The sequence below is a fragment of the Dromaius novaehollandiae genome, unplaced genomic scaffold (genome assembly GCF_036370855.1).
Source record: "Dromaius novaehollandiae isolate bDroNov1 unplaced genomic scaffold, bDroNov1.hap1 HAP1_SCAFFOLD_31, whole genome shotgun sequence".
Lineage (NCBI taxonomy): Eukaryota > Metazoa > Chordata > Aves > Casuariiformes > Dromaiidae > Dromaius > Dromaius novaehollandiae.
Window position 1 is genome coordinate 1,603,980 of NW_026991289.1, and position 70,590 is coordinate 1,674,569.

A 70,590-nucleotide genomic window follows, 5' to 3' on the forward strand; every position below is an offset into this window, starting at 1 on the left:
TATAATGGGAGCACAGACCAAGATCTCACATGAAGACATCCATGCTGTGCTCACTTGTGCCTGAGCAAGGGGAATCCCACCTCCTGTGTGCTTTTTGTGGAGCTGACAGGAGGGAACTCAATCCCACTCCGTCCCAGGGCCTTCTAGAGCATCCTGAGAAGCCCAAACTGACTCATCTGAATCAACACCTGAATCATGACTAAATGGACTCCCTTCTTGTCCCTACCTAGGTTCCTGCCTAATGAAGGGATAGGAATAGGGCCTTCCAGAATGGGACATTTCCACTTCTTGCAGATAACCATCCACTGATGAAACAAATTGCAATGCTGGAAACAGTCTCTCTCCACTGTTCAGAGAGGGACTATCAGTGATTATTTTAGTCCACTTCAGGGAACATTTCCCAGGAGGAGGGAGCACAGGGGACAGGGAAATTCAGGCCTTCAGCTGGGCCCTGCTCCAGAGCAGGGCCAGGCTCCTGGGATGGAGGGAGCTCATGGCAACCTGGCAGCACTGCCCAGAGACAGCTGTGTGCAGGAGCAGCTCCTCTGCAAAGAGCAGCAGGGCTGTGGGCACTGCCTGCTGCTGCTGACATGAGATGAGAGAAGGCAGAGAGAAGTGCAAGGCCGTGTGGAGTGGGAGGACAGAGGAGAGCTCGTTCTGGGAGAAATCTTCACAGCCCTTGACGCGGTAAACATCTGGCTGCAGGGCAAAGCTACTGAGGTCCCCGGAGGGGTCTTCTGAATGGTGCCCATCCAATGACTGGATTTTTAAGGATCACTCTCCTGGTTTCTCCTTTGTAGAGGAGGTGGAGATGCTTCAGAGCAGGATTCCTGCCACAGCATCACAGGGACAGGGCCTGCTGCTCTCTTTTTCTGGAGATGGCTGCAGGGGTGGGAAGCCAGGGAGTGCTCCAGAGACTGCACACAGCTGTGATTCAGAACAGTGACCCTGCACCCCAGGGTGCTGTGTGCCCAGGGTAGTGACTCTGCTGCCTGCGAGGGTCAGCACTCAGCCTGCCCAGGGAGCTCCCCATGGCACTGTGGGGAGAAGCTCCGGGTGGCAGGGCATGTTCATTCTCCTGCTCAGAGGGTGCTTCGTGGGTCAGGGTCACAGTTGCTCACAGCTCCAGCTCAGCCTCAGCACATTCCTGGGGGGACTTTTCAAGAGGGAGGTCAGGGCAAGGGCTACTTGGAATGGAAGGAGCTTTCCTTTTAGGGTATGTGCTTTCAGTTCCCTAATTTTTGCAGGGAGACGAAAGGAAAGAGTTTTCTTGTTTGACAAAGAACTGGGACTCCTAAACCTTCCCTCTCAGACAGAGATCTGTGAAAAACGTCATCAAGCCCCTGGCCAGTGCCCTGTAGGAGAGGTTTCTGTAAGGTAGGACTGAGCTCTGAAAGGTAGAACTGAGCACACACAGGGTAGGATGGGGTCTTGGGACAGAGAAAGAGCTGCCAGCAGGTACAGCGCCAGGCAGCAGAGATGGACAGGGAAGCCCAGCAGAGCCTCTGTCCTGACCACGATGGGGTTCAGGGCATCAGCCACCTCCTCTGCAGCCAGACCTCTGCCAGAGGAGAGGGGCATCTCTTCTGCCACGAGCCCATTTCATGCCGCCTGACAATGGGCCTGAGAACAACTGTCCTGCAATGTTGCTGTCTTCATGGTGCAATGCCCTGCTGGGGAAGGTGAAGGCTTTCCCAAGCCCCCCTTTCTCTCTCTCTCTCCTTGCCTCCCTTGGCAGCAGGATCGCTGAGTTGCTCCTTGTTTCCTCCCCTCTCCAGGCTGCTCCTGTTCTTGCTCTTGGGCTTTCTGGGGTTGGGGGTTTCAGCTGCAGTTCAGACACTGATAGTGCAAGTTGTGCAGCAGAGGGGTCTGCATGGGAATGAGGTTGCCCCAGACCCCTTCTAACCTGTGGAGCTCCAGGAAATGCAGTCCATGGGGTTGGGAATTGAGCTGACTCTTCCTTAAGGAGAGCCCATCTTTATTCCTAATGGTCCTTTGACCATTTCCCTGTGGTGTCCTGTCAGGCTTTAAGCTGCCCTCCAGAAAGGCACTGCTGTCTCATAGCATATCTGTGATATCTGAGACACCCATGAAGAAGCTGCAGAAATGCTGAGAGTATGAAGGTGATGGTGGGAGGCTGTATATGGGCAGCTGAAAAGAGCCCGGTGTGTCCTTGGTTAGAAGGGGAGTGTGGAGACCTTCCTCAGGTGCCCTGAGAAAGGGAGAGAAGGTTGGAGATCTGCACTTTGAAACTGGACTCCTCTGCTCTCATCAGGGGCTTGTTTGTTTTGAGGGCAACATCATCCGCCAGCTCAAAGAGTTTTGAGCACAGGAGAGCTGGGAATGAGACTAATAGACACACTGGCTGTCCTCCCTCTGCACCAAGTGACAGTGGATGCTTTCCTCTCAGGACTCACAGTAGAAATGCCAAGGATTTCTCCTTTTAAGGGGCACTACCCAGGGGTGACAGGGCATCTCAAAGAAAATAAACAATATTAAGAAAATACCCAAAACTAATTTCTGCAACCCTCATTCCTTAGAAATGGGAGTGAAGGTGCTGAAAAGCCCTTCCAAAAGACGAATGGATTTCATTTTACAGAAATTGTGAATGTCAGAGCTAGTTACGCCCATTCCAATGAACCCTCTTCAGGTACGGCAGGACGGACTCTACCGGAGCGCGTGGGCTAATGTCCCGGCTCCTCATGACACTCTCAGCCAGCACAAACCAGAACTCAAGCAAGGGAAGTGGGCAAAGGGCTTCCCTATAAAGAGAGAAGCAATGTGGGATTTTTAATAAGAAATGGAATGTTTTATTAATTTATTTATTTTCCTTTAAAAGTCTCTCCTAACATGTCCCTCTATTTTTCTCTTTGGACAGTCCCCCATGCCTAGTGGGAGCCAATGTCCAACGACACCTCCTTCAGTGAGTTCCTCCTCCTGGCATTCACCAACACACGGGAGCTGCAGCTCTTGCACTTCTCACTCTTCCTGGGCATCTACCTGGCTGCCTTCCTGGGCAACGGCCTCATCATCACAGCTGTAGCCTGCGACCACCGCCTCCACACCCCCATGTACTTCTTCCTCCTCAACCTCTCCCTCCTTGACCTTGGCTCCATCTCCACCACTGTCCCCAAATCCATGGCCAATTCCCTATGGGACACCAGGGCCATTTCCTACTCGGGATGTGTTGCGCAGATATTTTTGATGGTCTTTTTTGCTTCAGCTGAGTATTGTCTTCTCACTGTTATGGGCTATGACCGCTATGTTGCCATCCGCAAACCCCTGCACTATGGGACCCTCATGGGCACCAGAGCTTGTGTGAAAATGGCAGCAGCTGCCTGGGGCAGTGGTTTTCTCTATGCTGTACTTCACACTGCTAACACATTTTCAGTACCACTCTGCCAAGGCAATGACCTGGACCAGTTCTTCTGTGAAATTCCCCAGATCCTCAAGCTCTCCTGCTCACACTCCTACCTCAGGGAAGTTGGGCTTATTGTGGTTAGTCTTTGTTTAGCCTTTGGGTGTTTTATTTTCATTGTGCTGTCCTATGTGCAGATCTTCACTGCTGTGCTGAGGATCCCCTCTGAGCAGGGCCGGCACAAAGCCTTTTCCATGTGCCTCCCACACCTGGCTGTCATCTCCCTGTTAATAAGCACCTCATTTTTTGCCTACCTGAAGCCCCTCTCTGTCTCGTCCCCAGCTCTGGATCTGGTGGTGGCTGTTCTGTATTCGATGCTGCCTCCAACAGTGAACCCCCTCATCTACAGCCTGAGGAACAAGGACCTCAGGGAAGCAGTGAAGAAATTGGTTCAATTGGTACAAGTTCAGCAGCAATAAACTGCCCATCCCTCTTCAGAAGTGATTCCTAATTTATCTCAGACAACTCCTGTGCTTTGGGCATTCTTGTTAAAGAATAGTGAATTGAAACTGTCTAGAAATGGCTGCTTAGCACAACTTACATAAAACTTGCTTAGCATGAGTGGCTAGATTTGCTGAAGCCTTAGGCCGAGCGTGGGAAAAGTAACGAATCTTTACTTAGTTTAATAAAAAATAGTGCCTCAGAGCTCGTTCAGGCTGGGAAGATAAGGAAGCCATACGCAGTCTGCGCACCTGTGTCACCGACTCCGAGAGGGAAGACGCCAAAACAATGGGGAAAAATAAGACCTTGGGAGACAACTGCCAGACCCAACAAAACCAGAGGTACGACCGTCATCAGAGACTGCAAAAAACAAGAATAAGGAGAAAAACAGCTTGCCTCAGAAAGACGATGAGACCCAATGAGGAGCAGGAGACCCCAGACCAAAAAATTATTATTGGTCTAACTACTACGTGAGGGGTGGGAAATGTAAGTCGAAAAGACTATAATTACCGAGAATTTGTTTATGTTAGGGTCCCTCTTTGGAGGCACCCAGCTCAAGCTGTAATTATGGCACGTGCGTGATTAAAATTATCTGATTTGTTTTGATTTGATTCTGAACTTTTCTACGGGAACCTAGGGTCGAGCCCTGTTATGGTGTCTGACAGGCCTAACTTCCATAACAGTTTGGCACCCCAGATAGGACCCTAGGCGACCACTGTCGGGCCTCTCGTCTCCAAACGATCATCTGGTGCCATCAGGTGAGTTCACCTGGGATCTTTGGCACCGAGAGGCACCGAGAAGGTGAGTCTTAAACTCCCGCCTAAATTCTAAAATCTGGTCTGGTAACAGTGCACTGAAGGGGGGGTACGCGGACTGGCCACCATAAGGCGTACCAGGGGGACGGGCGCGAGTCCCATCCCCAGGGTTAGAGTGGGTCTAAGTCCCAGCTCGGTCCGGCCGGAGGAGGGGTGCGCAGCCTGATCAGCGTAAGGCGCACTGCAAAACTTTGACACCGAAAATTAGAGTCACTGTGACTGGTGTGAGTTTAAACAGTACTGTGTATGTGTGTGTGTGTGAGCGCGTGTAGCCTGGGAACCGATTGGGGCACCTGTTGGCTGAAAAGCCGCCCGCTGCGAAGGGACAGCAGTCCTAGCAGTTAAAGACTCGGGTGGTGTGACTGCAGTTCCCAGGGAGTGAGCGAGCGAGAGACAGAGAGAGAAAGAAAGTGTGAAAGTGTGTGATCACACCAGCTACAGGGACTGGTATTACCGGTAAAGAAGTGCGCTGCCTTCTTTGCTTAAGACGCACTTTCCAGAAACTCAATATGGGAAATAATCTTGACATAGACAAGGGGACGCCCTTAGCCGAAATTTTGGTAAACTGGAGTAAAATCGATGGCACCAAAAATTTAGGGAGGAAAAAGGTTAGTCCAATTATGTCAGGAGGATTGGCCGTTCCTGACTAAGGAAGGTAATCTGGCAGAGCGATGGCCGCCCCAGGGGGCCTTCGGTTACCAGGAGCTAGCTTTCCTGCGTCATCATTTGGAGAACAGGTTCCCCAGTCAAATGGATTACTGGTATGTATGGGACAACTGGGCATTTGCTAGACGAAAAGAGGCGCCTGGGAAAGAGAGAATCTTTCCTCAGAATGCTGCAAGTACCGCAGCTGCTGAAACGCTTGTGGAAACTATTCCACCCTATGCGCCACCCCCTGCTTCAGCTTCCCTATACCCCCCCTTGCCTTCCGCCCCCGTCCTTCAAGCTCCTCTGGAAGTCGTTCCTGTGCCAGGAGTGCCCCCACCCGATCTGGAAGGGGTACCTCGGGTCGCCACTACACGAGTCTACCGACCCTGGAGACCCCAAGATTTAATTATATGGAGTCAACGGCTCCCCAGACTTAGGGATGATCCAGAGAGAGTGTTACAAATCATAAAGGGAATTATGCGGGCGTATGACCCTACCTGGGGAGATGTACAAACACTCCTTGAATCTGTGTTCACTCCAGATGAAAGGTGCTCAATTTTGGATGCAAACCACCGTTGGGCAGCAGAGGGGGGTGTTGGGGCTGCTCGAACAGCCTGGCCAGCTGTGGACCCCGGGTGGAATCATAATGTAGATGCAGATTACAGGCAGTTGCAATTAGCCAGAGAGGGCTTAGAAGAAGCTATACCTTTGGCAGGACAAAAGACTGCAAATTGGTCTAAAGTGAGGGAGTGTCAGCAACAGGCAGAGGAACACCCCTCGGCTTTCTTTGCTAGGCTAATTAAGCAAGTCAGAATGTATGGGGGAGGACTAGACCCAGAAGCTGAGGCTAACAGGCCGTTAATGATTTCTACATTTGTAGACCAAGCAGCCCCGGACATTAAAAAGTATTTTTCCAAACATGTCCCTGACTGGCCAGGAAAGCAAATGGATGAAATATTACGCTTAGCCACATTTGTCTATAATAGTCGAGAGGAGGAGAGGGCAAAAGAAAAGAGACAGCAAAAAAAAGAAGAAGTTAGTGTGTTAGCAGCTGTGTTAAAAGATGGATTTAAAGGACCCAGGGGGAGGGGAGGTGAAAGAGCCAGGAGAGATAGATGGAGTCAAAGTGAACGTGCTGTACAGTCAGGAGTTAATGATGTTTGTTATTATTGCGGGGAACAAGGACACTGGCAGCAGGAGTGCCCAGTGAGGCCCCGTGTAGTTAGGAACAGAGGAACCGGCATGAGACAATCAAACACTAAGGAGGAGACCAGGCGATTCCCACACAATCCACAATGAGAGGAAACAGGAGACTCAGAAAATACTGTGGAAATTGGGGTAAATTTATGGGATGTAGATTTGGATTTTGAGGGTCACATAATGGCAAATATAGAAGGTTTAGAAGTTCCCTTTCTAGTGGATACTGGAGCCACCCTTTCCCTTTTAAATTTTGAGCCTAAAGGATGCAAATCATCAGATAAAATAGTGATGCAAGGTGTAGGGAACGGCGATCGGAAGATCTCGCGATGGCACGGAAAGAGGAAGGAAGAGGAAGGATATGACGTAGAGATAGCAGTATGCTTGTAGGTATATAAGCAAATACATGCGTACAATAAACGCCATTTGCAGCATCCTCATATTGGTGTCAGTGCTCATTGGCCCGGAGGCTGGGGGAGCCTCCGTGCCGTCTCAGGCGAACGGGAGATTGTCGCATCAGAAGGCGACAAGTGGTGACCCCGACGTGATAGCTGAGACGGCGGACCGCAGGCGGTCGAGAGGATCCGGATCATGGACGCGGTACTTAAGGTTGTACGCGTGGGTGCCCGGGAATGGGTGCTCTCTATGAGAGCGAATGCAGTTGCGAACTGCGTCGGGCGGCTCCTGAAAGATGGAGCGATAGTTAGAACAGGGGACATTTTTTCCCCTTCTAACTGGGAGAAGTGCACTCGAGCACTTGCTCAGAGAGCTATGGCCACTAAGAAGGCCGCAGAGCTTAAGACGTGGGGAGACATAACGATCATTTTAGAAAGGACTAGGGAGGAGCTTGAGACCTGGCAGGCTGCTCGCGCGGCGCTGCACATGTCCGCGGAAATGGCAACACAGACAGCAGCGAACGCAGAGGAGCGAACGGAGGCGATAGAGGGAGAGGCGATAGTAGGGGATGAAGTGAAAACGGAGAGTGTGGAAACAGACATAAAGGAGGAGGCGGTTAATCAAGATCCAGAGCGGGGAGAGGGGGAGGCAAAAACTCCAGAGGCTTACCCAATAACGCCCTCTTCTCCGCCTCCGCCGCGGTATCCGTGGAAAGAAATGAGGGCGATGGAAGGGGGAGAACTAGGAGAACCAGGAGACCTTTGTGGAGACCGAGATATGAAAAAGCCAGAGGAGGGTAGAGGAAAAGAAAGCAAGGTGAAAGTGAAGGAGGCAGAAGAAAAGGAAAGACTGCTTATAGTGGATGATCCCCGAGACTGGCTACCGGGGACCATGATTCGGGTGCAGTGGGAGGACGAAAGAAAAGAAGCAGGGGAAAGACCAGAAGCAGGGGAAAAACCGAGGGTGCCGCACCCGGGAAAAGATGGCGCTGGCCGAGAGAGGAGTGGGCGTCGACCAGCATTGCAGGAGGAGGAGACTGAAGACTCAGGTACAGACACTGACTCCTTAGAAGGAATAACAACGAAGATGCAGCAACTAGGGCGGAGTTCCCCGCGCAGTCAGAGGCGGGAGGAAAAAAAAGGGAGGAAAGTTACAAGAGATATGGAGCAGATGTTTATGCTGCTTACAGCTCTGGAACAAGAAATAGCTAAACAAAGAGGGCTATTAGAGGCAACAGCTAAACAAAGAGGGCTATCAGAGGCAGCAGCTAAACAAAGAGGGCCATCAGAGACAGCAGGTTCTGCCCAAGCGGGAGGGGGAAAAGAAATTCCCCTAACAGACTGGAAACTGATAGCGACGGAATGTGCCCTGAGTGGCCTCAAGTTTCGTGCGCCAATAGGGGCCTTCCCAGTACGAGTTGCCCCGGGGGGGGGGGCAGTGGAATGGATGCCCCTCGATCCAAAGACGGTACAACAGCTATTGAAAGCAGTGCAAGAACAGGGCCTGCGACACCCGGTGACACAGACATTGCTGGACGCGGCGCACGCGGGAGGCCTAATACCGTGGGATTGTCGCGCTCTCGCGCGACTGGTTTTATCGCCCACGATGGTCCTTATGTGGAAAGAAGCGTGGACCTCGCGCTTACAGCAGGCGTTGATGGCCGCACAGGCAGACCCGCAGAACCCACTGGGCCAATCCACCCTACCGCGGTTAAGAGGAAATGATGCGGCCATGGCTACACCCCAGCAGCAGGCAGCGGGCCTGACACCTCGGGAGATACTGGTGACAACAGAAGCATCTCGAAAGGCCTTTGATGATATTGGGCCACTGGTGCAGCAGGCAGACCCATGGACGACTGTGAAGCAGAGAGTGGGAGAGCCGTTTGACAAGTTTTGTGACAGGCTACAGGCAGCAGTAGAACTTGCATCTTTACCAGACGCTGCAAAAGGAGCGGTGATGTTGGAATGTATCAAACAACAGGGCAACGAGTTGACAAAAGAAATCCTAAGAACAGCGCCTAAGGGAGCAAGTCTAGGGCAGACGATCAAGTACGTATTAGAACACCGGGACAAGACCACAGCCCTACAGATTGCTGCAGCAGTTATGGCAATGCCGGAGGTTAGAGCTAGAGGAGGGCCAAAGGGAGGCCCATGCTTTGGCTGCGGGCAAATGGGCCATTTGAGAGCACAGTGCACGAATAAGGGAAGTTACGCGCGCCCAACAAGGGGTATGGGGAGCCTTACATGCTGGGCCTGTGGAAAACCAGGACACAGAGCACGAGATTGTCGGCGGTCGGGAAACGAGAAGCGGGGAGGGCAACTAGGGGGCCACCCCTCCCCAGTGAGCCGGCTTCAAGTAGCCCCTGTCAACAACAACACACTGCTGATGGACAGCTCCAGCGACCAAACTCCGAAGGGAAACCCCGCGTGGCCCTGGTCTTAGGGTGTGAGAAGAGACCCCGAGTGAAAGCGCATCTGATAGGCCCACCAGGGGCGGGTCCTCCTAGCATCCCCTTAATAATGATGCTAGATACGGGGGCAGATGTTACATGTGTGCCCTCGTGGTTGTGGCCATCAAGTTGGCCAGCAAAAGTGGCAAGCTCGTTAGATGGAGTGGGAGGCAGGGCGGAGGCTATGATTTCTGAAACCGATATCACAATTGTATTGGAGGACCCGGATAGGCCTGCTCAGATCATCCGTGTGCGGCCGTACATAACTGCCATAGGGGAACCATTGTTAGGGCGAGATGCCTTATTGCAAAGCGGCTTTCACCTGACAAATTTAGGGTAAGGGCCACTGCCTACCTCCTCGGGGCTCATTTCGCTGTCCCGCTGACATGGTGCTCCAATGAGCCTGTGTGGGTAGAGCAGTGGCCATTGACAGCGGACAAATTGGCGGCTGCCCGACAAATAGTAAGTAGAGAATTAGAGCAGGGACACCTGGAGGAAAGCCACAGTCCCTGGAACACTCCTATATTTGTGATACACAAAAAGGATAAGTCTAAATTTCGATTACTGCACGACCTACGAGCGGTAAATCAGCAGATGGAAGCGATGGGTGCCCTCCAGCCAGGGTTGCCACTACCATCAGCAATACCAAAGAATTGGCCAGTGGTGGTGATGGATATCCAAGATTGCTTTTTCTCTATACCATTAGCCCCTCAGGACAAAGCTCGATTTGCCTTCACACTGCCCTCAGAGAATCTGCAGGAGCCAGCAGCGCGATATCAATGGACAGTCCTCCCGCAGGGCATAAAAAATTTCACCTACGATTTGTCAGGCGGCAGTAGCTAAGGTATTGCAGCCGGTAAGAGCGCAGTTCCCGCGCGCGCTTATCATCCATTACATGGACGACCTCCTAATAGCTGCAGAGACCCAGCAAGAAACCGATCAGGCAGAACAGGCAGTAATTAACTGCCTAAATGAAGCGGGATTGTACGTCCAGAAAGCGAAGACACAAAGGGGAGAATCTGTCGACTATCTGGGAACCACCATCCTCCCCAGAGCTGTGGTCCCACAGCCGATAAAGCTCAATAAAGAGATACGAACGTTGCATGATGAACAGCAATTGGTTGGAGCTCTCCAATGGCTGCGAGGGCTGATAGGTATTCCCAAGGAGTGGATGGAGCCACTGTTCGAGTTGCTCAAGGGCCACAAACCCTGGGAACCGAGGCAGATGACACCGAACGCGTTAGAAGCCCTCCGAAAAATAGAAGATCTCATGGCAAAGGGCGGAGTAACGAGATACGACCCGGCCAGACCAATCAATCTGTACGTGGCAGTTACAAGAACAGGAGCCATAGGCGTTCTAGGACAAGGGGCGCCGGAGCGTCCGGAAGTCGTATGGTGGATAGTGTCAAACCAAATAAGTACGGCATACGTCACAATCGTAACAGCGTTGGCACAGATGATACAGAAGGGACGAACCGCCACCGTTTGGCACTTCGCGAAGGAGCCTGAGTCCATTTACCTGCCGGTAAAAAGGAATCAATGGGACAGCGTGGTCCAGAAACAAGATAGTATAGCAATAGCTTTAGAAGGATTCCCAGGAACAATCAGATTATCGCCTGTGCTGGAGATGTATACACATCTCACCGTCCTTCGGCCCCATCTGAAAGCCCGAGTGCTACGGCGACCTGCACCAGGGCGCACAGTGTTCACCGACGCGTCATCGGTGACCAGGGCAGCGGTTGTTGTGTGGCAAGATCAAAAGGCCCAATGGCACCGAGTGAAGATCAGCGAGCCGGACAGTAGCGTACAGCATCTAGAGGCCCGAGCTGTGGCGCAGGCATTACAAATGTGGCCAGAAGAGCATTTGAATGTAGTGACAGACTCCATGTTCGTCTTTAAATTGTTACACAACATGTCGTATCCCGGATGGGCCGGATCGCCCATTGCGCTAATGCTAGAAGAAGCCCTACAACAACGGCGGGCCACTGCCTCCATTATTCATGTTCGGAGTCATGAGGCAATCCAAGGAGTGTACCAAGAAGGCAACAATAAAGCCGATCAAGCGGCCAAAGGTGTGTGGACAGTCGCAGAAGCAAGGCAGGTGCACGACCTTCTCCATGTTGGTGCAAAAGCACTGGCAAAAAGCTGCAACATCCCCCTCACCACGGCTCGTGAAGTGGTTGCGGCTTGCCCGTATTGCCAAAAAACCCCCCTGTGGGGCGCCGGCATCAACCCCAGGGGGCTGAAAGGAAACCAAATATGGCAAACGGACTTCACAATGTGCCAGCGACTTCGACCACGGCCCTGGCTGGCTGTCACAGTGGACACACACAGCGGGATCATCGTGGCGACCCAACATAAACGAGTCACAGCGCGGGCGGCACAGTTGCATTGGCACACGGCAATGGCCTGGCTGGGTGCCCCAGAAACTATTAAAACAGACAACGGCACGTGTTTCACAGCGCAAAGCACGAGAGAATGGGCCGTACGGTGGGGAATTAAGCTAGTGCACGGTATTGCCTATAATAGCACAGGTCAAGCCATTGTCGAGCGAGCAAACCGCACTTTAAAGCAAAGGATCGAGATTCTTGGGGAGGGGGAAGGATATACACAAAGAATCCCCGCGCACAAACAATCAGAAATAATTATGCGCGCCTTATTCGGTCTGAATCAGTTCATCAGGGGGGAGGAGAACAAGACGCCAGCGGAAAAGCATTGGGTGGTCCGAGCGATGCACGAGGGACCAGACGTAAAGGTTCGAATCCCGGAAAAAGGGGAATGGGAAGAGGGGTGGCAGCTGGTAACCCAAGGACGAGGGTATGCAGCGGTCAGGCAGGGAGAAATGGTAAGATGGGCCCCTATGAAGTGGGTACGCCCAGACCTCAGGGCAAGGACAAGACAGGAAGCAGAGAGTCAGGTGAATTAATGAATGTCTGAGTTTTATTGCAGGGGAGGACCACCCTGAAAAGCTGATGATCCCTTCTAGCAGCAAAGACAGCAGACAGGAGAAGAAGAACAGATGAGAAAAGGCGCGTGAAACCACAAGAAGAACGCGTAACCAGAAAACCCGAGAAGATGGCAGGGGGAGCAACCCAAGTAGCTCTCCTTGTAGCGATGATGGGACTGGGACTCCAAGGGGTGAAAGGCGAACCAATGTTAGTGAAATGGGGTAGTAACAATCTATGACTCACCTGGCAAACCGGACAGGAAATAAGCAATTTTGCCTGACGTTGGTGGGTGCGGGGCAGCCCTTTTAAGACATGCTTAATAGGGGTCCCATTGAATTTGACCGTAGACCTACCAAAGCTGAGAAAGCATTGACACGCTGAATGCGTCATTGCCCTGGGACCCGCAAGAGCTTGACCTTCTGGGTTCAGTAGTGGTAATTGGCTTGGGCTAGGACCATGGGCCAGGCAATTACTAATAGAAGAGTTGCACCTGCTACTGATGCTCGTGCTAGGTATATTAGTATGTAGACTAGTGTTTAGATGCTTGGTAAGACAACTGCTAGAAAAGGGGTGGTCCCACCCACACCCACACTATGAACGCTTAACCCGCGACACGGCAATTTAAAGCAAATAGCATAGTCAAAGCATGGGGAGGGGGAGAGATGTAGGGAACGGCGATCGGAAGATCTCGCGATGGCACGGAAAGAGGAAGGAAGAGGAAGGATATGACGTAGAGATAGCAGTATGCTTGTAGGTATATAAGCAAATACATGCGTACAATAAACGCCATTTGCAGCATCCTCATATTGGTGTCAGTGCTCATTGGCCCGGAGGCTGGGGGAGCCTCCGTGCTGTCTCAGGCGAACGGGAGATTGTCGCATCAGAAGGCGACACAAGGAGTGATGGGAAAGGGCAAACGAATGTTATCTAAGCCCTTATTACTCACTATTGGGGGTAAAACAGTGTGGGGACGTTTTATAATTTCCACAGACGCGCCCACATGCCTTTTGGGGAGAGATCTGCAAGCCTTGGATACTCAGATCTGCTTACAGCCGGAAGGGATAAAGCTAATAATTATGGGTTCATGTGTTCTGGCTAAGACACCAGAACCAGAGTCAACTAATCTGCAAATTCCCACAGGTTTAGAATCAGTTTCTAAAAAGTTATGGAGCTCTTCAGGAATGGATGCGGGACTACTAAAATCAGCTAGTCCAGTCTTGATAAAAACAAAGGGGGGATTGCCTCCTGCAGTTAAACAATATCCTATCCCAAAGGAAGCAGAGAAGAGCATCCAAAAACAAACTGATCATTATCTGAAAATGGGTATCCTTAGAGTCTGTGAATCCCCATATAACACCCCAATTCTGCCAGTTAAAAAGAACAGGCAAGATGCTGATGGTGATCCAGAGTATCGCTTTGTACAAGGGCTATAAACCAACATGTAGTTGCTCCACATCCAGTAGTCCCCGACCCATCAACCATTTTACTACAGATACCCCACTGGGCAACTTATTTTACTGTGATTGACCTAACAGCAGCCTTTTTTAGTATACCGATAGCTGAAGATAGCCAAGATCTCTTTGCTTTCACTTGGAAGGGACAACAATTAACTTGGACAAGGTTGCCACAGGGATTTACTGGGTCTCCGACTATTTTTTCGCATATACTTAAAAATGACCTCTCAGATATCGAACTTCCAGGACATTCTGTATTAATACAATATGTAGATGATTTGTTATTAGCAAGTAAAGATTATGAGACACGTTTAAAAGATACTGTTTCTCTATGTAACGCTCTTGCAGAAAAAGGACATCGGGCATCTCTGTCTAAACTCCAGCTGTGCCAAAGAGAGGTAAAATATTTGGGTTTTATCTTGAAAGAAGGACACAGGTTAGTTGATCCAGAACGAGTAAAGACAATTCTTGATATGCCTCGTCCTGTAACAAAAAAACAGCTTAGGGGATTTTTAGGAGCTGTAGGATTCTGCCGACCGTGGATTCCTGGGTTAGCAGAACTTACTAAGCCTCTGGTACAGGCAACAAAAAAGGAGGAGATAGAGCCTTTGGCCTGGGGCCCAGAAAGGGAGACAGCTTTTACATCTGTGAAAAAAGCATTGGTTTCAGCCCCTGCTCTAGGGTTACCAGATTATAGCAAACTATTTGAATTATTTGTCCATGAACGACAGGGAGTAGCAAGTGGGGTACTCACCCAAAAACTAGGCCCTCACCGTAGACCAGTGGCCTATTACTCCACGCAACTAGATGAGGTAGCTAAAGGCACTCCAGGATGCATCAGAGCAATACCAGCTACTGCAGCTCTTCTTGAAAAAACACGACCTGCAGTTTTGGGTCATTCATTAACTGTGTATGTGCCACATGAAGTAGAACTGTTAATGAAGCAATACGCGACTCAAGCGCTATCCCCACAGAGAGCTCACCGCTATGAACTGATAATACTGCATGCAGATAATGTGACTTTAAAAAGATGCAATATTTTGAATCCAGCAACGCTATTGCCTCAAGCAGAGGACGGAGAGCCACATCATTCCTGTGAGCAGGTGGTCGTCAGCTCAAGCAAGCCCCGGGAGGACCTTAAAGATGAACCTTTGGAGAACCTGGACTTAGTTCTGTTTACAGATGGGTCATCCTATTATTTGGACGGAAGGCACCACTCCGGCTATGCTGTCACTAACGTCTTTGAGGTGCTCGAGGCCAATCCTTTGTCTCCGTCTGTAAGTGCTCAAGGAGCAGAATTAATAGCATTGACCCAAGCAGCAAAAATAGGTAAGAGCTTGCGGGTAAATATCTATACCGATTCTAAATATGCATTTGGAGTGTGTCATGCAACAGGGATGTTATGGAAAGAGCGAGGATTCTTTTTGTCATCAGGAAAGAAATTAGCTAATGGAGAAGAAATACATAATTTGCTGGAAGCAGTTCAACTGCCCAAAGTAATTGCGGTATTACACTGCCCAGCCCATACTAAAGACACTACAGAAATTGGCAGAGGAAATGCTTTAGCAGACGCTGCTGTGAGGGCTGCAGCTCGACAACCTCTGAGAGAATGTATGGGGGCAGTTCCAAGGATGGACCAGAGTGAGTGGCCAAACTTAATAGAGCCCAAAACTATGTATGAAAAAGACTGCTCAGTGGAAGAGAAAAAACGATGGGAACAGTAGGAAGCAAAACAAAATGATGATGGAATATGGACAATTGGGGAAAAACCAATTCTACCAAAAAATACTTAATTACTATAGCTAGGTGGTTTCACGATAAAGCTCATGGGGGAGCCGAGGCAATAGCTAAGCAGGTACAGAAAGTATGGGCTGCTCCAGGAATTTATGCAGCTGCTAAAAGAATAACAAATAGCTGCCCGACCTGCCAGAAGTTTTCAAATAACAAGCCAAGCTCAGATTTGGGGGGGCGACCATGGGCTTACTTCCCTTTCCAGAAGCTGCAAATAGATTATGCGCATATGCCATCTGTCGATGGATACAAACACTTGTTAGTGATAGTAGATCAGTTATCAGGCTGGGTAGAAGCTTTCCCAACAAGAAAGGCCGACACAGGGGGAGTGGTAAAAGCCTTACTGAAAGAAATCATACCCAGGTATGGGGTCCCAGAAGCCATTGATTCAGATAGGGCTGCCCATTTTACAGCAAGCATAATCAATCAGTTATACAAATCGTTAGGAATAAAAAGAAACCTAGATAGTCCTTATCACCCACGATCTTCAGGACAAGTAGAAAGAATGAATAGAACATTAAAAGAGAAAATAGCAAGAATATGCACACATGCTAGCCTAAAATGGCCAGAGGCATTAAACTTAGCTCTATGGGATGTTTGAAATTCTCCACAGCAACCCATAGGACTAACACCAGCAGAAATTCTTTTTGGGAGACATTTAGCGATACCAGGGACTTATATCCCTGCTAAGACCAGCCTATTAGACGGAGATGAACAAGTGACACAATATGTACTAGCCTTACAGGAACGGTTTAAGGCCTTGCAAAATCAGGCTCAGTGGTTTCAGCTGGTGCCATCAGACATTCAGGCACATGATATACAGCCTGGAGATAATGTGTTGATAAAGGTATTCTCGCGAAAAACAAAATTAGAACCAAAATGGGAAGGACCCTATATTGTATTGTTAAGTTCTTACTACGCTGTTAAAATTCTAGGAAAAGAGAACTGGATTCACCTCTCTCACATGAAACGAGTGACAGTAAAGAAGCAAACACAGCAGAGGGTGCAGCAGAACAGTGAAAACAACCACGTAAAGCTCAATGGGATACACGACTTCCCCAGGGTAATCTGTCCGGACTCGCCTCACTAACACAAATCTCTTTCCCTTTACTGCACCGTGCAGGATGGCAGGCAGAAGTGCCGTGCTGATGTTGCTGTTTCAAACCCTGGCAATGCTACTTTCCCTAACCTGTGGTCAAAGAACCTTAGAGTGGCCATGGTCCCAGGCCCGTGTTAACTATACCGGAAGCATGGGATTAAATTCTACTAAAAACTTAAACCTCTCAACCCTGGTCATGCATGGAACTGAAGTATACTCAGAAAATGAATGGAGCTGGGATAATACTAATCAACTTCCCCAACTCCTGGGAGAGACAGGAAAGGAAATAAAGATAAGGTGTCAAGTGATCAACGGGTCCACCCATGAGAAGGCGACTCAAATCTCTCTCACTAAAATCAAATCAAATGAAAAAGAAAGGAAAATTTGTGCCACTGAAAACCTGGATTGTTGGTACAATTTTACCTTAGAACAGCCTGTTTTAATAGTTTGTCTGTGGGCTCACCACAATGTGGGACTATCATTTAAATTTAAAATAGGCGTTATTGAGCCCAGTACAGCAATACCTACCCCGACTACAATTATTTCCACCAATAGAAATAACTCTGTTACCATGAAGAATAAGAAAGCCTTATCCCCACGAATTTTTGAAATTGGACCGTATGTCATTAGAAATACAGGCCAACAACGAGTGTTATTTAATCCATCATGGTCTCTCAAACGAGTAGAGCTATTAATGCAAATTAATATCTCTACAATCAAACCGACCTGTTCACCATTCTTAGGTACGTCCTATGTGGGATGGACAGCGTGGTTACATAGGCAAACCCTCACCTCTCCAAAACGAACAAGGAGAGATGTGACCGGTATCATAGGAACAGGATTGGGAGTCCTAAACAGTATAGATGCTGAAGTGCTTGTAAATAAACTGAGCACAACAACAAGTGACTTATACAGATTAAAACATCCATTGAGGTCTTCTTTATTAGCATTAGGAACTAACCAATGGCTTTCATCCGAGATATTACCTCAATGGGAAAAAATGAATGAAAAAGATCACCAATTGATAATAGATGCACTTGGGGAAACTCTGAACTTTTCTGCGGGAACCTAGGGTCGAGCCCTGTTATGGTGGCCAACAGGCCTAACTTCCATAACATCCTGATTAAACTGATCATTTATAAAGGCTTCTTTTCATCAGATGATCTGGACATATGCACTTTCCATAGTTTCCCAATTTTCCTCCTCCCCTTGCTCTTTATCATTCAGATAGCTCTCAACTCTCCAGTTGCTGCTCAGAGCTTCTGGGAGTCTGAAGCTTGCCTCGTCTTTCAGCAGGCTCATTGTCTCTTAAACAAACTCCTTCACTGTGTGTCTATCCAGCCTTTCCTATCTATTTGTCCAGAACATTTCCTTGTAGACTCTAGACATCAGTACAGGCAACGTGGAGTTGACATAAAGTTGAGGACTGTATTTTATTTCTTATGAAACTGGATAATGTTTATTTTCGTTTGATTGCAATTAAGACAAATCCTTCTGTGTCTGCTTGCAGCTAGTTCTCTAAGGAAAGCAGATGGGAACTGGTGCACAGGAGCTGTAGCATTCAGCTACAGCCTTGAGTGGAAAAAGGTTAGATTTTTTAACCGGAGTGATCTAAGTCCCCAGTGGCTGATGAGAGAAATGGCAGGGCTGGGGAGCTGGGAGAGAAGGTTGTCCATACATGTCTCCTATCAAAAATACTGCTTTTCCTACATGTCCAGACTTCATCTGGAGACCCAGTGGGTCAGTGTGAATTGGAGAATGTGGGTATCGCTTATTGTGAAAACTGGAGAATAAAGAAAGCTTCAGAAGCAGACATCTGTCTTTTTCAGGTGTTCATTGAAATCTGCCTAATTTCAATACTCTCCTGAAAGTTTCCCAATTAGCCACACAAGAATTGACAAAATGAGGAAAATTATGGAAAGATGCATGGTTCCTTAGGTGTTTTTGCTTTTTAATGACCCCTTGGCTGTATTTGGTGCTCAGACTGCAAACCGCAGATGCTGAGAGGAGATGGAACAAACCTCCCAAGAAATTAAATACAGAAGAAAATTCCAAGTTTCTTGGAGAGTTAACAGGTCCCACTGAGGGTCATTAACAATAAAGTCTCCCCAGGGGCTGATTAGAGCAGAAAGTTGGAGGCCCTGATTGCAGGTAGGCAAAGGCAATGTGCAGGTGGCTCTGAGGCCAAGTCAACCTGGATGTGTGTTATCAAGCAGAGCAGCCAGGCACTGACAGCCAGCCCCTGGGTAGAGTGATCCTTTCCATCAGGCATTGCTCAGGGCTCTTCCTGGGGGCAGTGTGAGGGTGGGGGTGCGCAATGCTGAGTGCAGGACCATGATACGGCACCTCCTGTGCTTGCAAGGGACAAGGAGGCAGCAAGGCCACAGTGCTTTAAGGCATGACATCTTGTGGGCCTCAGTGGCAGAGGCACCCAGCCATCGCCAAGAGGACAAAGATCTAGTTCTGTTAGAAGCTTTCAACCCTGGCAGTGCCTTTGGCCATCTTCACCTCAGGCTGTCCTATGCTTTCCCATGCCTGTGTCTGTTTCCTTGCAGAATGTAGACACCCAACCTGCTTCCCCACCTTGTTCTCACCCTGGGATCTCCCAACATCTCCTGATGTCTTCCTGTCCTCACTTGCTTTTCCTTAAAACACAAAGCCAGGGGCTGAACTCAGACTCCCTCTGGGTGTCCTGTTGGACCACAGCACTGCCCTACGAGTCACATTTTCTTTTCTTAATGTCACATCTAAACCCTACAAGCTGCTGTTTGTGTCTCTTTCTCCTTCTCATGCTGTTCCCCACTACCAAGAAAAGCTCCATCATCTCTGAAACCACCCTTCAAGCAGTCACAGGCTCCTGCTCTACTGCCCTTTGCCTCCACGTCAGCAGGCTAAAGAAGCCCAGGTCCCTCAACCTCTACTCATGGACGGGGTCATTCCTGCCTAGGCACAGGACTTAACACTTCTCTTGTAAATCTTCACAGGGTATCTGTTGCCCGAATCACCCAAGTTTCTCAAGAATCCTTCTGGACAAAAGCTCCTCTGTGTCAAAACAAAAAAGCACCCCCACACACACACCAAAATAAAAAACAAGAAATCCCCAGCACCAAAGAGTTAAGGGTAATCAGGAGTGGGCTGATTGTAGGGGAAGGGATTAGGATAGTAAAAGAGACACACTTAGAAGGGGGAAAAGAAAAAAAACAGGAAATTAAAAGTGAAGCAAAGCATTGGTCATGGCTGTCTTGGGGATTCCTGCCAAGAAGCCCTGCATCTGAACAATTCTGCCTGGAGGAGCACAAGAAAGCTGGCCTACTTCCACCGTCACAGGGAACCTGCCTCCTTTCCCTGACATCAACAAGAGAAGATCGAGAGTGGGATGAATCACGGACTGCTTCAGGGTGGAAGGGACCTCAGGAGGTCTCTAGCCCAGTCTCCTTGCTCACAGCAGGGTCAGCTCTGGGGTCACACCAGGTTGCTCCGGCCTTCATCCAGTCTGGTCTTGGAAACCTCCAAGGGAGGAGACCGCACCACCTCTCTGGGCAACCATTTCCAATGTTTGACCATCCTTGCAGTGGAAACCTTTTCCTTATGTCCTGCACGAATGTCTCTTCTCTCAACTTATGCCCATTGTCTCTTGTCCTCCCCCCATGCACCCTGGTGAAGAGCCTGGCACCATCTTCTTGACGACTTCCTTGTAGCCATTGGAAGGCTGCCCTGGGATCCCTCCAAAGCCATCTCTTCTGCAAGTAATCAGTAATGAGACCTGCGGAGAAAGCAAGAAGAGATCCCATGGATCCCCAGAAATTGCCCCTTGGCTGGAAGGGCTGTCTCAAATCCTGATGCCCTGCACACCTTGAGGGGCATCAGGAAAAGACCTGCCATCCCCCAGGTGCTGCTGGTTGTGGAAGAACGCCCTTGCCAGAGTGGGGGCAAAATCCACCTGTATTTGGAGATGTTTACTGGTGGGCCTCCTTGCCTGTATTCCCCCTCCTTTGATTCATTTCTACTTTCTTCCTCCCATTCTCCCACAGAAATTTATTTGACTCTGGGCTGTGTGTCATGAGCCCATGTCATGAATAATCCAAGGAGGTCGTATCCAGCCCCATGGCTCAGGGACTGGGATTCTTGGCACCTCAGGAGGGACACTGCCACTTGTGTTAAAGAAGAGCAAACTGAAACTGTCTAGAGGTAGCCGCTTAGCACAACTTCTCTAAAACTTGCTTAGCATGAGGAGCTAAATTTGCTGAAGCCTTAGGCCGCACTTAGAGAAAATAATGAACTTTTACTTAGTCCAGTAAGAAAAGGGCCTCAGAGCTGGTTCCAGCTGGGAAGATAAGGGAGTTACAAGCAGTCTGCATTCCTGCGTCTCACACTCTGAAAGGGAGGGTGTCAAGGCTTTGAAATAAGACCAGTGCAGGGCATTAGGACCTTGAGGGGCAAAGCCTTAGCTCACTGCTGGGGCAGTGTTCATTGTTATGATTTAGAATCACCTCCTCCTCCTCCTCTGGACCTTGAGAGACAACAGTAAGACCCAGCAAGAAACGAAGGTACAACCGTCGGCAGAAACCACAACAGTAAAGATAAGGAAGAAAAAGAGCCTGCCTAGGAACAACGATGAGATCCAATGAGGAGCAGGAGACCCCAGACCTAAAAATTACTATTGGTCTAACTACTGCGTGAAGGGTGGGAAACTTAAGTTGAAAAAACTATAATTGCCCAGGGTTTTTTTTTGTTGGGGTCCCTCTTTGGAGGCACCCAGCTCGAGCTGTAATTACTGCACACGTGTAACTAAAATTTAATTATTTAATTTGCTTTGATTTGGCTCTGAATTTTACTTGCGGGAACCTAGGGTCGGGCCCTGTTATGGGGGCCGACAAGCCTAATTTCCATAACAGTACAGTCAGAAAACAGCACTGTTGTCGTAACAGACACACCTAAAAACAACGTTCCTGTGCTACGAGACGCACCAAAAAAACAGCGTTCTTGTTCAGAGGCCCACCACAGAAACAGCATTCTTGTTCGAAGAGAGCCACCAGGACAAGTGCTGAAAAAATCCAGCAAATTCTCTATTTCCCAGGCAACTGGCAGATGGAAACCCTGCCTCGCACACTGATAAAACTGGTTTTACCCCAGCTCAGAGCTGGGACCACGGCAGGAGCAGGCTCCGAGCGCTCCTCTTCTCTGGGGGCTTCCTGCCACCTTCACAGCTTTTTGCAGCACGTCGGAGCCAGGGAGCAGATCCAAGGCACAGTGAGACAAAAGCCTGAGCCCCCCGACCTGCCCCCGGGTGCCCACCTGCACCCTGCAGCGCCCGAGCACCCAAACGGGGCGGGTTTAGCCTCGAGCGGGGCGTCGGGTGCTGCTGCTCCCGGGCTGTGGGAGCCGAGGGGACTTGGCGGCGTCCCGGAAGCTGCAGCGAGGAGACGGCAGGCGCTCGGGGGGGCTGGGTCCCCGCTGCCCACGCTGCCGGGTCCAGCCGCGGCTCCTCGCTTACCAGGACGGAGCGCTTAAATGGCGGCATTGCTTCCTGCAAAGACAAGAGAGGAAAAAATCAATAAAGGCAGAGGTGTGGGGGACGGGGGGTGCCCCCGCACCCCCGTGCGCGCCCTGTCCTGCAGGTCCCAGCCCCACATCGCCGTCCCCCATGGGAGCTGCGCTGCAGGGCTAAATCCCCCCTCCCAGAGCCAGGGGAGCAGGCAGAAGCCCCCAGGAACCCAGCCGCAGCGCCCGGCCAGCCGGCAGCCCCGCAGCGGGTGCCAGACTGGTATCTTGCCGGGCTGGGGCCCCCCGCCCCGCTCCCAGCACCAGCTCTGACCCATTCTGGAGCTGCTGGATGCCCCGTCGTGGCCTGTGAGAGAGGAGCGGCAGTGAGTCCTGGCCCCGTGCCAGTGGCACTGCAGGTCCCGCACCAGCTGCGGGCAAAGCCGGGCCAGGGCAGAGCCCGCTGGGCCAGGACCCGGCCCTGGAGCCGCCTCACAGGCGCCAGGAGCAGAGGGCAGCGCCCGGGCGCCTCAGCCTCCAGCGGTGGGATGCCAACCCTTTCCCTACCCTGCAGCCGGGGAAAAGCTGTGGGGCACGGAAGAGGGGAGATGGGGGCAGGCGGGGGACGGGACGCGCCAGCCCCGCGGCCGCCAGAAACCAGACAGCAAATGCTGCCCCGCTGCCAGGCGCAGCCTGGGACGGAGCGGCCCCGGCACTCACCTTTGGCGATCACGTACCCCTTCTCCTTCCTCCCTGCGGGAAGAAAGAGGCATCAGGCCACGTGGCCCCTCGCAGCCCGGCTCTGCTCTGGTCCCGGGGCGCCAGCTCGGGCCCCTTCTCCTCCCGGCCTCCCTCCCCCCGCCTCCCCAGCCCTGGCGCTTTACCCCATCTGCTCTTCTAGACCACAAAGCTGGTGATCACCGCGATGACGACAACCACAGTGATGACCGCCCCAAGGACAACGGGCAGCAGGGAGCTCGGTGGCTCTGGAAGAGAGTGGGGCCGGGAGCAGGGGCCAGGAGCTGCCCCCAGCGGGCGCTCCGCGAGCTCCGGCCGCCCGCGCTCACCCCAGGAGAAGAGGCCGGGCTCCGGCAGGCTGGCGTGCTCCACACGGCACTGGTACTCGTGCTTCTCTGTGGGGAGGGCCTCAGTGCTGGCCCAAGCGGGGAGGTGCCATCATTGTTGGGCGTGACGCTGTCCCGCTTGGTCTCCTGGGCTTGGATGCGGCCCTTTTTCAGCCAGCTGATGCTGATGGGCCACGGGTAGAAGCCGTGAGCCCGGCACGACAGGGTCACGAAGCCGTGGCTCTCCTTGGCCGACACTCTCACCGCGGGGCGCTCTGGGGAGACGGCGCGAGGGAGGGAGGTCAGGCAGCTCGCGCCCAGGCCCGGATGCACACGCCGCACCGTGCCGCCAGCAGCGCCCTCGGGCGCCTGGGCCCAGCACCGAGCCCGAGGCCCGTCCCCGTGTCCGGGGGGTCCTGCCTCGCCCTGTCCAGCGCGGCCCTCCCGTGCTCCACGTATCTCCGCAGCGCCTCGATGCAGCTGTTCTCCAGGTAGTGCTTCCAGTGCTCAGGCTCATTCTCAGCCTCCCACTTCCTCTTCGTGATTAGCACAGCAGCATCCGCCGTGACGAATGTCAGCGTGTCCTTGTCAAAGGCGATGAAGTCCTTCCCATCGTAGCCAAGCTGCATAAACCCCCGGGTCCCGCCATCCTCCAGGAGGTCACAGCCGTACGTGCGCTGCACTGTGTGATACCCTGAGACACAAGCAGGGAGACGGGGGCTCAGGGGCAGCAGAGGGGCTCGGACCCGGCACCCAGCGCAGGGCCGGGGGCACCCCAGCCCCGCAGCCCCCAGCGCTGATGGCGAGCGGCTGCTGCCGGGAGCCCCAGCCCGGCCCCTGGAGCCCCGGCCCGTGCTCACCCCTGCTCTGGTTGTAGCGCTTCTGCAGCATGTCCAGGTACACACGGAAAGTCTCCTGACAGTCCTGATTGATCCGGGTCTCCTCGTCCCAGTGGTCCTGACCCTCCTGCTCCATCCAGGCCGCGTCCGGCACCGCCCTCTGCAGATCTCGCTGTTGTAGCAATCGATGAGCTCTCCATCCACGTAGCCCACGGAGACGAAGGCGGGCAGCCCCGGGCTGGGCTCCGTCACGGCGGTGTTGAAGTAGCGCAGGGAGTGGGGGCCTGCAGGGACATGGGGTGTGGTGAGGGGCTGGGGGGGGCACATTGGGGGGCATCTGGGGGATCAAGATGTCCCGGGGGGACAAGACGGGCGGGTCGGGGGGGCAGCATGTCCCAGGGTTCAGGTCGGGGGGGGCAGCACGTCCTGGGGGGGGCAGGTTGGGGGGCTCCGGGGGGGCAGCACAGTCCGAGGGGGTCCAGGGGGGTAGCACGTCCCGGGGGGCAGGTCGGGGGGGGGTAGCACCTCCCGGGGACGGTTGCAGGCCGGTCCGTGGGGCCGCTGACAGGGATCCCGGCAGCGGGGGAGGGCAGAGGGGGGCTGGGGTCCCCGCCCGCACTCACCACTCGCCGCCGCCCCACCGCCCCCAAGCAGCAGCAGCAGCAGCAGCCCTGGCCCCATCGCCCGCCCCGCTACCGCCTCCTCGCTGCCATCGCCGTCGCCCTCACGCAGCGCCAAAGCTCACGGGGGCCACGCCCCTGCGCCGCCATTGGCTCTGCTGCGGCACACCGCCATTGGCTGCGCTCTGTCCCACCCGCCAATAGCGGCTCGAGTCGACCCAGGCGTCACCAGGCGCTGGGCAGATCCCGGTGCGGCAGGTTGGGAGAAGTGAAAGCGAGGGCGCGCGCGGAGGGCGCTGCACAGGGCCGAGCCGCGACTCCCGCCCCGCCTTGTCACGCAGCCATTGGCCCCGCCGGCAGCCGCCCGCCAATGGCGCGGCGTGGCAGTGGTGACGCCACTGGGCGCCGGGCAGATCTCCGTGGAGCGCATGGTGGGCGGGAGCGCGGAGGCGATGTGGGAGGACGAGGACGATGTGGGGATGGAGATGATGTGGGGACGGGGACCCTGGGGGGACGGGGATGATGTGGGGATGGGGATGATGTGGGGATGGGACACTGGGGGGATGGGGATGATGTGGGGATGGGGATAATGTGGAAGTGGGGATGATGTGGGGATGGGGATTCCATGGGGATGGAGACGATGTGGGGATGGGATGCCGTGGGGATGGGGACGATGTGGGGATGGAGATGGAGTTGGCTCTGTCACAGGGGCAGGGGGACGTGGTGGGGACAGGGACACCGTGGGGACGGGGACGCTGTGGGGCTGGAGATGGAGTTGGCTCTGTCGCAGGGGCAGGGGGACGGGGACACCACGGGGATGGGGACGTGGTGAGGACGAGGACGGCAGGCGAATGGGGATGCTGTGGGGATGGGGACACTGTGGGGACGTGGATGCTGTGGGGATGCTGATGGAGTTGGCTCTGTCACAGGGACAGGGGGACACGGTGGGGACGGGGGTCAGCTCCGGGGATGGAGTTTGGCTCGGCCAAGGGACGGGGACCCAGCGGTGGAGATGGGGACCCGAGGATGCAGGGACGGGGGCAGGGACAGGGACAGGAGACCACGGGGACATGGCGATGGGGACACGGGGCCAGCAGCGGGAGCTCAGGGAGTGGCGCCCATCGAAGGCCGAGTGCTGGTAGGTGGCCCCCGGCCCACTCCCTGCACCCGTAGATCTACTGGAAGATGTGGAAACCTGCCCAAGGTGGCACCCATGGGTGAGGAGCTGCCCGGGGACCCAGGCGTCCAGCCCCGTTGCACCCCTGGAGCCAGGCATCCAGTCCCATCAGCACCCACACCCATCCATGGAGCCAGGTGTCCAACCCCATCAGCACCGTCCGCCACCCATGGACCCAGGTGTCCAGCCCCATTGCACCCGTGTTGTCACCCATGGGCCCAGGTGGCCACCCCATCAGCACCCACCACCACCCATGGACCCAGGTGTCCAGCCCCATTGCACCTGTGTTGTCACCCATGGGCCCAGGTGGCCACCCCATCAGCACCCACCACCACCCATGGACCCAGGTGTCCACCCCCATTGCACCCCTGGACTCAGGCGTGAGGTCACATCAACACCCACCACCACCCATGGACCCAGGCCCCCCACCCCATTGCACCCATGGTCCCAGCCCCCTGCCCCATTGCACCCACGTCCCCAGGCACCTGCCCCATTGCACCCATATCCCCAGCCCCCTGCCCTATTGCACCCATGTCCCCAGCCCCCCTGCCCCATTGCACCCATATCCCCAGGCACCTGCCCCATTGCACCCACGTCCCCAGGCACCTGCCCCCTTGCACCCATATCCCCAGCCCTCTGCCCCATTGCACCCACATCCCCAGGCCCCCGCCCTATTGCACCCATATCCCAGGGCCCCTCCCCATTGCACCATATCCCCAGCCCCCTGCCCCACGCAGATGGGGCCACACTGCAGCAAGCCCAGCGCAGGCCCCCAAGCTGCCTGGCAGCTGCAGCACAGCACACAGGAGCAGAGGCCAAGGGTGCTGGCTTTGTGCAGCCGGCAGAAGAGAAGACGTAGGGGGATCTCACTGCTGCCTGCAAGTGCCTAACGGGAGCGTGCAGAGAGCATGGAGCCAGAGACGTCCTGAGGGGCCTGGGGACAGGACGAGGGGCAACGGCACAGCTTGCGGCAGGGAAAAGTCCCCTCAGAGACTGCAAATGGCCTTGGAAGCTGAATGGTGGTGCAACACTGGAGCAGGGTGCCAGGGCCGTGCGGGAATCCATTGCCAGAGACGGTCAGAGCTTGACCCTGACAGGCCCTGCGAAACCTCCTCTGCTTGCCTCCACTTGCAGCAGGAGGTTGCAGCAGACACCTCCGGAAGACCCTTCCCACCCCAGCTGCTCTCTCACTCTGCGACTGCTTGTAGGGCTTTCTCTGCAGCCCTGACTGCCTTCCTTGGCAGCGCCTGCACTAGTCTTTCTCCTGACAGTTCCCTGACACCAAGTAACACGGCGGGAACAGCTGCCGAGGGTTTATTTGGAGCAGAACATGGGCTCTGGGACACGATGCGGCAGCATTGCTGTAGCAGCCAGGAGAGAGCCTCCGTCGCTCTGCCTCTTTGCCATGCCCCATCTCGGGCGACCTGTCTGGCAGCTGCATCCTCGCGCTGTTCCTCTCACTGCCCTGAGACACAGCGGCAGCTAAAAGCTCTGCGCAGAGCCCGAAGCACTGCCCTGAGCCGCGACGGCCATCGCCTGGAAGCCGCAGCATGCGGGAGGGCGGTGATGCCTGTGGAGGAAGGAGAGCCGTGGGCGAGGGGCTGGGCAGGCGCAGGGCAAGCACCCGCCTGTCCCTGGCACCAAGGGCTTTCCCGAGGGCTCACGGCCTCGGCATGGCCAGCCCCTGGGTGCTTCCTGCTGCCAGCCTCAGTGCCGCTCGCTGTGCCGTCCCCAGAGCGGCTCTCGACTTGGGTACCTACCTGAGTCCACCTCTGGCGTGGGCCTGAGGGAAGACGACGACTTGTGCTCCTCTTTGGGCTCCCAGGCAACCTGCATGGGGAGAGCAGCAACACACCCCTGTGTGGTATCAGCTGGCCATGCTCAGCATCCTGGTGCCCTGGGATATGTGAGGGGGGAAAGGGTCTGGGGTGGGGGGATGCTGTGAGTGGCCACGAGCCCCAAGGGGAGGCACATGCAGCTGGCTGGGCAGTGGCACAAGGCTTGTCTTGGGGCCGTAGCAGCAGGGCTGGGCCGGGGGCCACGGCGGGCAGCGGGGGATGGAGGTGGCCGGGTGCGGGGCACAAGGGGGCTGGCTCGCTGGCTGTGGGAGGCGGCTGCTGCTGGGGCTGCCCCTGCCCTCCTCGCTCAGCACCCATGCCCCAGGGCTGGGTGCTGTGCAGGCCGGGGAGGGCACGTCAGCCCTGGGCCTCTGGCACTTGGAAACGCAGAGCACCAGGCATCTTCCCCAGGGCAGAGAGTGCAGAGGGCAAAGGGCTGGGGGGACAGCTTCTCCCACGGCCGCAGGGGGACCCATGCGATGGGGCAGCTCTTCTCACCCACCCTGCACACCCCAGACACTGCTCACACCGCACCTCCCTTGGGTGGTGGGTGCCGACGCCATGCTCCTTGCTCACCTGGTGAGGAAGGCCTGCGGCCAGGGCAGAGCCTTCTGCTGCGCTTTCTTCGGGGAACGGTGGTTGGAGAGGCAGGCTGTTGCTCTCCCCACAAGGGCCTCCGCACAAGTGGGAGGCCTCTGGCGCAGCCTCTGCGGGAAGCGATGGAGGCAGAGGAGCATTTTCCCCTGCAACCTCAGGGCCTCTGGCTGTGGGGGAGGCCTCCACCTTTGTCCCTGTGCTGGCCGATGGGGACAGAGGCACACTGTCCCCCGCATCCTGGGAGCCTCCTGCCAAAGGAGATGCTGCTGCCTCGGCTCCTCGGGGCACTGCTGGGGCCAGAGGCGTGCTCTGCAGGTCACCAGCTGCCTCCCTGGCAGCATCTCTGCCCTTCACAACGGGGGAGCAGGGCACCTCCTCAGGGCACGGCTCTGTGTCTGCCAAGAGGCTCCTGAGGCTCGGTCTGACCCAGCTCATGACCAAGGCCGTGTTTTTCTCCAGCTCCTCCCATTGCAAAGGCTCTTCATCAACGTCCTCTTCCTCATCGCTCCACTCCACGCCAGCATCCTCCGGTGCTCCCCGGACTCTCTTCCCAGCTCCCAGCTCCCTCCTGGGCGCATGGGCGTACAGCCGCTCCTGCACCTCCCACTTGGACCTCGCGTCCTTGAGGAGCTCCACTCGCGTCACCTCCGGTTGCCACAGGTTATAGAAGGAGTTTCTGGCACAGAGCTGAAGCCAGAGAGGGAGATTTGTGAAGGCAGCTGCTTTTCCCACCAGCAATGCCCCCCGTGGCCCTGCCAGCACTGCCACCATCACGCTGTTGCAGCAGGGCGCAGCGGCTGGCCCCAGCACACGGAGGGTCACCATCTGCCCCGGCCCACCCTTTGCACTCACCTCCTTGGGGCGAACATTGAGGCATCCCGATGCTGTCAGGGAGAAACGTTTCCCCTTGCCCTCCTCTTTCTCGACCTCCCTCTCCTTTGGCCTCGACTCCTTCCTCTCCAGAAAGGCTTCTCGCAGCTGGGCCAAGCTCTGCCTGGTGCGCGCCACGCAGCTCCTGTCGAGCTCCTCCAGCGTCTCTGTTTTGATTGAGAGCACGGCGAGATACTGCGCGGGGTTGTCGGGGTGTATGCTCAGCGGCGTGCCTCGAAGGCGACAGATGATGCCCAGAGGCTGCTGTTTGGGCCTCTGCACTGCAAGCTGCCATCCTAGTGTGACCAGTCCATGGCCCCTGCCCGGGGAAGCTGGTGCACCGGCCCCCGTGACCTTCCTTTTGCCATCACGAGTGTGGGCATCAGGCCCTTGCAGAGCTGTGGCAGCTGTGCTTTTGCCATGCTCGCTGCTCTCCTCTTGGGCTCTCTTTGCCACTGCTGCTGGACCAAGGGCGTGTGCCGATATCTTCTGCGGCACGGCTGCACTGAGCTCCTTTGTGCCTTTGTCCACATCAGGCTGCACCAGCTGCCAGTCACGTCCAAGATTCATGTCATCAGCACAGCTCCAGGCTGCAGACACGAGCTCAAGGCCTGTGGATTCCAGAGCTGCGGCAGGTGCTACAGGGCTGTGTGCAGCAAGTCTCTGGCTCTCAGCCCTCAATTCCATGCACGCATCTGCAAGGATGCTCTGAATAAGGCCAGCAGGCTCAGGCCAGGAAGGCCAGGAGGACTCTGCTGTGACCATTTCACTGGGGCAGCTGCCAGCAACGGCTTTGGCAGAGCTGGGTGGCACCTCTGCGAAGCGGGGGCTGCTGAGCCCAACCTGCTGTGAAACACCTTTGGCCATTGTCTCCCACTGCGGGACCTCCCCCACGCCAGAAGAGGCTGATTCTCCTTGGGGATTCTCAGCGGGGGAAACTTGCCCTTCTGCAGGCTGCAGCTCAACACCTTGGGACGCTGAGGCCTTGCTCCGCACCTCAGGCAAGCAGCGGACAGGAGCTTGAAGTGCCCGGGGCAGAGCCCCAGCCTCCCGCTTGCCTTGTTGAAGGGCAGGCAAAGGAAGATGCACTGCCTGTAGACCTTCCTCTGCCAGGCTCTTCCTGCACTCCAGACACATCACAGCAGCACTAAGAGGCGGCAGCTGCTCCCTGGCTTTGGCCCTGCCTCTTGCAGAAGATCTGCAGGATGTCTCCAGAGCAGGCAGCTTGGTTCCACGGGCAGATCCTGCCGTTTTAGCTGCAGAGGCCTCCAGGCCTCCAAGGAGCTGCCTAGCTGCCTTGGGTGCACGAGGTACTAAGCTGGGCAGATGGAGTGTTTCCGTTTCTCTCTTGAACGCTGCGATGAGAACATCTCTGGCAGTGTCCTTCACCGTCTGCAATCCAAGCCCAGAAGATAGGAAAGTGATTGCAGCCCTTTCCTCCCCCCCAGCCCCCGCCCCCGCTCTCCATCCTTCCCACAATTTCCAGCACCTCTGATGCCCTCAACAGCGGCAGCGCTCTGCCACGCAGGCAGCTCCCACCCTGCTCCCAAAGGCTGCATGGGGACAGGGCTCATCAGCACTGCGCAGGACAGGGGCAAAGGCAGTTCCCCTGAGGAGCCTGAGACCTCCTGGTCTCTCCCACCGCTTCCCGCCTGCTTCTCCGCAGCTGCAGCCAGGCAGGCAGAGGCTTTGCCACCATCGCTGCTCAGCTCGGTACCTCTGCAATGAGGTGTTCGAGGCCTTGCAAGCTCTGTGGGCCGGGCAGCAACGGCCGCCTGTCCCTTCGGTGCGACAAAGTCAGGGTCGGGATGCGTTGCAGCGCTGCGCGCAGCTCCCGCTGGCCCTCCTGCAGGGAGAAAAAAGCCCATGATGGAGGTGGTTGCATTCGTACAAGCTGCCCCTCAGGCACAGGAAAGCCCAGCCCCATGTCGAAGGGAAGCTCAAGGCCGAGCACGGCCCAGCTGCGCTAAGCCCAGAGGTGCTCTCTGACCCTCAGCACAGCTCACAGGCTCCATTTGGGCCTTGGAGCATCCCGGTCGGTGTGCTTTGTGCACCAGAAAATCCCCAGCACCAGCAAGAAATACCCCCGGCCAGAGAAGATCAGGCCTGGCTCGCTTGCCCCACCTCCTCTTCCCCACCGTCCTCACGCTTTCCGTGCGGCTCCCGGCCCTGCTGCCTGCCTCTCCCTCCAGCCCCACCGTTCACCTTGCTTCTGCGCTTCGGCCTCACAGAAAGCCCATCCACGGGCTGGGAGCCGGCATTCGCCTGCCGCCCCTTGTCCATCTGCAGGAGCTTCTCCTGCGCACCTGCCACTCTGGCCCTCAAGAGAGCTGCTCCCTCCTCAGCGAGCTGCTCTCCTCAGAGGGCACACCCAGGGGCTCTGCTCCCAGCACGGACTCGGTCACCACGGGCACCGCCCCATCACAACGGCCTTGGGGGCACGATGCCACCCCATCACAAAGCCCTGCACGTTGCCATGGGGACCCCCGTGACCACATCCTGCTGTGACCAGGGGCACCCGCATCACAAGGCCTCGCTGGTGACCGTGCTAGGACCAACATCACAAGGCCTTGCTGCTCACCGGGGGCACCTCCAGCACCACGGCTTTGCCTCCAAGCCTCTGGTGCCAGCTTCTGAGCCCAGCTCCGAGCTGCCATCTGTGCCGCAGCAGGGATTTTCCTCTCCCCACCTCTCTGCCTCCCAGACCGTGCAGATGGTGCCCTTCTTCAGGCCCTCTAGAGCACACAGCCAGCCACTGCAAGACCACTCCTCTTGCTCGGGCCACGAAGCCTCACCCATATGCCTCACCGTCCAGCCCTAGGCAGAGCTTCCTGCATTCCCGCTGCTTTCTTACAGAAAGGCCAACTGCCCCTCCGCCCCTTCCCAGACGGGCCTTCCCAAAGAGGCTGCAGCCATCCACCGCAGCGCTCCAGGCATGCCACGCTGCAGGCCCGCAGCTGCACACAGACTGCAAAGTGCTCCTGTCTGGTCCCCAGGCTGCAGGCATTAGCGGACGGACCCCCGAGACAGGTGCCCGGCTCTGCAGATTTCCCACAAAAGGTGCCAGAGATTGATTTCTCCAGACTGCTGCTCTCTAAGCACTTCCCTGTTGGCGTGCACGCACCGCGCTGGGCCCCTCCAGGCTTTCTTTGCTCCACATCACCCTGCACCTTTGCCTTGCCCTCCCACACCATCGCTTCCTCACTCTTCCATGCATCCTCCTCTCCCCTCAGGGGCGTCGACTTTTGGGCTCTCCCCACCAGCTTGGCCACCGGCTTGAGCCTCACCGCAGCACACGGGCACACTCTGCTTCCTGATGAAGCGTGACACCCCCCAGCCTTGGTGCCTCGCTGCTGGCTCGCCTTCGGGACGTCCAGCTGCTGGACCGCCAGGCCACCGGGGCAAGCAGGCCCTGCCCTCACCTGTGCACCTCTTCCTACTCATGGGGCTTGGGCTTTTCTTGCTTTTGCCCCCGGGGGCACGTGGGGACCATCTCTCCACGCCAGCCTTCATGCACAAAGAGGGGCCCACGCTCAGGAAACCAAAGCCCTGCTGCCAGCACCAGCTGCACACCCAGGGGCTGACCTGCTGGATCCAAGCACTGCTGCTCAAGCCCATTCCCCTCACTGGCAGCATGCAGGAAAAACCCCACCTGCCCTGCCAGGCCTAGAGCCATGTCATCACACTTGGTACTTTCCAGGCAGGATCCTTGTGTTAAGGAATAGCAAACTGTTAAAGAATATTGAGCTGAAACTGTCTAGAGGTAGCTGCTTAGCACAACTTGTATAAAACTTGCTTAGCATGAGGAGCTAAATTTGTTGAAGCCTTAGGCTGCACTTAGATAAAATAATGAACTTTTATCTAGTTCAGTAAGAAAAAGGCCTGAGAGCTGGTTCAAACTGGAATGAGAAGGGAGTTGCAAGCAGTCTGCATTCCTGTGCTTCACACTCCGAAAGGGAGGATGTCAAGGCTCTGAAATAAGGCCTCGTTGGGCGCCAGGACCCTGGGAAACAGAGCCTCCTCTCACTGCTGAAACAGTGTTAATTTGGGGGGTCTGGACTATCTTGGGGTCTGGATTATATCCCCTTCGTCAGGACCTTGGGAGATAACACCTACTGTCACTGCTGGGGCAGTGCTAATTGCTGGAACAGCACCTCTCTGTCAGGGCCTTGAGAGACAAGGGCGGGACCCGAAGAATTAAGACACATCTGTCAGCAGAAACCTCAACAGTAAAGATAAACAGCCTACCTAGAGACAGGGATGAGACCCAATAAGGAGCAGGAGACCCCAGACCTAAATATTACTATTGGTCCAAACTACCGCGTGAGGGTGGAGAGCTCAGATTGGAAAGTATAATTGCCCAGGGATTTCTTTGTTTGGGGTCCCTCGTCGGAGGCACCCAGCTCGAGCTGTAATTCGAACGGAGTCAGCAGAACATCATCGGACTCGGAGTGGTGGTAGCTAGCTTCTTCTCTTCTTTTCCAACTATCTCTGTCTTCTCCCCTTACCCTCTTTCCCCTCCCCCCTTCACCTCCCCTTTCCCTTTCCCCACCTTTTCTCCCCACTTTGTGGAAAATAAAGTTAAAAGGTTGTATGATATTTGACCGGTTTTAGCGTCTTAATCTCATCCTTGGGATCGTAACGAAACCCTCCCGGTATTGGATCGGGACATGACCCCGATCCATTCTTTGGTTTCATTCATTCAAACAGCAGAGATAATATCATGCCTCGGAGGAGAACGTATGCTAAAGCCCTGCTCAGAACTAGGTCTTCCAAGAAGCCGCAGCTGCTGCTTCCTCCCTAGGCAGAGGGCAAGAGTCAGTTCAAATACCAGATCAGCTCATACAAAGAGGGTTTTGCCTTGCAAACTCTTCTACTTGGGAGAAGTAGAACGGAGAGTGAAAGCACCTTCTCAGCTTCTTCTAGTTGCTTTCAAAAAAAGACTAGGAAGCACCGTCACGGCTCTTAAGGCTTTCTTCAACAAAAGCAGGTCTTCTCAACTCTTGGGCTCCCAATCCCAGTTGCTACTATCACCACTGCACTATCTCCCTTTCGTGTCAGGGCCACAAAAAGTCCCTACAACCTCATGGAGAGCCTTAACTTCACCTTCCAGAGACCACAGGCAAGACTTGCTGTTCAGATACTACTAAAGTCAAGCAGAAGGTATTGGGTGGGGGTAGGAGATGGTAAACGCAAATATATTCCTATCAAAATAGATGCTCATTCAGCAGAGTCGGCTAGTTCAGAAGGTAAAACTCAAGGAGGCAAAACATTGCTGTGTCCTCCAGTTCAGCTTTCAGCAAGACATAAGCTTCAGTCGAGATGACTTCACTCACACCTTGCCACCATCAGCCTGCCAGCAGAGACAAAGCACAATGCAACCTTCCCCACGGCACGTTCAGAGAGAACTACAGCTTCAGTCCCAGGCGATGGTAACAACACCTGCTCTAAAACACAAGCACATCTTGCCACAGCTCCAGAGAAGGCTGGGCCCATTCGTGCCCATCCTTTCCCTTCCCTCCTCAGCAACGCCAGGAGAAGAGGAAGCTCTCAAAAAAGCGCTACAACTCTACCTGGACTCCCACACCTTCAGGCCCTCTTCTTTTCAAAGCCCTTTTCCTCCACGGCAGCGGAGATGGCAGCTGTGCAGGGCTCATCATTTTACGCTGCCAAGTCGAGACCGAGTCCCGTTCTCATCGCTTAAGCGAAACCTTTGAGAACGTCCCTTCCGCGCTGCACTACAACAGCAGCTAATGCCCATCGAATTCCCCGGCAGCTCCACCACCCTCACCCAGAAGCAGACTAAAGTATAGTGTCCTTTTCCTACGAGAGGAGGAAACACAGCCCGGTGTGGCATCAGCTGGGGGGGGTTCCCTGGCCGCAGGAAACGCACCAGCTGCCCACGCCTGGGAGAAGGAAACTTCTCCTTGGGCACGGAGTGGAGTGCAGCCTGCAGAGCTGCTCAGCTGAGCCCAGGAGACATGTGTGATCCGCAGAGCTGTGTCTCTGCCTGGACTCCATCCACTGTATTTACGAGAACTCCCTTCCTTCTGTGGCTTAGACACATGTCCGCGCCTGCGCTGTGGGCCCGTAAGGTGATTCGGGGCAGATACTCGATGTCGTGGCCTAAGCCTGCTGCTCTGGGGCCCCGTGAGATGCTGGGGTGTCCAGCAGAAGCACCTACGGCTGGCAGGGACAGCAGGGGAGCTGCGAGTGGATGCTGCACAGACAGCGCGGGGCATCTGCAATGGATTTGGGGCCTGGTGCCACCAGCTGAGTCCCACCACAGCACTGAGCACAGACCGTGCTGGCTACACGCAGGGCTGCTGCAGGAGCATCATAGGGGACATCCCGTGTGATGTCCTCTCCCGCGCGGCCCCGGCCCCTGCCCACGCGTCCCGGTGAGGCCGTGCCAGCCCAGGTGCCGGGGCTGCTCTTGGCCAACTCTGCTGCCAGGAGGCACGGAGCCCCGAGCATGAGCTGCCAGGGGAGGCCAGGGCAGCACTGGGGACAGGGATGGAGCTCCGGGACGCTGGCCCACCCAGAGCAGGACGTTTCTTTGCCTTGCTTTGCAGTGGCCGTGCCCATCTGGGCTGGCGTGTGCGACCACATTAGAGAGAAGCTGGTGCTGAACAAGGTGGGTGGGCCATCCTCTTCCTCCCCTCCAGCCCCAACGGTTTCAGCAGCCCTGACCCCTCTGTGCCATTGGGTGCAATGGTCCTGCCCCTCCTCTGACAGCAAAGGAAGCCCCCCTGGAGAAGCATGCTGCAAAGGACAGCTGTGCCCCGGACCAAGTTCTCCCTAAAGGGAGATGGCAAATGTCCAGTGCAGGGGCAGTTGCAGGAGGGTGGGAGGCTTTCTGGGCCTTCTCTGGTGCCCCTGGCAGCGTGCAAGGCCAAAGCGAGAGCCTGGCACGTTTCTCCAAGGTGATGGGCCTTCTTAGAAACCCTTTGATGGATCTGCTGGAGGTGAGGCAGGCTTGCCTTGTAAGGTTGAGAGGGTGAGGAGGAGGGGGAGGGAACGATCTGCAATGTTCTTCTCAAGGACTTCTCCAACGCTTCTCCCAAGCTCTCCAGACGGCTCCATCTTGCCCCTTTGTACACCGGGTGTGGGCAGGGCACGTAGCACCATGGCCGTGCTCGGAGAAGTCTTGGCTCTGTTCGTCCATCTGCCATGCTCCTAATGCTTCTCTCCTCTTCTCCTCTGGCTGCAGGACGTGAGAATTCTTCCCCTGGGCACCTTCAGTGTTGTTGCAGAACAAGTCGATGCTGGCAAGAAGGGTCTTCTGACTGTTCGTAGACCCACGTTTCGCCTCTGCAGCGACCTTGTGGATCTGCACGGCCTCACCCATGATAAGGCTGCTGTTGGGGGTAAGAAGGGAGAGTGAAACTTCTGCTTGCCCTGGGGACATGGGTGGGGTGTGTCATGGGCCATGTCCTTCCAACTGCTGCTCCCTGTTTATGCCACAGCAGCCCTTGGAAGGGGAAAGAGCAGCGTTGCTGCTGGCTCTTGCAAGCTGCCTGTGCTTCGAAGTGGCTCCAAGCCATCTGCAGCTGTAGTGTGCGGCTGGGGATGGCTGTGGGGCAGCAGGAGCTCGAAGCGGTGTCTGGAGTGGGTCTTTCCTCTCCTATGACTCCGTCTTCTCTGTGCTGGGAACATCAGCCTGGGAAGGAAGCACTACTGTAGCCTTGGGCCAGGAGGTGGCAAAGTGCTTTGAATTTCTGCCGGGGAGGGAGGACATGAGCCTCCTTGATGGGCTTTGGCAGGGGGTTGAAGAAGACAGCTCTGTAGGCCTGTGCTGCTGGAAGGCCTTCGAGCTCCCAGCACTGGGTTGGAGGCTGCTGCAGTGCTCTGTCTGTGACGGTGCTGCTCTTTTGTTGCTGCCTAGGGCACAAGCAAGCTGCGACCCTGAAATATCCTCACGTAGCCGTGGCCATCTCCGTTCCTTGGAAAACAGTGGCAGCTTGCGTAGAGGAGACCATGTACCTTCTTTCCTGCTGCCTTGCGAATGGGCAGAACGTGGCCCTTGTTTTGGAGGGCATTGGCATGCTTGTCATCAAAGGCAAAGAGGTGAAGATGCGATTTCACAAAGGCCTTCTGCACAGGCTGAATGGCTCTCCACAGCTGCTAGAAGCTCTTCTTGCCGTAAGTCTCCCATTTTGGCAGCGCTCCTTCTCGCTCCTTGAAACCCTAGCCAAGTGGCAACGAAGAGCTCTCTCTTGGCCTGCCACAAGCCGTCTGGGTACGTGGACAGTGCTAGCCTCGAGTAATGCCAGCTCCCTGCCCAGTTCTTCTTCTGTGTTTTTCCCTGCTAGGCTTCCTCCAGAAGTATTGCCCCGCAGCTGCTCTTCTGCAGAATTGAGGAGCTGCTGTGAGGAAGAGCGAGGCTTGTTTCCAAGTTTTGGAGAGGCAGCTTCTTCTCCGTGTTTTCCCCTGTGTCTCTGCCCTTTGCAGATGCCAGAGATGAGGGATTCGGTCCTCTCGGGCACCGAGACAGCTTCTTCCCAGATCCGTTCTGGCTCTGTCATTGTCTTTCCAATGTGAGTACTTTGGCTGGCTTCTTTGCGTCTTAGCCCCTGGCTCACCAAGGCAGCAGCTGCTCACCACAGGTTTGGTAAGGGCTGCCTTGCCAGGGCGTGTGCAGGCTGCTCAGGAAGTGCTTTGGGAGCAAGTCTTCCCAAGGGCTGGTTCCCAGTGCCCTGCGGGCATGCTCTTCCCTCCTATAGCCCTGGGTGTGTGTGGGGGGGGGTTCTGCCAAGCTCTGTGCTGGCTCCCACCTTGCTGAGGGCTTTGTTGCATTAAGGGCCTGGGGATGGAGGCTGTTCTTTGCACATGCACCGCCCTGAGCGTGGGAGGGACTGCAAGGGCTGTGGAGGAATTTCCCCTGGTGGTGGAAAGCTGGAGGGAAGGAGCCTCCTCTGTTGTGCCTGGACATGAGCATGCACAGGGCTGGCAGACAGGCTCCAGTGGTGACCTGGAGGGTTTGTCTTGGAAAGCTGCGAAGGAGCTTTCTGACGAGAGGGAGGGGAAGCCCTGGAGCAGTGTGAGGAGGAAGCTTGTGGCCCTGCAGGCAGGCCTGTTGGGTCCCTGGGCTTCCTAAGAGAGTCCTGCAGGAGCTGGCCTATTCCGCACATTCCCCTTTGGGAAAGGGTCAGCTTCCGAGCAGCTCTGACATGTGTCTGTGTGCCCAGAATTGGCTTCAGTGGCAAAGGGCATGTGGAGCCCTTGCTTGCGAGTGGTGTCTTTCGTTGCTTCCAGGTACGTGCTGGAGACGGCCCCTGGGAAACCAGCTGTGCGAGCTGTGAAGCCCACCCGTGAGGAGGAGAAGGGGCAAGATGTGGGCAGCAGCAAGAAAGGTAATGGAGTGGCTGGCTGCTGGCAGGGCTTTGTGCCTTCTCCTTTGGTCCTCCTTGGCAGGGCATCGGAGCCCAGGCTGCAGCACCATGGCTCGGCTAGCGTGAGGCAACGGACTGCGGAGGCAACAAGAGCTCAGGGCAGCTCGAGATTCCCAACAGCCCTTGGTCCTGCCAAGTTCCCCTTGGCCACAGGACTCCGTGCCCTAGTGTACACTGCAAAGTACTCCTCCATTTGAGGAGTTGGAGAAGAAGGGAGTGCAACTGGAGGACAGTCCTTGTGACTCATCACGTCTGCCCAGAGCAGAATGCAAAAGGAAGGAGGGCCCTCTCTCCTGGAATCCAGGGACTTTCCTCTCATGGGAAAAGTCCCCTAGAGTAAAGGGTCCAAAGTCTGCTCACACGTGCAGAGACTTCCTTGGGTTTTCAAAGCAGGCAGTTCTAGCCTTTTCTTGTGAGTTTCTCAGACACATTCCCAAAAGCGCTGCCCTTGGGTTGACTCTGTCACCAGAGGTAACGTAGGCCTGTCACATGTGTCAAAGGATCTGCACGCCACTCTGGTTCCAAGGGTCACCGTGATGCTGCTCTGAAGTGTGTTCTTGTCTCCTGCTTGCAGAGAAAGTGTCTGGCCAGCGGCTGCTGCTGCGAGAGAGGCAGCCGGCACCCAGGGTAGCGTTTGTGCCTGTGGAGGAAGATGAGGGGGTGAAGGACAAGGGGAAAGAGCCTCCTGGCAGGTAAGAGCCTTGGAGCAAGGGAGGAGGGTGACCCTGTAGCCCTGCGTGTCTTGGAGGGAGAGGTTTCCCTTGGACAGAATGTCCCTCACAGCTCTGGATGCCTTTGAAGCTGTGCTGTGCTGCAAGGACTAGGCATCCCTCGCTGGAATTCTGGGACCTGGGAGCCCTTTCCTTCCCAGGAAATCTCGTCTGGTGGCTGGCACAAGCAGGGTGTGGTTACACCCTGCTAGCAGGAGCCTTTCTGCGTCCCCAAAGGAGTGCCAAAAACTTGTGCAAAGTTGGTGGAAGAGGTGGAAGAGAGGGCTGCAAGTCAAGGAATGGTGTTGGAGGGGAGGAGCGCCTTGGGTGATTATCTGCCCAAAGGAGTGATGTTTCCCCTTGGGCAATGCCCTTCCTTCACCTTCCATCAGTAATGTGCAAGGAGGGTCTTCTCCAGGCAGCGTCCAGTGGTGTTGAGCAGCAGGTTTGAGAGGTGTGTCCTTGCCGCAGGCAGTCCTTAGAGGCCAGGGCTGGTTGTTTTGTCACTTGGAAGAGGATGTAACTGTGGGACATAAGAGCCTGAAGACTGAAGGAGTGCAAGGGACCGAGCAGGTACTCCCGTTTCAGTTTCCGAAGCTTCCAGGAAACCTGGCCATGGAGGAATGGCTAACAGAGTTGGCAGGATAGCAAGTAATGGTGTTTTTTGGAGCTGCTCCTTATAGATGGCCCTGCAGCTCTTCTTGTAGCATGGACAGACAGTCTGTCTGTGGGCACCCAGAGCTCTCATTCACGCATGTCGTGCAGCACTGCGTGTTTTGGTGGGGGGTGATCTCCGCGTCCATTGATGTGACCCCAGTCAGTGGAACCCACATGCTTCTGCTGCAGAAGCAGGTGCCCAGCCTGTGAGCACAGCTTGGAGACCCTCCTCCCCCTGTGCTCATCCCACCTCCCCATGATGTGTGTATTTGCAGCATGCTCCCAGCAATCCAAGCGTGCTCTGCCAAGGATGAAGCACCCAGCAGGAGGAAGCAATCTCTAGACCCTAGAGCACGAGCTGCATGGGCTGTGAATGAAGGCCATGAGGAGGCAGGAGAGGTAGGTGCTGCAGACAGAGGTGCTTCTTGTGCCAGCCTGCATTCTGCAAAAGCATTGTGCTATGGGCGCTGGCTGTACAAGAGCTCTTCCAAAGACCACGGTCAGAGGAGAGGGTGAGCAATAAGCTTCCTAGGAAAAGAGACCTGCCTCAGCCCCCACTGCCCCCTCCCACACTCCCAGGCAGGATTGCACTGCAGATTGCCCTAGATTGTAGTGAGCTGCCTTCCCCTGTGCTTGCCTCCCTTGCCTTCTCCATTAGGCAAGAACTGGTGTGCTGGCTGAGCCTCTTGGCCTTTGCCCTTGCCAAAAACCCGCGAGGGCTTTTAGCCATCCTCCTGTATTGCCCTGCAGCTGCTGCTCTGTAGAATTGAGGAGCTGCTGTGAGAAACAGCGAGGGTTGTTTCCGAGTCTCTGAGAAGCAGCTGCTTTTCTGAACAGTGGAAATGTTGGGTGCCCTTGTGAGCAGCGAGACCTTTTTCTTGATAGCATCTCACCTGTGCTTCTCACCTTTGCAGATGCTACCAGACTGGAATTCTACCTTCACAGCCAGCAAAAAACCTAGAACTGAGGCCCCTGCTCCTCCTGCTCATCCCGATATGTTTCTACCGTGAGTGTATTTGTTTGCTTCTTCGCCCCTGGCTGACGAAGGGAGCATCTTCTCAGCACAGGTCTGATAGGGCTGCCTTGCCAGGGCTTGCGCAGGCTGCTCAGGAAGTGCTTTGGGAGCAAGTCTTCCCAGTGGCTGCTTCCCAGGCACCTGCAGGCACACTCTGCCTTCATAAGGGCTCTGTGGGGGGGAGGTTCTGCTGAGCTCTGTGCTGGCTCCCACCTTGCAAGTGGTTTGTGCTTTACTGCCTTGATCGTTTCCTCCTCCTTCGACACGGGGTGCCCAGCAACAGTCCCTTGTCTTTGGGGCCACCAAGCAGTGGCTAATGGACTTCGCAGGGCAGTGGGTAATGGTGTGTCTTGCGGGTCCTTGTAGATGACCCTGCTGCTCTCCTTGCAGCATGGATAGAAAGTCTGGCTGTGGGCAAGCCCGGAGCTCCCTTCAGACATGTTGTGCAGCCCTGGGTGTTTCACTGGGGGGTGATCTCCATGTACAGTGATGTGACTCAACTCAGTGGAACGCATGTGCTTCTGCTGCAGTCCTGCCTTCTGCTGCAGAAGCAGGTGCCCACCTTGTGAGGATGAGCGGAAGACCCAACTCCCCCTGTGCTCATCCCACCTCCCCACGACGTGCGATTGCAGCCCATTGCCAGTCATCCCGGAGTGCTCTGCCCCGAAGGCAGCACCAGCTGGAAGGAAGCAGCCTCCAGAAGCCCGAGCACGTGCTGCACGCCCTGCCAACGCCGGCCATCAGAGGACAGGCCTGGTAAGTGCTCCGGATCGACGTCCTTCTTGAGCCAGCCTGCGTTCTGCAAAAGCATCATGCTATGGGCGGTGGCTGTTGAGCTGTGTGATTATTTAGCTGCTTGGTCCAAACAAGTAAGGGCTGTTCAGCCTTGCTGGGCTTCCCTTTCCGGCAAAAGGGTGCTGCCAGGAAGGCTCAGGGCAAGGGGCAGAGGAGACGGTGAGAAGTAACCTTCCCTTGCGGGAAAGCAGACCAGCTGTCTCCCCCAGATTTCAAGCTCTGCAAGTAGCAATTCCCTCCACTTTTTTTCTGACAGCAAGAGAAATCAGAGACTGAGCCCATGGGAAAGAGAGGGAAGCCTGCGCAGGCTGAGAGCTAGCCTGGGGCGTGTTGCAGTCCCCTTGCTGTTCTGCAGCTGGGGCTGCAGCATGGCTGCCTGGGGCAGCAGTTGTCATGCGGGGTGCCTGAGGGCAGGCCAGAGTCAGGGGGCTGGTGACTGCTCAGGTCCTGCAGGCACTGGGTGCTGGAGAGGTGCATGTTGCGAGCAGCTGAGTGGACTTGGAAGTGGTGCACAAAGGGGTGTGGAATTGTCTGGCAGGTGCAGCGGGCTGGTGAGAAGCTGCCTGAAGAAAAGCTAACTATTCAGAATGTCATGAAGTACCAGCTGGAAGAAGATAAGGAGGTGATCCTGAACATTTACTTCTCGTGCCTGGAGGAAGAGGCCAAAAGGCTGGCAGCTGAAGCGGGGCCTCCCCCGCAGAGCAGGTATGTGGCAGCTCCAGGAGAAACCTGGCAGAGTTGAGGGGCAGTGAGGCAGCGAGGGGTGCCCCTCCCAGTGCCAGAGCCCCTGGGTTGCCTAGAGCATGCTGTGACCTTTCCTGAGAGGGGCTTGAGGTGGCTGGAAGCCTGACACTAAGCAGCGCTCTGCAGCCCCAAGCAAATGGCTCGCACTGCTGTGGAGCTGAAGGGCTGTGGCTGCAACTGGGAGCAGGGTGGAGGGGCTGTGGGAGGAGAGGAGCAGGAGGAGTCCGAGGCAGAGTGAGAGAGAGGAGGTGTCAGTGCTGCTGCAGCCCCATTGCCCCAGGAGCAAGCCACAGGGCTGGCCTTGGCTCAGCCTTGCCTTCCATCCAAGGGGTAGCTGTTGGGTGCTCAGAACCAGCTTCAGTGGTGGCACCTAGCAGTTCTGAGCAGCTGAGCGCAGAGGGATCCTTGCAATGCTTGTGTGCCCCTTTGCAAAGCTCTCACTGACTGCTGAAGCCAAGACACACGTTCCCCACCTCCACCAGTCTTGGTGCCAGCAGACTCAGCCACAGGCTGCTGAGCTGCACGCAGGACCTTGTTTGGACCCAGGGGCCTGTGTCCCATGCCGGTGAGCATGGCACCACCAGCAGAAGCCCCTGCAAACATCGCTGGCCTCAACTAGTCAGCAGTATTTCTCGGCCTTTCTGCCCAGGCAGAACACAGCCTCTTCCTTTCTCCCTCCTTCTGCAGGCAGAAGAGGAGCCGTCGGCGGAGGCCGAAGAAGCAGCAGCAGTGACTGCGAGGCATGCGGGCACACAGGAAGCTTTTTTCGGTTGAATTAAACCACCTGCCCCAAGTGGTGTGGCTCTTTGCTGGGTGTGCTGTGACCTCTGTTGCTTGCAGCATGGGAGCATTGGGGAGGCCTGAAGAGGGCAGCTGCGGAGTCAGGGCTTGGATGTCGGTGGCTGCTTCCAGGGCAGCTCTCTGCCAAGGTGCTGCTGTAGCTCTTTGGCTGCAGCTGTGGTTGTGGCGTAGGGGTGTGCTGCATGTTGTTGGTGCCTGCGAGATGCGTGGAGAGGGCTGTGCCCTGGGCAGCCCATGCCCTGGGGCCAAGGGGCATGTGGGGAGAGAGCTGGTTTAGGCCTCTGAGGCAGAGAAGGGCTTGAGCCTCCCTTCCTGGTGCCCAGTGCTGGCTGCATGGTGGGAGGGAGCTTTCACCTCGTGTCTGTGTGTGTGTGTGTGTGTGTGTGTGTGTGTGTGTGTGTACACACGTGTTGGGTGCCCTTGAGTGGGGGCTTTTACGGGTGTGAAGGGCCTAAGGACAGTGCCAAGGGCCGGAAGGGGAAGCTGCCACCCAGGAGGTTTGGTGCCAGCAGAGTCCATGGCCACCTTGGCGGTAGCATCCATGAACTACGGGAGTTGCAGAGCCTGAGGGGAGCGAGGAAGGAGAGCAGCAGAGCACAGAGCCTGGCCTTGAGGCGAGCAGACTTCCCCTTCTGCAGGGACCTGCTAGGACAAAGGAGCTTGGGAGATCTGGCAGGTCTTTAAGGTCTTTAGGGACAGCCTCCTCCAAGTGCTGCAGTGCTCCACCTTGCTACTGGACCAAGGAAGCAGCCAAGTCTGTTCTGCCCGTTCTGTGCACCTCCAGGTCTGCATGTCTTTCAGTGAGCAGTGGCGAGGTGTTTCTCGCTGTGGTGTCTCCAGGACCAAGCCTGCACCCCATCTCTTCCTCTCCCAGGCCACAACTTCTGTGTTGTGGACTCCAAGCCAAGAACTACCTGCTACTGCGAGCAAGATCAAACTAGCGTCATAGCACTCAAAGAGAAACAAAACCCATGAGCCATATGAATGTGGTGCAAGAGAGAAATTGCTCTCACAGCTAAACCAAGTGAAAGCAAGCTGCAGGCAGGTCTCCCAGAGGTCAGTGACAGCAAGCCTGACAAGCCTCAGGCCTGAGGCCTTGCCAAGTCAGTGCAAAGCTTACAGCCCATCACTAGGAATGGCAGATTCCATAGGACAGGGCTTCATCGTTACATCTGGTAAGTGCACATCTGCAAATGCAGGAGCTTTGCTTGCGAGCCCGCTCATGAAAACATTCATAAGCATTTCACGAGGATCAAGTGCCCTTCTCCCTGCAAAGTGACAAGCTTAGGGGAAGAACGTGCACCTCAGACAAGTTTCCAGCCTCTTCATCCTCTACAGCTTTTCACTAACCCCCCCAGCAGGCGCTGCGAGAGGAAGCCCACACCAATTCTTGCAACTGCCTTGGCAAAGCCAGAGGAGGGCCTGCAGAAGTCCAGGACATCTGCTGTGGCAGATGTCCTACACGGACACCGAGGTTCTGCTTGCACACTGCAGCTCCCGAAATGCTTGATGCCAGGGTTGTGAGAGCTGCAGGCTGCTGTGGCAGGAGAGGCCTTGGCTGTGCTTGGGTTCATTCCTCAGCTGCTTGCTGGGCTGTGCTAGGCCTCGGTTTTCTGGCAGATTCCTCTCTTGCCCCTGTCACCACTGATGGGAAAACACGTGGAAACAACCCTGCCCTTCCAAGGTAGCACTCTGAAAGACAAAACCAGGCTGCTGTTGCAAACTTTGCAGCAACCAGAGGCAGCCAGGGCTCCTGTGCTCGGAAACACCAGGCATAAGAGAAATCTCAACCTAAGCAGGCATCCTTCAGTGCACAGCAGATGCCTAAGAAGGAGCATCAGTACAGCAAAGAATTTACTGATTTTCTTCCTCAGAGTATTCTGCCAGCAGGCTCTGGCCTGGCAGCTTCCTCACACAGAGGAAGGCCGAGCTGCTAACTGCCACCTTTGCCTCAGTCTTTACTGCTAAGATTGGCCCTCAGGAATCCCCGGCCCTGCCCTCAGGTTGCTGCCGTCATGCCGGGACTGCCTGAGTCCTGCCGTGGCCCCCGGCATCGCTGCGGCCTCTGCTCGCATGCTGATGTGCTGTCTGGGATGGAGAGTGGAGGGAGCCTTCGCCCGGTCTATGTGCAGGCGTCTGGGCTGGGCGAAGGCCTGGCCAGGTCCTTATGTCCAGCGGTGGCCGAGGTTGAGGTCAGGCCTCGGCCCAGGAGTGGGTGAGCAGGGCTGCAGCCCGGCCTCGCCAAGGCCGCTGTCACAGCGCTGTCACAGGCTGCTCAGGGGCTGGCCCTGGCGCCGGGCCAGGTGGGGTGTAAGGAACCCTTACGGACATGGCAGTTGTTAATGTCTCAAACGCTGTCGCAAGACAAGTGTTTGTAAGCAAGTTCTGCGTGGCAGTGGCAGGCCATGAAGGAGGTGTGCGAAAGACCATGGCACAGGGCGTCCCCTGCACGGGAGAAGCTTCCGGAATCTGGCAGCGCGGCACCATTGGACAGTACAGGACGGGGGCGGGGGGGGCAGAGGGCACACAGTCCGCTCTCTGATTGGCCCTGACGTCACATCAGCAGGGGCGGAGACCACCAGAGACCCCGGGAAGCCCCTAGACCGTTTCTGGAAGGTTCCGGGAGGGTGGGCTGCGCAAGGCAGCTAATTTGCGTGAGAAGCGAGGAGCCCCCTCCCGGGGCAGTGGAGAGCCTGTAAAAAACTGCAGACGCTGTGACGCATGCGTGGGCTCAGCTCTGGAGGATTACTGTGGCTGTCGTGGACACTGTGGGATCCAAGGGGGTGACTGTCTCTTTCACTCCTTTTCTCTCTTTGTTTCTTCTTATAAATATTTCAGTAGAATCCCTTGCTGACCACTAACACTTTCCAGGTTCAGGTTGCCTCCAAGTTAGTGTTGTTTCCAAGTTGATGTTAATGAATAAAGCAGGTAACCGATCGTTTGGTGTATTTTCACCTTAATTTAGCCCAAGGGAATCACGAAACCTGGATTTCTATGGCCCTGGGTCGTAACGCAGATGTTGTCTGAAAAGTGGATTCGTTGCCCAGTGTGCAATAAGCCGATAATTTCACACTCAGGAGAGACATTGGCTTATTTCTTTCAGAGTTGCGCAAGCCTGGGTGCTCGGTGCTTTCCCACAAATCAAGCACACCCCCCACCTTTTCAAGTAGCATTTATACAAACAAATTGCCAGGTTTGCAGTTTTCCCTTTTACACTGATTGGTTAGTGATTTCTTCATTCCCCGGGTCCCACCCCTGTCTCTCAAGGTCCTGACGAGGGGAGATCAATTAACACTGCCCCAGCAGGGACAGTAGGTGTTATCTCCCAAAGTCCTGACAAGGGGGAGATAGTCCAGACCCCTTAATTAACTTTGTTTCAGCAGTGAGAGGAGGTTTTGCTTCCCGAGGTCCTGGCGCCCCAGCAGGCCCTATTTCAAAGCCTTCACATCCTCCCTTTCGGAGTGTGGGGCACAGGAATGCAGACTGCTTGTAACTCCCTTATCTTTCCAGCCTGCACCAGCTCTGGGGCCCTTTCTTACTGAACTAGGAGTGCGGCCTAAGACTTCAGCAAATTTAGCTACTCCTGCTAAGCAAGTGTGCGGATTTATTTCAGCTACTCATGCTAAGCAAGTTTTATACTTAATGTTAGAAGTTATCCTAATCTACCTAGTTCAAACATTCTTTCTGAGCTTCCCAGGGTTGTCTTGTAACAAATAGACACAGAAGAATTTTTCTTAATTGCAAGCAAAAGAGAGAGAGAAAAAAGGAGAAAGCGTGATACAGTTTCCTAAAAATAATTACACTCCTCAACTGCATGCTAAGTCCAAGCTGCCTCCAATGAGGTCCACATTCCACTAGGGATAGTGTGGCTAGAAATCTTTTGGATAGATAGGAAAGGGTAGATAGAAACAGAATTTAGAGGACTTGCCCAGAGGAACAAACTACTGAAAGACGGAGCAAGCTTTCCACTCCTCAAAGTGCAAATCAGCAGTGCGGTGTGGGAATGAACAAAGAGTAATGGAAGGAGTTGCAATGTTACAACGTCCAATAGTCTTCTGTAAAGGGGGATGTTAGAAATTGGTAATTTAATCAGGGCATGAGGAAACAAAAGAGAGAGCCACACGGTTCCTGGGGGTCCCAGGCTGTTCTGGGGGCTATGCTGCTGTCGGGGATCCCAGACCAGGCTGTGTTTCTGTACAAAAGTCTGGAAAACACTCTTTGCAAGTCCCTAGAGAAGAGGGATTTTCCTGGGCACTCAGAGCAACCCAGGCAGGACTCAGGCATGTCAAGGGAAACCCAGCTCACCCACACCAAACCCACTGCTTTCAATCCTGGGACCTTCCTGGAGCCTCGGGCCAGGAGCAGGAGGAGGTGTGGGGGCATGGCCACGTCCCAGACTAGCTTCCATCAGGCCTTCAGCTCCACAACATGTCACAGCTTCAAGTGAGCTCTCTGAAGCAACACTTCCCATGTCCCTGGTGCACAGAGAAGACTTTGGGCAGAATCATGGGAGACAGGGCAGAGAAAGGACAGAGACCTCAGGGTGCACAGCTGGGCTCACAGCATCACAGAGGGGGTGCCACAGGCTGGAGAAGCAACCCAAAGAAGTAAACGAGTCCTTCCTTTTGCAGTGACTTGGAAAGCCACATCTCTGACAGTATTCAAGAAGAATGGAGCCTCCCATCTGCAAGAGTCACCCCAGGACTGTGCAGAGACGAGGAAGAGCAGGAAGGTTGGTTGTAGGGATGTTCTCAAACTCCAGCAGCTGCAGAGGTGGGAGCTGGTCACCTCACAAACTTCTGAAAGAGCCAAAATGCAGGTCCTGAGGCACTGCACTGCCTTACAGGCTCTGCACCGGAGCCTGGACAGCAGCACTGTGGTGTGTGGGCATGTCCTGAGATGCCCAGAGTCAAAACTGTGGGAGATCCAGGGTGTCAGGGCTGTAAAGCCCCTCAGGAGAGCTTGGGTGGCAGCTGGGTATGTCCAGGGTGCCAGAGGCTTTGGTGACCCCCAGGCAAGAAGCACTGCTTGGAGGGGATACTGAAAAGCCCACGGTCCAGCTGAGGCCGAGGGAGGAGAAATGGCTTTCCCTAGGCTCAGGGAAGGCTCAGCCAGAAGGAAAGCTGGGCAAAATGCATGGGAAATGGGAAAACTTCCGTAGACTTGCTCCCTGGCCTGGCCCCCAGATGATGGGTGTTAAGGGCACATTGGCTCTTCTCTGGCATATCATCTTCACCTTAAGCACCACAGATGGAGAAACCTTGTCTAGGACTTTTGGAAACAAAGAGCCTGCTTTGGTGCCTCAAGGAGGAAGGCTCTGTCCTGTCCCATGTGGTCCTACACCCTACTTCGACAAAAAGAGTGACCCACAGCAGAAACCAGTTTTGAAGCTCACCAAAGCATCTCAGCCTGTGGCCATGCTTTGTGCTGTTTGATCTCACGTGACTTTGATCCTGGCTTTGAAAAATGCCAAACCTTAAGTCAGCCCCGAAGCTCCAGTTTCCCGCACAGGTCTGCCCAGGGCAGAGACATGTCAGTGCAGGGGTGCAGAAGTGACCTCTCCAGTGCCCCCTCTTAGATATTTCACAGCCTTTGCCACCATCTGGAGACATTCCTGAAGGATTTATCAGCACGTTCTGGAAAATAACTGGGGTGAAGGGAGATGACTGCTTCCCAGGATGTGAGGGGGAAATCTCTCTGCTCTCTCCCTGGCTGTGCCATCTCCATGGCAGTGACCTCCTGAGCCCCCTGATGACATGAACTGAGGTCACACTGGGATGTGCCAACTCACACAGAGGTCTCCCTGGTGCCACAGGGGTACCCTCACTTCCCTCCAAGGCCTGGCCACTGCTGGGCACCGCTCACGTGCTGCCTGCCACGGCCCTTTGGAGCCACTCCGTGGCAAGGAGAGGGGATGGGAGCCACACTGGGACCCCTCACCAAGAGGCAGAGGAGCAGGGGCACATCAGAGAGTGTTGTATAATGAGACAGCAAAAGCATCCTTCCTCCTCATCTGGAGAGGCGAGCCAAGGGCAAGGGGACAAGGAAGATGGAGGACTGATGGATCACCACCATCAGCCCAGACCACAGTTCCTTGTTCCCAGCGCTCCTGCAGCTCTCCACCAAGGGTAAGGGCTTTGGGAGCTCCTTCCTGAGGGGTCGCAGAGAGACTAACTGTAAAATGGGCTGTGGATCCCGGGCTGTAGGAATGGCTGCACACGGCTGCGGGTTGCCACGAGAGCCTTTTTGTAGAGTCCTGACTGGCTGGGGGGACACTGTGGCAGCCAGGACTCCTGGGTCCTGGGGCTCGGCCCTAAGCCCCAAGGATCCTGTGAGGGCTGGGGACAATCCATGGCCAGGTTTCTCTGGGAGTGGGTCCCCCTTTGGGATCTGGCTCTGAGAGGAAAGGGGTGCTGCATCCCAGAGGCTGGGGTATCCTGCAGTTCCATGGGGCTCTCAAGAGCCTTCTGAAAATGCCCTTGCTGGAAATGGATCCTTCACCTTGTAACAAATCCTAGTAGTCTACTTGTTTGGGAGAACCTCTGTTCTTTCCCATGGATCATCTTCTGCCTTCGTTTTGGCAGAGCATGTTTTGGGCAAGGAGATGCCATCTTCAGATGGTCACAGCCCCTGTCCTCCTGAAAATAGGGGTCAAACCTCTGCACCCAGAAGACAGCATGCTTGGGAAAGCAGCTCGGGAACAGGTGGGGGTGCCAGTGCCACTCCATAAGTCCTGGCTGATCCCAAGCATTCTTCTTTAAGCCACAGTGGGCAGTGCTGGGGTGAGTCCATCAGGGCCATCTACCCCAGCCCTCCTCCAGGCCCTACACCACCAGCAGGCCCAGAGCTGCTCTCTCCATCACTGCCCCCCATCACTGCCCTGTACCCCCATGGGCTCCTCACGCTCTGGAGCGACTGCTGGAGCCCAGCCCGGCCCTGCAGAGAGCAGCCCCTGCCTGGCCACGGCCCAGCACTGCTGGGCACAGTGCGAGGGCTGCTGAGCCGCGGGGCTGTGGCAGGCAGGCAGCCAGGGTCCCAGGAGACAGAGGGTCCCGCCCTGCCCTGCCTGGGGGCAGCAGGACGCTGCCTGTGGGCTCTGCCGCCCCAGCCATGCCCAGGGCCCCCGCACCGGTGCCACAGCCGGCACCAGCACTGGCCCCAGGGCTGCTCCCCCGCACCCGGCATGGCCGCCAGGTGCAGGGCAGCCAGGAGCCCCGAGGGGGCCCCTGCGGCAGAGCCCAGACCCTGTGGGGCAGTGGCCAGGCCCCGGGGCCCCGCACTGCCCAGGCACACGGTGCCGGGCTGCCCCCAGGCCCCGCCGCGCCCCCCCACACCCCGTGCTGCCGCCCACAACATGGCGCCCCACCACAGCGCGGGGGGCGGGGGGAGGCAGAGCTGGCCAGCAGGGCAGGAGGCTGAAACGTTTCCCCGGCAACGCCTCAGTGCTGCCTCCTATTGGCTGGTGGGAGAAGGAGGGTGGGCTGGACTTGACTGATGGCTCAGTCAGCCAATCGGTGTGCAGCATGTGGAAAAACCCGGATCTGGAAGTAGGGCGGGATCAAAGCAGGAGCGAGGGGACGGGTGAGAGTGGGTGTGAGCGGGACTGGCAGGGCTGTGGGCGGGTCCCGATGGTGGCGGGTGCCCTCCCACTGGGGCGGGGGCAGCGGTGCTGCCCTGGGGCTGCTTTCCTCCCGGAGCTGCAGCAGGGGCTGGTGGGGCCGGGAGCACGGGACAAAGCGCCCTGGCCCCGGGGGAGCTGCCCTGCGAGCCAGACGTGCCGGCTGCCCCTGAGCAGCTGGGCCAGGGGGCTGGGGGGGGTTGGGGGCAGGAAGCTTTGCCCCTGCCCTGGGTCACAGACCCCTTGTCAAGGGTTTCCCTGAACTGCTGCTGCCACCGCAGCCCCCAGGTGCTGCTCAGAGCTGCGTTTGGGAGCTGCTGGGCAAAGGCTGAGCAGGCTGCTGGTGTCCTTGCGAGGGGCCCTTCCCAGGGGTCTGTTCTGTTCTGAAAACGGCATTTCCGAGTGGCTCTGAGAGGCTTTCAGAGAAGTTGAGGCACAAGAGAGAGGCAAGAGCTGCCTGATCAGCCCCTGTGAGAGCCCTTCTCCTCTGCTTCCTGGAGGTGGGAAGTGAGCAGGCCCCGGGCTGTGAGTGGCTGTTCAGAGGCAGTGCCTGTTGCAAGGCCTTGGAGGACTAGAAGGGAATTGAGGGGATGGAGAGTTGGTCTTTCTGTGTTTTGGGGTGCTTGGGGGTGCCCTGTCTGCTGCCATGTGTGGTGCTGTGCCCTGTGTGTTGCTGATGCAGAGGCACGTGTTGGCTGCCAGCCCTCTGTGAGGTGCGGGGGTAGTAGTGTGTCACACTGTGGGGTGCCCTGTGGTGGAGCTGGGTGTTGGCCCCATTGTTTTGCTGCTCAGCATGGGAGGAGGTGGCTGCAGAGAGCAGTGCTCTGCTCCCAGAGCCCAGCCTGCCATCATGGAGTCCTTCTGGGAGACCTGGGTGAGGACTGTTAGTGACCGTGTTCCCTCCTTGGAGCATCCTGGTGCGAGCCAGGGATGCTCACAGTTTGGTGGTTTCTGTCAGCTGAGATTCAGGCTTGCAGTTTCTGACAGTCTTGATGCTTCCCTGAGTCTTTGGGATTTCACTGACCGCTGGAGAAAGTTTTCTTCTCACTCCTTAAAGGCTTTCTGTTGAAGCTGGACCCTCACAGCATCTTCCCATCTCAGACCCTAACCCATTCTGACCCATCCAAGAGATGGGTGGTTAATCAAAGCAGTCAGAGGCATTTCTCCCCTTTGTGCCTCCCCAGACCCTTGCAGACAGGGCAGATGCCACCTCACCAGAAGTCAGGTCTCTGAAGATGCTGGGTGGCTCTGAGACACCTGTCCTTGGTCAGTGGTGGAGGTGGCATCTCCAAAGCCTCTGGACCCTTTGGCAAGAGTCTCAGACTAGCAGATTCCTTGAGCCTGCAATGGGGGAGACACCTGGAGGTAGGGATCCAGCACCCTGCTCAGGGAGGTATCTTGTGGCCTTTTCCAGTGAAGTTTTGATTATCTCTGAGGCTGGAGATGTGAGAAGCTCTCTGGATCCCTGTGTCACAGTTTGGCCACCTTCATGGAGAAAAAGGCATGTTCTTAACATCTAAGAAGAATTTCCCATTGTCCAATTTGTCCCTGTTGCCTCCCCTGCTATTAGTGTGCACCTCCAAGAAAATCCGGCTCCATCTTCTCTGTGCCCTCCGTAAGGTAGCTGTGCACAGCATGAAGATGCCTCTTGGCCTTCTCTTGTCCAGGCTGAACAAACCCAGCTCTCCCAGCCTCTCCTTATATGCGCCATGCTCCAGGCTGGACCATCTTGGTGTCCCTGTGCTGGATTCCCTCCTGTGTGTTCCTGCCTTTCCAGAACTGGAGAGCCCAAATGGGAGCCGGTATACAGACGTGGTCTCCCCTGTGCTAGAAAGAGGGGTAGAATGTCTCAGTGGCCCTGCTGGCTGTGCTCTCACAAATACAGCCCAGCAGAGAGGGGAGACAGTTGCCTCTGACTGTTGCGACTCTGCAAGGCCAGCAGAACTGACAGTAACAGTCCAATTCTTTCTTTCTTTCTAGGTTGCTTCACTCATGTAGGTTCCCAGTGCAGTGCCAGAGCCCCTGAGGATGGAGGCAGGATGCCAGCGTGTGTCCCTGTACCTGTCAGCATCTTGGCCAATATGGTGAGCCCTCTGTGAAAGCAGCTGCAAGTGAATGAGATGAGGCTGCGTATGGATGCGAAAGCTTCCAGAAATGCGCCTGGCTTCCATGGGTGCCTTGGGGTGGGGGTTCACCTCCTGGTACCTCTGCTGTGCTGCTAATTCTGTGTCCCACAAATGCTGTTACTGCCGGCCTGCTCAGCAACTGCTGTTGTGCCCCCTCCTTTTCCTAGAAGGTTGTGGTGCCATACAGGACGAGTCCAAGACCCTTATAATTAAATGCCAGCATCTCTTGAGTGCTTTTGTCTGAGGCCTCAAAGCCTCCATAGCTAGAAAAGAGGAAGTCTCACAGCTCTTGAGCTCCTGGCTCTGCGAAGGGTGAAGCTGTGCCCAGGGCCAGGCTACCCATGGCACCCAGCCCTCAGTGCTCTGTGAAGCCAGCTGTGGAGCCCGGACTTCTGCTGCAGAGCCTGTGCAGCCAGGACAGCTGGCATTTCAGCAGACCTCCAGTGTGGGGCTGTCTCCTTGCTTGGGCCTCATGTCAAAGCCTCTGCACCCTTTTTCCCTTCACAGGGGCTCCATGTCCGAGGAACCGAAGGAAAAGAACCAAAGTTACTTTGGGCAGGACTCTCCAATGTTTCTACAGTGTATCTGTAACTTTTGTATTACTAAACAAAATCCCCATCCCTAGCTGGAGGTTCGGGAGGGGATGGGGGTGGAAAGCAGCAGCCTGCTTTGCCCAAAGCAAGCAGGCTCCTTCCCTCTGAAAAGAGCAGCATTGCCCAAGGAGCCAGCTCTATTGCTGTTCTTGTGCTCGTCATTTTGCACCTGCCTTGTGAGCCTGGAGTGCCTTGGCCACCTCCTGGTGTTACCACAAGAGCTTCCCTGTGTGCGTGGGTTGAGGAGCCAAGGGAAGGCAGTGAGCAGAGCAGTGCCTGGGGAGTGTGCAAGTGGCGAGGGTCCTGCCTCCATCTCTGCTTGCTGGCACTTGGTTGTATCTAGCAGAAGGGCCAGCTCTGTGGGGCAGAGACAGTGTGTTTGCAGACTAGCTGGCACAGCCGAGGTCTGGCATCAGGGTGATGGCTGGTGCAGTGCTGAGTTGATGTGACAGTGTCAGGGACCCTTTCCAGTGCAGCTGCTCCCTCAGCTGCTCTCTTCACCTAGGCACTGGAAATGGCAGTGGCCTCCTGCTGTCATTGTGTAGGTGCTCCAGTGCAAAGGGTCACAGCTCGGACTTGATGGTCATAAAGGAAAAGCAAGACCAATGGTTGCCTTTTGTGATTTGTGCCCAGGGTGACAGAGTGGAGCTGTGCCATGACCTGGAGAGAATCCTGCCAGGAGATGACAGCCGTTTGCAGAAGACTGTTATGTGTGGAGTGATAACAGCGTACTCGAGGGCCATGCGAGTGGCCCAGGTGAGCTTCTCCTCTGTGAAGGTTTGCCCTTTTCCGGTCACTTTTGACTCACTGCCAGCTAGGCCAGCAGCAGGCACGTCGATGCCATTTGTGCTTGTGAGGTCAGTTGTGCCTGGTGAGGTCCCTCGTGTCTCAATGCCTCACAAACGGGGAGCAGGCCCATTGCTGCTGTTTGCGCTTTTGTGGTCAGCTGTGCATCAGTATGTGATTGGTGATGAGCAGGCACATTGCTGCTGTCTGTGCTTGTTTAGGTCAATTGTGCCTCAGTCACTAACAGGCCAGGAGCAGATCGATGGCTTCCTGTGAGGTCACTTCAGCCTCAGTACCTGAGAGTCCAGCTCGATGCATATTGCTGATGTTTGTGTTGGTGAAGTCATTCGGTCTCAGGATCTGCCAGGCCACCAGCCGCCACATTGCTCATTTTTGTACTTGTGAGGTGGCTTTTGTTTCAGTAGCTCATTGGAGAGCATCAAGCACGTTGGTGCTTTTGTGCTTGTGACGTCACTTCTGCCTCTGTGCTTGATAGGCCACCAGCAAGCACATGGCTTCAGTGCGGATTCTGAGGTCATTGTTGCTGAAGAATCTGATAGGCCAGCAGCAGAGCCATTGCTGCTGTTTCTGGTTCTGAGCTCCCATCTGCATGAGGGCCTGGTAGAGCAGCGGTATGGAGATGAGTGCTGTTTGTGCTTCTGAGGTTCGTGTGCCTCAGTCCATGATAGGTCAGCAGCAGGCACATGGCTTCAGTGCAGACTGAGGTCACTTTTGTTTTGCTATTGGAGAGGGCACCTGGCTGCGGTTTTTGCTTGTGAGGTCACTATTGCCTTACTATCTGATAGGCCAGCAGATGGCACATGGCTTTGATGAAGACTGTGAAGTCACTACTTCCTCAGAACGGGATAGCCAGGCACCAAGCAAATTCCTGTGATACCCATTGTGAGGCCACTGTGCATCTGTAAATGACAGGCAACAAGGAGACATGTTATTGCTCTTTGTGCTTGTGAGCTCACTTCTGCCTCAGTTCCTGATAGGCCAGTGGTAGGCCCATGGCTGGTGTTTGTGGTGGTGAGGTCACTTCTGCCTGAGGCCCTGATAGGCCCGTGCTGGTCACATGGCTGCTGTTTGCTGTTGTGAGATCACTTGAGCCTCAGTGCCTGAGGCCCTGATAGGCCAGTACTGGTCACGGGGCTGCTGTTTTGCTTATGAGGTCACTTGTGCCCCAGTGCCTGCTCAGCAGTACTGCTGCTGTGCCTGCTGTTTCCTGGTGTCAGGTCACTTGTGCCTCAGTGCCTGATAGGCCAGTGCTGGTCATGTGGCTGCTGTTTGTGGTTGTGAGGTCACTTGTGCCTCAGGCCCTGACAGGCCAGTGCTAGGCACATTGCTGCTGTTTGTATGTGCGAGGTCACTTCTGCCTCAGCACTAGATAGTCCAATGGTAGGCAAATTGCTTCTGTTTGTGGTTGTGAGGTCATTGTGCCTCTGTACCTGACAGGCCAGCAGCAAGACAAACAAAGCCTCCTCTCACTGCTGGGGCAGTGTTAGTTGTTGTGGTCTGGAATTATCTCCTCTGGACCTAGAGAGACAACGATAGGACCCAATAGGGAATGGGAAGACCCCAGACCTGAATATTACTGTTGGTCCAAACTACTGTGTGAGGAGTGGAGAACTTAGATTGAAAGGTTATAATTGCCCAGGGGTTTCTTTGTTCGGGTCCCTCTCCGGAGGCATCCAGCTTGAGCTGTCATTTGCTGCTGTACCATATATAGTAAATGAGTTTGTGATATTCCGCGTCTGAGACTCTGCTTTGGGAAACCTAGGGTCAGAGGCCGTCTTTAACACTGCCCCTCACCTGCCGGCAGTGCAGCCCGTGGGAAAGGCAGAGCCTGTCTCTGTGCCCGGGGTCTTTCCATTCATGGAGTTGCAGAGGACTTTTGGTGGGATCAGACCCCTGGAGACCTCCAGTCCAACCTCCCACGCAGAGCAGGGCTGCTTAGAACCCTACAGTCTTGTCTGTGATCTCTGAACTGCACCTGACCCCAGTTACCATCCCCAAACCTGCTCTGCTCCTCTTGTCCAGTCACAGTGGGACGGCACCTCTCGTTGGTGGGTCACCGCCCTGCTGCCTTGCCAGCACCCTCGGCTCCCAGCTCCCCTTCCCACATGCAGCAGCCCAGCTCTGGCTGATCCCAGCACTCCAGTGCAGGAACCCATTCACAGGTGGTGCTTAAACACTCAAGCTGTGATACAGAAATACCTGCTTTCATAACTACACATTAAAAAGCACACCCCAAGTGGCTGCTCTCACTTTTTCATCTAGCGAAGATTCCGTGTGCAGCTTCACCCGGGTAGGGGGTCCAAATCCAAAGCTCTCCTTACTCCTTTAAATGGGCTGTCAGGCAAGAGTTGCTGCTGTGCCTGCACGGCCAACGTTTTTACTTACAACCTTCTCTGGGATCTGCTCGGGTCCCAGCTTCCCTTGCCAAGGCTTTCCTGACCGTAGTCAGACACAGGTCCGAGGCAGAGATGGGGAGTCAGGTCAGCAGGATGGGGACAGGGTCTGGTCAGGACCTGAGAGGTGCAGGGCCAGCCACAGCCATGTCCACAGCGTAGCTCAGGCACGGCCCAAGGACAAGGGCAGCAGATCCCTGGCAAGGGGGAGGGGGCCTTGCAATGAGGCTGACCACTCTCTGTCTCCCCTGCTCTTGTGCCCAGCAGATCCCCCTCCCTGTCTGCCTGCAGCCCCTCCATGCCCACCCCGCTGCCCAGCACAGCACCAGAGCCCTGGCCCTGCAGCCCCTCCAGCAGCTCCTGCTGCCCCGGGGACAGAGCTGCCTGCTCCGAGCTGGTGCCCAGAGGAACCTGCTTCTCCTTCTCATTTCCTGTCTCTGAATGCTGCCCGGCTTTTCTGCTGGGACATCCCTGCTCCCCAGAGAGCCTTTCCTCAGGTCAGTGTGTCTGTGCTGGCCTGGCCGTTCCTGCACCCCTGCCCCATGCTCCCCACAGGGCCTCAGGCTGGTGGTGCTGCTCTGCAGGGCAAGCGGGCTGTGAGGCTACGGCGTTGTTCCACACTGGCCGTGCTGGCTGGGGCAGGAAGCAGACCCAGCTGGACAGGGACCACTGATACTGCTGGCACCTCTCTGTGCTCATGGATGGTGCTCAGAGTGACCCCAGGGTGTTGGCAATGGCAGGAGATGTGTTTGGGTGGGCACTAGTTCCAGCCTGTGGTGTTTCACTGAGGGTGCAGGAATCACTCTCCAGTGCCCCTTCCCTGGGCCTCCACTCCCCCTCCAGGGACTGCAGAGCCCTCGTTTCCCCATGCATACCTGGATTTAGTGCTTTACCTTCTGGTTACTCCACCATGGACCATCCCTCATTTTGTGAGGCTCCACTCACTGCCCACCCCAGGCACATGCTGTCTCTGGAGATCCCCTGAGCTCTCTTGGGGATCTCCTGGAGATTCCCTTCCAGAAGGTTGGGTATCTGTCATCAGCACTGTCACCTGTGGGACAGCCAAGCACAGGTGATTCAGAGATCATTCACCATCTCCACTGGTCACTGACAGATGAGCCTTGAATCCAGCCCTCAGTCCCTAACAGATCACCTGGGGACTCTGAGCTCCTCCCCTGCAGCCCATGGAGTTCACAAGCAGAAGAGTAGGCCCTTTTGTGGTGGAATCCTTTAGGCGTAATTTTGATTCCATCTTCTGAAGAAAGGCCAGACTTCAGGCACGTCACAGGAAGAACCCCTTTTCTTATAGAAATGTTATCCCAGAGGCCAGGTCTGGCAAAAGAGTGCCAAATGCCTGGTCCTGCTTTTGCTCACAGGAGCATGCCACTGCCATGTTACAAGAGCACTTAGGCCCTATAAACACATTTTAGCACAGCAGAAGAGTGTGGAAGTGAGGAGAGCAGCCCTGAAATGAGAAAGTCCTGCTGCTGTTGGTGGACAAGTCTCCAGGAAAGCTGCAGCCCCCCAGTGAAGGCTGCAGTGAGGAAATGCCTGCTGTGGTGGTGAGGAGATGGTGCTGAGGAGCAGAAGATCTTTCCCCACAGGCCGTGTCCAGACTCTCTTCCCCTCCATTTCCGCTCCACTGTGTGCATCGGAGCTCTGTAGAGGGAACGGGACCAGCCACAGTGACACCTGGCTGCTACCTCCCCAAAGAGGGGTAGGACATCACATCCTGACTGTGGCCAGGGGCGCTGAGGTCTCCTAAAGGCAATTGGAACCCATGGTCTCACCCCGTCTGTACTCATCTGAGCCTGACTCTGTGCCCCTGAGCTCCCTTGCTGTCAGTGCCAAAGGAGACACTGCAAAGGGAAACGCTCCTCGTTGCACTGGAGGCATCCAAGGCATCTCAGACTAGCACGCTCTGAGGTTCCCCCATGTCTGCTGATGAAGGGGGAAGCCTGGCTCCCTGCTTCGACATGGTCTCTGGGTCAGATTCAAATGAGAGATTCCTGAGGAGATGTAACATGAACCCAAATTTTTTTTAAAGAAAAAAGAGAAAAATAAGAAAGAAAGAAATGCAGAACACACAGCCTTGATGCCAGATACCCTGAGGAGTGGATGCACAATGGATATTTATTGGTGCTGACATTGTACCCTTTGAATCAGCTTCTTCAGTGCATCCTTGAGCTCCTTGTTCCTCATGCTGTAGATGAGGGGGTTCACTGCTGGAGGCACCACTGAGTACAGAACGGACATCACCAGATCCAGAGCTGGGGAGGAGAGGGAGGGGGCTTCAGGTAGGCAAACATGACAGTGCTGACAAACAGGGAGACGACAGCCAGGTGCGGGAGGCACATGGAAAAGGCTTTGTGCCGGCCCTGCTCAGAGGGGATCCTCAGCACAGCAGTGAAGATCTGCACGTAGGACACCACAATGAAAATGAAACACCCAAAGAATAAACAAAGACTAACCACAAGAAGCCCAACTTCCCTGAGGTAGGAGTCTGAGCAGGAGAGCTTGAGGATCTGGGGAACTTCACAGAAGAACTGGTCCACCACATTGCCTTGGCAGAGTGGTATTGCAAATGTGTTAGCAGTGTGCAGTACAGCATAGAGAAAACCACTGGCCCAGGCAGCTGCTGCCATTTTGACACAAGCTCTGCTGCCCATGATGGTTCCGTAGTGCAGGGGTCTGCAGATGGCAATGTGGCAGTCGTAGGCCATGACTGTGAGGAGAGAATACTCAGTCGACATGAGAAAGATAAAATGGAAGACCTGGGCAGCACATCCTGAGTAGGAAATGGCCCTGGTGTCCCACAGGGAATTGGCCATGGACTGGGGGACAGTGGTGGAGATGGAGCCAAGGTCCAGGAGGGAGAGAATGAGTAGGAAGAAGTACATGGGGGTGTGGAGGCGGTGGTCGCAGGCTACAGCTGTGATGATGAGGCTGTTTCCAAGGAGGGCAGCCAGGTAGATGCCCAGGAAGAGCGAGAAGTGCAAGAGCTGCAGCTCCCGTGTGTCCGCAAACCCCAGGAGGAGGAACTCGTTGAGGGAGCTGCTGTTGGACATTTTGCTATCTCCGGGCATGGGGGACTGTCCAAAGAAAAGATATTGAGAAATTAGGAGAGACTTTTCAAGCAAAAAAAAAAAAAAAAAAAAAAATTGTTGCAGTTCTCGTACAACCCCCCACGTTGCCTCTCTCTTTACTGAGAGGATCTTTGTGCAGCTCCCTTGCTTGGGCTCCACTTTGCACTGCCTGAGTGTGCTGCTGCGAGGAGCAGGGACATCTGCCCGTGGGCTCCAGAGGAGTTAGTCCTGCTGTGCAGCAGTGGGAACGGGGGAATGGGGGTGACTAGCTCTGACATTCACCATTTCTGGCAAATGAAATACACTTCTCATATAGAAGGGCTTTTCAGCACCTTCACTCCCTATTCTAAAGAATGAAGTTTGAGGAGCAGAGTTTCAGGGATTTTTTATTTTCTTTGAGATGTCCTCATCAGCCCTGGGGAGTGTTCCTCAAAGCCAGAAATCCTTGGCATTTCTACTGCGAGTCCTGAGAAAAACAGGTTCACTGTCCCTTGTTGCAGTGTGAGGACAGCTAGTCTGTTTATTAGTCTTGTTCCCAGCTTTCCTGTGCTCCTACTTCGCTCAGCTGGTGGACGATAGCACTCATATATTGCCCTGAAAGGAAACCAGCCACTGCTGAGAGCAGAGCAGTCCAGTTTCAAAGTGCAGGTCTCCAAATTTCTCACCCTTTCTCCAGGCACCAGAGGGAGGTCTCCACACTCCCCTTCTAGCCAAGGACACACAGGGCTCTTTTCAGATGCCCATATGCAGCCTCCCACCATCATCTCCATACTCTCAGCATCTCTGTACCTTCTTCATGGCCTCTAAGATAGGCTACGAGACAGCTGTGCCATTCTAGGGGGCAGCTCAAAGCCTGACAGGACACCACAGAGAAATGGTCAAAGGACCATTAGGAATAAAGATGGGCTCTCCTTAAGGAAGAGTCAGCTCAATTCCCAACCCCACACTCTGCATTTCCTGGAGCTCCACAGGTTAGAAGGGGGCTGGGGAAAGCTCATTTCCATGCAGACTCCTCTGTTGCCTAACTCTCAGTGTCAGTGTCCGAACTGCAGCTGAAACCCCTCCCCTACCTCAGGGAGCTCGACAGAAGAACAGGAGCAGCATGGACAGGAGGGGAAAAAAGGAGCAACATTGTGATCCTGGTGCCGAAGGAGGCAAGGAGAGAGAAAGACAGAGGGGCACTTGGGAAAGCCTTCACCGTACCCAGCTGGGCATACCATCTCGCAAATGATGACATCGCAGGGGAGTCACTCTCAGCCGCTTTGTGGGACAGCAGTAAACAGGCCCATGGCAGGAGAGATGCCCCTCTGCCCTGCTGGAGGTCTGGCTGAAGAGGAGGTGGTTCATGCCCTGGACTCCATGGCTCGCAAGGCAGAGGGTCTGCTGGGTGGGAGGGGAGACAGGGGCAGCTTGCTCAGAGGAAGGTGTCTGCATCAGAGGGACTGAACATGACTTGCCCAAATCCATCCTGCCATGACGATTCTGTTAGCAGTTCTTGCTCCTTCCTGCCCATCTCTGCTGCCTGGAGCTGTCCCTGATGGCAACTCATTCTCTGTCCCAACATCTTTTCCCTGCTAGTGCTCACAGATGCCATCCCAGCCACTGTGTGCTCAGTTCTGACCTATAGTAACCTCCCGGATCAGGGCACTGTCCAGGGGCATCTCTGTGCATGCACATCCTAAGAAGCAGCTCACATAAAGTCCTACGAGGCCACAAAGGTGATTCTGATGTTGTCTCTAGGCTAAGGTGGGGATGAAGCAGCTTGCTGAGGTTTCTCACAAAACTATTAATCTCTCAGAGTGAAGGTTCAGGAGTCCCAGTTCCTTGATAGAACAGAAAACTCTTTTTTTTCTCCGTGACAAAATTAGGGAACTGAAAGCACGGACACCTGAAGGAAAGCGCCTTCTCTTTCAAGTAGCCCTTCCCTTGATATTCCTCTTGAAAAGGCTCCTCGGACATCTCCTGTGCATGAGCTAGAGAGCTGTGAGCAGCCCTGATCCACCCAGCACACTCTCGGTGGGAAAATAAACCTGCCCTGCTGGGTCGCTCCTCTCACCCAGAGCTTTGTCCTGCAGCACCGTAGGGAGCTCCCTGGGCAGGCTGAGTGCTGACCCGCACAGCTGGCAGAGTCACTGCTCTGAACTTCTCTGAATTACAGCCCTGCCCAGACCTGAGGGCACACCCAGGCTTCACCCCCATGCAGCTGCCCCTGGCAGTTGGGAGCAGCGTGCCCTGTCCCTGTGATGGTGTGGCAGGGAATCCCTGCTCTGAAGCATCTCCTCCTCCTATGCACTAGAAGAACAGGGAGAGCAATTCTTAAAAAGTCTATCAGTCATGGGATGGGATGGGATGGGTTCAGAAGGCCACTCCAGGAACCTCAGTAGCACTGCCCTGCAGCCAGAGACTTACTGTGCAAAGGGCTGTGAAGATTTCCCCCACAAGGAGCTCTCCTCTGTCCTCCCACTCCACACTGCCTTCCACATCTCTCTGCCTTCTCTCATCTCTCATGTCAGCAGCAGCAGGCAGTGCCCACAGCCCTGCTGCTCTTGGCAGAGGAGCTGCTCCTGCACACAGCTGTGTCTGGGCAGTGCTGCCAGGTTGCCATGAGCTCCCTCCATCCCAGGAGCCTGGCCCCACTCAGGAGCAGAGGCCTGGCTGAAGACACAAATTTTTCTGTCCCTTGTGCTCCCTCCTCCTGGGAAATGTGAAGCAGACTAAAATAATCACCGACGGTCCCTCTCTAAACACTGAAGGAAGACTGATTCCAGCATTACAGTTAGTCTCATCAGGGGATGGTTATCTGAAAGAAGTGGAAACGTCCCACTCTGGAAGCACCTCTTCCCATCTCTTAACTAGGCAGGACACCTAGATGGGGACAAGAAGGGAGCTCACTGACACATGGTTCAGGTTTTGATTCTGATGAGTCCTTTGAAGCATCGTACACCAGGTTAGAAGCCCCTGAGCTGCAGTGGGATTCAGATCCCTTCCATGAACTCCACAAACACACAGGAGCTGAGATTCTCCTTCCCCAAGCTGAAGGGAGCACAATAGAGGTGCCTGCAAGCAAGCTCCTTGTCTAAGCTCCCATTTCAATCACTGGAGATGGAGGGTGGGAGTCAGTTGCCCATACACAAATACCTGGTGACATGTGAAGAGACAGAGGTGGTTGAAGGCATGTGCCAGTGTCTGCTTGCTCTGATGGAGCGACTGTAAGACCTACATCCTTCCAGAACATCAGGTGGGGGCCAAGTGGGGCATTTCCTTGGCCATCTGTAATGACACTGGATGTCTACTGCTACCACTAGAGCTCCACTCACTATGAAGCAGAGACACAGGCAGACATCTACAGCCCAAAAAGCTAACAGAATTCAGTGCAGACATGTGATTTAATGACATAAAGATAGGCCATAGGCAGGGACCATGTCAGATGCCTGGGGTGTCCAGCACAACCATGTCTCTAGCACATACACCATGGCACCCACAGGAAGACCATGCCCCTTTGGTGCTGGGCCAGTGCCCCAGGGCCTCTCAGGTTTCCTACCTGTGCCCAAGCAACTGGATCCCACCACTGCCTTTAGGCAAAGTCCATCCCAGCTACATTCAAGTGTGCTGCATAAATGGGAGGCACATCCCACCAAGGTCTCCGCTCTAGCCTCTGCACCCTCAAACCCTTCCTGCTCTCCTCTCCATGAACCTCTTCTCACCCCCAGATGATAGGACCAAGGACTGGGCTAATGATGTCCATAGGGTGCCTGGATCACAGGCTGCCCTGGCCCAGGGACTTCTTCAGAGGCACCTTGTCCTGCCTGGAGATGGATGCACTTCTCTCACAGGCCCCATGGTGCTGTGAATCAGCTGAGGCAGCAAACCCCTCTCCTACCCGAGCTGTACAGCCCAGCTTTGTTTCTCCTTGGCCTCGGGCACTGCAGGGTTTGCTCTCTTAGTGGGAAGCTCCTTTCACCATTACATTGCCACCTGCTGTCCATGCCAGCATGTCTCTGCTCTGAAGTCGGGACATTGCACACACGGTGTCCATGGCTCTTGGTAACAGGTGTCACCATGACCAGTCTGTTCTCTGTGCCACAGCTGAACCTCTGAAGCCCAAATGTATGCACATGCAGGCACCCTGGGGTACACACAGGAACAGCTGGAGATGCACAAGCTGTCAGAGGTCTGAAACATCGTTGGAATGACTGAGATGTGGTGGGATCCCTCACAGGACTGGAGGGTGATGCTTGTAGGGTACAGTCTCTTCAAGAGAAACTGTCAGGGAAGATGAGCCAGGAGGGGATGCCCTTTATGTGGAGGGGCAGCTCGGGTGTGTGGAGCTCTTCCATGGGATGGACAAGGGCTTGGGTGAGAGCTTGTGGGTGAGCATCACAGTAAGGATGACATCACGATGGGAACTACAGAGCACCCAATGACGGTCAGGAGGTGGATGCAGTCTCCTAAAAGCAGTGTGAGAAATTCTGTGGATCACAGGCCCTGGTTCTTGTGGGGGGCACTTTAATCTCCCTGACATGAAGCGGAAGGCCAAACAGCAGAGTGCAAGCAGGCCAGGAGGTTTCTGGAGGGCATCAAGGACAACTTCTTCACACAGCTGCCAGATGGGCTGATAAGGGTGATGCTTTCTTGTATCTGGAAATGTGAAACAGGAAGGAACTGATCAGGGATGGCATAGTCAGTGTCAGCCTTGCCCACCATGACCATGAAAATGTGGAGTCCCAGATCCTGAGGGAAATGAGGATGGAGAGTAGCAGGGTACAGACCCTGGACTTCACAGGAGCAGACTTCCTGGGCTGTTCAGGGGACTGGTGAGGGATCCCATGAGAGGCAGCTCTCAAGGGCCCAGGAGACCCAGAAAACCAGCAGGTCTTTAAGGACAGACGTGCCAAGCACAAGGATGGGCCATCCTGATACTCGCTAAAACTAGCAGACACCTCAGGGGACCAACTTGGCTAAACAGGTATCTCGCCCCTTAGCTCCAGGGTAATAGGGCAGCATGCAGCAGGGGGAAGAAGGGAGAGGCCAAGGAGGATTTAGAAATATTGTCCAGTGTCACAGGCTTGGTGTTAGGGAAGAATAAGCTCCCCGAGGACTGACACTCGCAGGGGATGTCAAAGGCATGAAGATGAGCTGCTACTATGCCAGTAGGACTCAAAGAATAAAAAGGAAAATGTGGCCTCCCTGCTAAAAGGGATGGGGAATCTTGTAGCAGCAGATGCAGATAGGTCTGAGGAACTCAACCCATGGTTAGCTTCCATTTCCACAAGCAAGGTGTCCCGGGCTGTTGTGCCTTGAGTCAGGACTCCAGAGGAGAAAAACAGACAACGGTGGATGAGGTTAGTGAGAGATTCCTTGTGAGAACTCAAACTACACAGGTCAGTGGGGTTGGATGGGCTGCATAGGAGGATGCTGTGAGAGCTGACTGCTGTCACTGCAAGGCCACTCGCCACCATCTTTGCAAGGTTGTGGAGATGGGGCAAAGTTCCAGTGACTGCAGAAAGGCAAATGCTACATCCATCTTCAAAAAGGGCCACGAGGGCAACCTGGGGAGCTGCAGGCAGTTCTGCGTCACTTTAGTGAGGAGCGAGCCATGGAATGAATCCTCTCAGATCACATTTCTGGGCACATGAAGGAGAAGAAGGTGCCTGAGAACACTTAGCATGGATTTACCCAGGGTAGATTGTGCCTCGCCAACCTGATTGCCTGCTATGATTAAAAAACTCTATTTGTGGCTGGAGAAGAGTAAATGTCTTTTTCCTAGACTTTAGCAAGGTGTTCGACACTGTCTCCCACACTATTCTTGCATGCACATTAGAACGTTACAGGCTAGAAGAGCAGACAACTGGATGGATAAAAAGCTTCTTGGATCAGCAGGCTCAGAGGGCGGTGGTGAACGGGTAGTATTCTTCCCGGAGGCCAGAGAAAAGTGGAGCACCACTGATCTCTCCAGGAACTTGTCTTGTTTATCATCTGTACTAGTTACATGGAGGAGACAACACTCATCATGCTTGTGGATGACCCCAAACTGGAGGTGGGGGGCCCAGTCATACACTTGAGGGCTGCCATTCACAGGGAGTTAGACAGGCAGGAGGAATGGGCTGTCAGGAACCTCATGGAATTCAACAAGGACAAATGCCAGGTCTTGCACCTGGGAGAAACCAACACCCCACAGTGATACAGGCTGCGGCCTGAGTGCCTGTGCGGCTCTGTGGAAAAGGACCTGAGAGTCCTGGGGGACAGAGGCAAAACATGAGCCAGCAGCGTTGTCTGGCAGCCAAGAAGGCCAGAAGCATCGTGGTCTGTCTGAGCAGGAGCACAGCCAGAAGGTTGAGGGAAATGATGATCACCTTCTAGTCAGTATTCATTAAACTACCTATCGAATACTGCATCCAATTGCGGGTTCCCAGGAAAAGAAAGAACTTGATAACTGGCAGCGAGTTCAGCTGAGGGCCCTCACAGTAGTCAGGGAGCTGGAGCACTTGCTCTGTGAGGAAGTGGGGCTTGTTCAGCTTGCAGAAGGGATGGCTTTGGAGGGATCTCATCGCAGCTTTCCAATGGCTATGGGAAGGTCATCGAGAAGATGGAGCCAGGCTCTTCACCAGGGTGCATGGGGGGAGGACAAGAGACAATGGGCATAAGTTGAAAGAAGAGATGTTTGTGCGGGACATAAGGAAAAGCTTTTCCACTGAGAGGATGGTCAAGTATTGGAAGTGGTTGCCCAGAGAGGCTGTGCAGTCCCCTCCCTTGGAGGTTTCCAAGACCAGACTGGATGAAGGCCAGAGCCACCTGGTGTGACCCCAGAGCTGACCCTGCTGTTAGCAAGGAGGTTGGGCTAGAGACCTCCTGAGGTCCCCTCCACCTCAGTCTCCAAGAAAGCCCTGATCAGTCCTTTACTTCGCTTTTAATTTCCTTGGGTTTTTTTCTTTCTCCCCTTTTAAGTTTGTCTCCTTTACCATCCTGATCCCTTCCCCTACAGTCGGCCCACCCCTGCTTACCCTGAACTCATTGGTGCTGTTTTGGTTTCTTTCTTTTTTGTTTGTTTGTTTGTTTGTCTTTTGTTTTTGTTTTGACACAGGAGGCGCTACAGTCCAGAAGGATCTTGAGAAACTTGGGTGATTCTGACAACAGATACCTCATGAAGATTTACAAGAGAAATGTCAAGTCCTCTGCCTAGGCAGGAATGACCCCGTCCATGAGTAGAGGTTCAGGGACTTGAGCCTCTTTAGCCTGCTGAAGTGGAGGCAAAGGGCAGTAGAGTAGAAGCCTGTGACTGCTTGAAGGGTGGTTTCAGAGATGATGGAGCTTTTCTTGGTAGTGGGGAACAGCATGAGAAGGAGAAAGAGCCACAAACAGCAGCTTGTAGGGTTTAGATGTGACTTTAGGAAAAGAAAATGTCACTCGCTGGGCAGTGCTGTGGTGCAACAGGACACCCAGAGGGAGTCTGTGATCAGCCCCTGGCTTTGTGTTTCAGGGAAAAGCAAGTGAGGACAGGAAGACATCAGGAGCGGTCGGGAGATCCCAGGGTGAGAACAAGGCGGGGAAGCAGGTTGGGTGTCTACAGTCTGCAAGGAAACACGCACAGGCATGGGAAAGCATAGGACAGCCTGTGGTGGAGATGGCCAAAGGCACTGCCAGGGTTGAAAGTTTCTAACAGAACTAGGTCTTTGTCCTCTTGGCGATGGCTGGGTGCCTCTGCCACTGAGGCCCACGAGAAGACCCCATTCCTCAAAGCACTGTGGCCTTGCTGCCTCCTTGTCCTCTGGGAGTCCAGGAGGTTCCATATCATGGTCCTGCACTCGGCACTGCACACCCCCATCCACACACTGTCCCCTAGAAGAGCCCTGAGCAAAGCATCATGGAAAGGATCACCCTACCCAGGGGCTGGCTGTCAGTGCCTGGCTGCTCTGCTTGATAACACACATCCAGGTTGACTTGGCATCAGAGCCACCTGCACATTGCCTTTGCCTACCTGCAATCAGGGCCTCCAACTTTGTGCTCTAATCAGCCCCTGGGGAGACTTTGTTGGCAATGGCCCTCAGTGGGACCTGTTAACGCTCCAAGAAACTTGGAATTTGCTTCTGACTTTAATTTCTTGAGAGGTTTCTTCAGTTTCTTCTCAGCATCTGCAGTTCATGGGCTGAGCACCAAATACACCCGAGGGGTCATTAAAATGCAAAAACCCTAAGGAGCCATGACTCTCTGCATAAGTTGCTTCAGTTCTTCAAGTCTTGTGTGGCTAATTAGAAAGTTTTCAGGAGAGTATTGAAATTAGGCAGTTTTCAATGAGCACCTGAAAAGGAAAGATGTCTGCTTCTGAAGCTTTCTTTATTCTCCAGTTTTCAGAATAAGCGATACCCACATTCTCCAATTCACACTGACCCACTGGGTCTCCCCATGAAGTCTGGACATGTAGAACAAGCAGTATTTTTGATAGGGGACACATATGGACAACCTTCCTCCCCAGCTCCCCAGCCCTGCCAGTTCCCTCATCAGCCACTGGGCACTTAGAGCACTCTGGTTAAAATCTCACCTTTTTCCTCTCAAGGCTGTAGCTGAATGTTACAGCTTATGTGCACCAATTCCCACCTGCTTTCCTTAGAGAACTAGCTGCAAACAGACACAGAAAGATTTGTCTTAACTGCAATAAAACCAAAATAAAATTTGAAACATTTTAATAAAAGATAAAAGAAACTCCTCAACTCTATGTCAAGTCCAAGCTGCCTCCAGTGAGCTCCACTGCCCACAAGACATAACCTTCCCTGAAATGTTTTCGGCAGATAGATAGGAAAGGATAGACAAGAAGCAGAACAAAAGAGCTGGCTAAAGAGACAATGAGACTGCTGAAGGACGAGGCAAGCTTCAGACTCCCAGAAGCTCAGAGCAGCAACTGGAGAGTTGAGAGGTATCTGAATGATAAAGAGCAAGGGGAGGAGGAAAACTGTGAAGCTATGGAAAGTACATATGTCCAGATCATCTGATGCCAAGATGCCTTTAGAAATGACCAGTTTAATCAGGATATGTGGAAATATGTGGGAGATCACAGAGATTACATCCACAGCCTAACAGACAGAGCAGTGGAAACACAAGGTCAAGGGCTGATCAATATTTCTTCTCCCAAGATTAAGGCCCTTCCTGAAAATTTCTACCTTTTCATCACAGGAAAACATTGACATTAAAATTAGTCAATCATTTGAGCTGATGAAAGTGTGCTCATATATTCTTGAAATGTTGAAAACAGTTCTTCCCCTTTCCAGGCAGGGCTCAGGTGTCCACCCACAAGCACCCAGTGGCACTTGGAGAGGCCCCAGTGTCTCTGACAGACCTGCCTGGGCCTGGCAGCTCTCGCAGGGGACCTGCGGGAGACTGGAGCCCCTCGGAGCTGCAGATGGAGGCTGGGCAGAGGGGACCAGGGCACCTGCAGTGGCACCAGCCATCCATAACCCTGTGACTGAATCCCACCTCAGGTCTGAAAATCACTTTCCCGGAGCAATAAGAACACAAAGAAATTTCAAAAGCTGAAAAGTGTAAAGACTCTTTTTTTTGCTTTAGATTTCTTTAAATTTCTTTCTTCTTTCATTTCTAGTGACAGTTTCTAAAGGTTTCTTTTCTAATAAGGCCTACACTATTAAAAATGATATCTTTGTGTCTCGCACAAGTCCAGTGCCCTCAAGCCATTCCCTGCCCAGGATCTTCCTTGCCGCTCCTCGCTCTTTGCATACAGCGAGTCGCACCATGATGTGTTGCATGCTCACCGCTGACAGAGGAGAGCAGGCTGATCAGCTTCAGGGAAAATTCTCTATCAGTGGCCTAATTTGCACCAGTCTCAATGGACCTGTGTTACAGTGACGTCTTAAAAGAGTCCCTAAACATCTAGCCATAAACCATTTTCATTCCCTGCATGGTCATGAAGTGCGACTCCATTTTAAGCGACAACAGGGATGGGAATTTCCTCACCTGATACCAGACCCCTTCAGTGCAGCTGTCTCTGGCTAATCCAGTTGTCTGGACTTCCCTTTCTAGTCAATGGAAAGAAAAAAGTTGTCCCACTGAGAGGTCTGGAGATGCTTCTCCTGGTGACCAGCCAATGCTCCAGAAAGGTTCCCATAGTTCCTGGGTCACGTTTCCCAGCACCACATGGGAACACAGCTACACAAGGCATCTCAGGCAGTAGTGGCCTCTGTAAATGTCTATAAAGGCCTGAATGTAAAATTCTCATCATAGCTTGAAATCTATGCAAAAAATACCTATGCAGGAACTGAAAAAATTCTTTGTTTTCAGAATTTCAAGCATTCTTTATCAATTCTAATGAATAATTTCTTTCTTTTTGATTGGCAGCACCACATGCATGCACTACAGAAATTACTCTATGTGAATTTACATGTGTATATGTCTATGTATATGTTATTCTTCATGATACACTTCCTGGCAACACTCTGAATGGAGAAACTTTGTTCTGAGAAACGACCGTATTCAAACTGACATGTCTCCTCTCTCTTCCTCTGCCTCTCCATCCTCTCTTCCTCTGCCTAGTTTGTCTTTACAGAGGCCTCATGGCCCCTCTGTCCCCCACGGAAGTCTCCTGTTGCATCCTGCCAAGCAGATCCTGAATGAGCTGAAACACCTACCAGAATGTCACCCAGACTTGTGTGACCTCTTATTGTTACTACAAGGTCTTGACTGGCTCATCACCTGCTCCAAGGCA

The 70,590-nt window shown here is 54.7% G+C and overlaps 1 pseudogene; it reads right to left on the reverse strand.

Annotated features, from left to right (window-relative positions):
- Positions 1–20,269: 20,269 nt before the first annotated feature.
- LOC135325535 (class I histocompatibility antigen, F10 alpha chain-like) lies at positions 20,270–24,721 on the reverse strand (annotated as a pseudogene).
- Positions 24,722–70,590: the final 45,869 nt, after the last annotated feature.